The sequence below is a fragment of the Simochromis diagramma genome, unplaced genomic scaffold, assembly GCF_900408965.1.
Source record: "Simochromis diagramma unplaced genomic scaffold, fSimDia1.1 OVJJ01000682.1, whole genome shotgun sequence".
Lineage (NCBI taxonomy): Eukaryota > Metazoa > Chordata > Actinopteri > Cichliformes > Cichlidae > Simochromis > Simochromis diagramma.
In genome coordinates, this window is record NW_024387359.1 from 16059 (window position 1) to 86016 (window position 69958).

At 41.6% G+C, this 69958-nt stretch overlaps 2 protein-coding genes and 2 long non-coding RNA genes across 8 annotated transcripts in view; 1 reads left to right on the top strand and 3 right to left on the bottom strand.

The window, feature by feature from the left end:
* LOC120718714 overlaps positions 1–2833 on the bottom strand; it is an 18880-nt gene extending 16047 nt beyond the window's left edge. Inside the window, exon 1 of one of the 2 annotated variants that reach the window (XR_005692547.1) lies at positions 2244–2798. This is a non-coding gene — a long non-coding RNA (uncharacterized LOC120718714). Of the gene's footprint in view, positions 1–2243 lie in introns of both variants that reach the window. The other variant, XR_005692546.1, reaches the window with a different exon arrangement.
* A 26837-nt stretch (positions 2834–29670) lies between these two features.
* agpat2 (1-acylglycerol-3-phosphate O-acyltransferase 2 (lysophosphatidic acid acyltransferase, beta)) lies at positions 29671–44406 on the top strand. 2 transcript variants are annotated; one of them, XM_040007270.1, is made up of 6 exons: positions 29671–30372; positions 35754–35887; positions 39464–39639; positions 39750–39845; positions 41148–41185; positions 41306–41455. In XM_040007270.1, exons 1-6 carry the CDS (start codon positions 30188–30190, stop codon positions 41337–41339), a joined length of 663 nt encoding a protein of 220 aa, XP_039863204.1. In that variant the 5' UTR covers positions 29671–30187; the 3' UTR covers positions 41340–41455. The 2 variants fall into 2 exon arrangements, with proteins under 2 accessions (XP_039863204.1, XP_039863203.1); XM_040007269.1 differs by having other exon boundaries at positions 30188–30372; positions 41113–41185; positions 41306–44406.
* LOC120718664 lies at positions 33025–35754 on the bottom strand. Its single transcript, XR_005692536.1, has 2 exons — positions 35148–35754; positions 33025–34351 (listed from the first exon to the last, which is right to left on the bottom strand). It is a non-coding gene; the product is annotated as an uncharacterized LOC120718664 (long non-coding RNA).
* Positions 44407–45141: 735 nt separating the features above from the next.
* Positions 45142–56003, bottom strand: egfl7 (EGF-like-domain, multiple 7). 3 transcript variants are annotated; one of them, XM_040007265.1, is made up of 9 exons: positions 55798–56003; positions 52360–52617; positions 51683–51805; positions 50643–50755; positions 49439–49534; positions 49143–49355; positions 47393–47469; positions 46906–47068; positions 45142–45658 (listed from the first exon to the last, which is right to left on the bottom strand). In XM_040007265.1, the coding sequence occupies exons 2-9, from the start codon at positions 52437–52439 to the stop codon at positions 45639–45641; spliced, it is 885 nt and encodes a 294-aa protein (XP_039863199.1). In that variant the 5' UTR covers positions 52440–52617; positions 55798–56003; the 3' UTR covers positions 45142–45638. The 3 variants fall into 3 exon arrangements, with proteins under 3 accessions (XP_039863199.1, XP_039863200.1, XP_039863202.1); XM_040007266.1 differs by lacking the exon at positions 55798–56003 and adding an exon at positions 54539–55791; XM_040007268.1 differs by lacking the exon at positions 51683–51805.
* Positions 56004–69958: the final 13955 nt, after the last annotated feature.

Sequence of the window (69958 nt, forward strand, 5' to 3'; positions counted from 1 at the left end):
TAATAAAGATCGTGCATAGATGCAGGGCACAACTAAATGTACATGCAATCTAACCAACAACATACTGGTTAGTTACATCCTTGTTCTACTTAAAAGTGTGGGTGCTGCCACAATAGCATAGCTGAGGTTGCTGTGTTGGGACGACAGCGCAATTAGCTGTGTGCATTGTCCACCTGCAGAGCACTGCTCAAATCAGCCTGCATGTTGAAGAATCAAGTGTCTGGACTCTATTCAGCCTGCTAAGAAAAAAAAGCAAGCATCTGGTTGTAATACATTATTCTCTGCAAAAAAAACTTGTAAATGCTTTCCAGACCAAAAGGTACACATGAAAGTCTGTAAAGTACCTCAAGGGTATGTTGGCTATGCATGACTACCTAGGCAATAGCATTTGTCAGCCAAGCATTGTGGTACAAAAGTGAAAATACACAGAGAGCACAGAAAAACTGCAACAAAATGTGGAGTGCCATTGGGTTTTTTTTTTGTGAACTTTGGACCAGGTAAATTACTGGAGAATTCAGTGAGTGGCTCCCCCTCCTTTTTTTCTGAAATGAAAAAACATCCCTATGTTAACTATCTCCAGACCCCTTGATGTCTACTAGAAGAAAAAAAATCAAACTTATAACATTGACTTTAGACTGCTGTTTGTGTCAGGGCAAAAAGGGCTCCAAGCTGCAATCCTAAAGAGACTGTAATGTGATGTATTGCACACAGGTAAAAACCAAGCAAATAAATTTCTCAAGCTGGACACCTCATATTAAAAGAAGTTGTGTTTGCTATAAATATTTGCATGAAAAACGGTGCAACGTGAGTTTATGTAAATACACTCTGACCCTCCTGACGGGTTCAAATCTATACTCCGTGCTTGGCTTCATGCATGTCTGTGCCAAAGCACAAACTAGCACATGTGCTATATTTAAAACGTGCAATTAATTGTGAAACAGCCAACAAGCAAGCACCTCTGGGGGGAGAAGAATCACTCTTTCACACTTGCAACAACTACCTATTATCGAGTCATAAAAAAAGAGTTCTGTAATGTTCATTACTGCTTTGCTTTTTCCTTTTTCTTTACATGGTTGCCTTACAAGTGTGAGCATGTGTCTGAATACAAATTAGGAAATGCCAGCTAGCTTGATGAGGGCTACTTCCAGGTTGTAAGAAGTTCAACACTGCCTGAAAGTCAATTTCAAAGAGGAATAGGCTTAAAAGTGACATCATGGTAGAGGAATTTATTGTAGTCGGGTCACTGGGCTTCTACTTTGTCTTCTGCTGCTGCTCATAAAGGTCTTGGTGACTCCAGGAACCATATTATTGTCTTTTCAGACAGGCCTATGTAGTATGCGGTTTCTTTTTTTTCACAGCAACTATCTTGACATGAAATAAGAGGTGTTACTAATCACATTAATTACACCTCTGATCCTTCGCTAATGTGATTAGCAACACCTGCGTTAACCTGCTATTTCGAAACAGCTACTATGGCAAAACTTTTTACTTCAAAATCTATCTGAAATCTCTGTGTAGATGCAAATACTTTTTAGAGAATGCAAATAACTACACAGCTGGGGGGCTTAAAAGTAGCGACTGTAATAAATCCATAAGTAGTGAAATGAGTGTAACCTGCTACTTAGTGGAAGAACGAGTTCAACATTTGCCTCTGGTTTTAGTAACCTCAGGATCAGAGATGCACAACTAGGGGAACTTAACCTTATCTACTTCCTCTGCTTGCTTTGATAATGCAGCCTGTGAGATGTGCGCATTTATCTGCGGGTTAGCCATGCATTACACGGTAACAAGCAAAGAGAAAAAAAGGCAACCGTCGCCGCAAAGAGAACAAACAGCCACAACGATTTGTCTGCGCTGGGAAACGGGAATTGCCGTGTTATATTGCGAGGGGGTGTGTGCAAAAGCGTGGTTTGAAAGGCTCAAATGTAAACTAAAATGGATGGCGAGCTAACGCTAGCTGCCCATATTTATGCACCATTCCCTTCTTGCTAACAACACCATACCACCTCGTAGTAATAAAACACACAATCTCACGCAATAACTGCTACAAATTAGCCCCCCTTTAGCTTATGTCATCGAACACTAACACGCATAAAGACGTGCTCGCTAGACATCGTTTTTAGCGGAAAAAAGCGGGGTACTGCGCATTGTCACACGCGTGTTTATTCTGAGAACCGTTATACGCACACACACGGACTCAATGATAAAGCGAGAGCAAACGTTACAAGTGCACCAGGACTCACCCATAGCTCTGTCCCCCAGCTCATGGTTTCAGTGTGATGTCCTAGGAATAATCCACAGCTCGTACGAGGTCTTTCCAACACACACAGCGCCGATAGCAGACGTGATTTTTGCCTCTGTGGTATTCGCCTGTCAACGTTGAGAAGAAAAAAACCGCTCCTCTCCTTGTAGGTGTTTTTTTTTCACACTCTCATCCTGTCTGACACAAGATGGCCAAGAGCAAGAGCTGCAGCATAATCTTCAAACAGGGTAGTCTCGCTAAATGCAGCGCGCGGGCACAAGCGCCAATGACAGCTGCTCCTGCGCGCGCACAGCCGAGAAGAATAAAAAAAAAAGCCTGGTGGGGGGTGTCACTGCGGGGTTGTCCAATAAAGCCTTTACCGATATCTCTGCTCGCTCACTCTCTTCGCTGTGTCATTGCACTGGTGAAAAGCCCGTTTAGAAATGCTATATGAACGCAGGGGGGTGGTGTGAAAGGGGTCGCCACCCTTGGCAGATGTTGCATTGAATAGTCCCAGAGGGTTTCGGAGTAACTTCTGGCCAACAAACCCTACTTTCTCTCTCGTCTTTTGTCAGGGTTCCCCCCCACCCCTTGTCTGAAGAGCCATGGCGATCACGCATGACGCCGACAACGCCTTTAATGTAACATGTACCTCACAAGATCCACAATATGTTACATACTTATAGGTTTGATGTATATTTTCTATCTACTTAAAACTTTGCGTAGCGACAGGTGGCCGTTGTTTGCGTCATCTAGCGCAATTATACATAAAACTACTTAGGGTAGCTAAACTAGTTTAGTTCTCAAATAAAAAGCACCTTATACTTGCTCCCTCTTGTTCCAAATTATATTTTTATGTTCCCTACAATATACGCTAATTAAGTATAAATATAACTATATGTTACAAATAGGGAATTATTTTCATATTCAACATATCATCCAGGCGTAAACATTGGTCTAATCAGACACCTGTAATGGCCATCACATTTATTGTGATGATTTATGTCGATCGTCTTTATTAGAAAACATTTCAGTCACGCACTATGCTTTCCTCCGTTACTATAGCAACACCGCCATCTGTTGGCAGAAAACAGAGACACACCAGTCCAACCACTGTGCGTATCAGCACAGATTAAAGAAAACAGAAAAGCACTACAAAAAGAGAACAGGGATCTATGGAGTGCCAGGACTGCCATAATGCATTAATTAAATATACCATTAAATAATTAATTAAATGTGGCAATAATTAATTAAAATTGGAATTAATTAATTAAATAAATAGTTATGACACATGTAATTAATTAATTATTGACACATTTAATTAATTATTTATGTATTTCACATTTTAATTAATTATTGACACATTTAATTAATTAATTATTGACACATTTAATTAATTATTTATGTATTTCACATTTTAATTAATTATTGACACATTTAATTAATTATTGACACATTTAATTAATTATTTAATGATATATTTATTTATTTCATTTTGGCAGTCATGGCGCCTGGCTCTCATCATGAAATAATTTTATCTGTCAGCCTCACCCATCAAACTCAGGGGGCGGGGTTAACGCTGCCCATGCAGCTTCTCTAACATTTGATTGGTTGCCGTGCAAAGTAAGTCAAAACAGGTCGATCCTAGATAATCGATTGCTTGTGTAGACTTGGGGCAGCCAGGTATCCCAGAATGCAGATCAAATCACAGGCAGCAATGGTGGTGGTGTAGTTTTAAAATACCCCGTTTTTCTGTCACCAGCTACACTTTTAACAGTGTTTTAGCCGCGAATGTCGCGACGTATGTCTGGTCAGGTTGTCAACATAGAACATGTTTGCAAAAGTGCTCAGATGTTTTCAGAGATTTCACTAGCTCTGCTAACAATTAGCATGCAGAGTGCACCCAGGGGGTTACGTTAACCGGTTTGTTTACATATTCCACTCTCCGTGTTCCACATGTTGCATTTGCAGATTCTCATTTTCACCGAACGATCGTCTCTTTCCGCGTGGTCTTGTGTCTCTGTGCTTCTGTAACATAAAGAACGAGCTGACATTTTCCTCACGAAACCAGCGATCAGCTCAACAGACCCTCAGTTTACCTGCATGCATCCTCCTCCTCATCTGTCAGCTGTTTAACACCTGCTGCTAATTCAAGAAACACGCCTACGTTACCTGGTGATAGTCACAGTTTAACTGGGCACCGGTGCTCGATATAAAGCAATGTCAGCGTATTTTTCTGCACAAGATAAGTAAATATAGTGTTTTCCCCGAGCGCAGAGCTGCTGGAGCTTGTTTCCTTACAGAGCACTTTATAGGCGAAGCAGCTTCATCAGCGGCTGATGTCCAATCACCGGCACACAGCTTTGAAACCTCAGCTGAGTTTTAGCTCTCAGTGGTTAAACGCTGGACTTCATTCACTCAGGTTCTGTCTGTCGGGTCACATTTACTTTGCTGTTTTATTTACAACTGAGCAAATCGGTTTGGCTGAGGTTAAAGTTACGTTTCATAACTGCATAGTTTCACAGACGTTTAATGGTTCACTGGCACATGTGGTAGACTGAACTATCATCTAAATATCATCTGTTTTTTAATAGTTATTCAACTGTATTCTAAGCACCAGCTGTCTGTTAGAATGTGATTTTTTTCTCTCTCTGTTGGCAGAGGTATAAAAATGCGCAGGAAAATCTGACGTGCATGGCAAACTTCACCGACGATATTTAGGGAGGAATAAACACACATCAAACATAAATGAACCATTTGCCTGTCTCCATAATTGAGAGCATTTTCTCTTCTTATGTCAACACTCTCTCTCTCTTTTTTTTTTTTTTTTTTTTTTTTTGCTTTTTCGGCCATGTTATCTTTACCTGTCAAAGGCTTGTTACAAACTATGAAACACATGGTGCAGACTTCTGGATGTTAGAAGAAAACTAATACTGCTCATGAAGGAGACTAAAGGCAGGAAGGTGTCCTTTAAAACTAAACATGTTAATAGGACCTCCCTATTTATATCATAGTTTATGATATAGCACGTGTATTTCAGTAATAGCCTGCTGATTTCAGGTGAACAGTCGCTCACGTAGGCGTTATCTGTGAAACTCCTTAACTATAATTTATCCAAGTTAACTTCAGTTAACCATTCAGACAGTTCTTTTGCAATGAAAAACATAAACACCCATGCTGGTGTAGGTTTCCTCAGTGCCAGCTGTTAACATTATAGCTGCTTATGCAGTAACCATGGTAACCACGGACTCTAAGCGGCTGGATCGACGGAGGTCAGACAACAATTTTACATGTATGATCTTAAAACAGGACACAGCCACTATACGTGCTGGCCTCATATCAAATGTGAAGGCAGACTGAGTCTATGTTTGACGTTTTTTATATCTAATCTTCCTTTTCAAACATTTAAACAGCAGCGAGTCTGCAGCTGAGGGAATACAAACTCAAATTGTCGGAACAGGTTGGCTCGTTTCTTGGATTCATTTGGTGATTTATTAAATGTATAACTGTTATTCTAATCTGCTGCTGAGTCTCTTACACTTTTCTTTATGCTGTATATTTTCACGTCTCTGGAATAGTTGGCAGTTAGATAGTCAGCTGGGAAACTTTGTGTTAACTCATGGAGCTGAGGATATCGTGGATATGCTGACCTCGCTCCGTGGTGTACAGGGCCGTTTACCCTCATGATTAATATTCACTATAAAAATATTAGCCGAACATCATGAAGTCTGTATGTGTTTCATAGTGTCGAACAACCTTTGTACAGTTAAAGCCAGCAGTTACTACATGACAGAAACACCAACGTTATCTCTTTTATGCGTCTATACACAGGTCACGCTGATTACTGAACAAAAACCCAAAGATCAGATGTTAAACAGATTTATTTGCTCTCTCTCCTCCTTAAACATGTTTTTAATGTTAGTTATAATTCAGAATTGGCGACTGAAACACGTAGGACACATAAGAACATCAGGAAATAAAACACCGATAAATATAACCTCAGTAAAAGAAGTCAGCGGGGGTTACTACAGCTGTGTACCGGGGCCTGCGCTTTGTCGGTGGGATTGCTTGCGAGGCGAGCGGGTCTATCCCACGCTTTGCCGTCAGACTGGGCAGACATCTCCGAAATCATCGAAGCACTTTTGCAAAGAGGCTGTATCTTGACAAACCGACCAGACACATGAAGATTAAACCACTACATTCTCGGCTAAAAAAATATTAAAACGGTATTTGGTGACACACAAACAGGGTTTTTCAAAGTTCAGTTCTGTTAGCTTCCACATGCCGGTTGTTGTGTGCTAGAAACAATGGCCACCAGGCCAAAGCAATGGTTTTGACTCGATCAGCGTTAACCCCGCCCCCTGAGTTTGATGGGTGAGGCTGACAGATAAAATTATTTCATGATGAGAGCCAGGCGCCATGACTGCCAAAATGAAATAAATAAATATATCATTAAATAATTAATTAAATGTGTCAATAATTAATTAAATGTGTCAATAATTAATTAAAATGTGAAATACATAAATAATTAATTAAATGTGTCAATAATTAATTAATTAAATGTGTCAATAATTAATTAAAATGTGAAATACATAAATAATTAATTAAATGTGTCAATAATTAATTAATTACATGTGTCATAACTATTTATTTAATTAATTAATTCCAATTTTAATTAATTATTGCCACATTTAATTAATTATTTAATGGTGTATTTAATTAATGCATTATGGCAGTCCTGGCACTCCATAGGGGGATCGTGTTTGTGATGCCTGGATTAAAATACTCATAAGGATCAGATGATTTTGAAGTAGTTTTTAATTGTGCACGGTTTTTGGGGAATTTGAATGAAACAAGCCGTGTCTCATTTGTTACCTTTGCGCTTGTTAAAGTGGAAATGTTACCTCTTGTCAAGCTCCATATTTATATTCTTGGACTATATCACTGTACATCAACATATAATAAAAGTTCTCCAGAGCACAACACAAAATAATTTCAATCAAAACATTTTATTATTTTAGATCAGGGGTCACCAACATGGTGCCCACGGCCACCAACATGGTGCCCACGGCCACAAGGACCACGAGTCACCAGCGGCCTGTTCTAAAAATAGCTCACCATAGCGCCACTTAGCAGTGAGCAGCATCTAAGATTTTTGTTGCTATTCTTTTTTTTTTTTTTAAAAATCACACTTGCATTGGTCTAAATTAGATTATTTTATTTTTTTAATTTAAACAACAACAACAAGTGTTTCATTTTAGATCAGGACTACTGGTCTTCACAGCAACGGTTGCCGTGGAGACAAGCTAGCTGTCAGCAAAGAGGAGGAGATGATGAAAACATCGTGCAATCCAAAGGCGAAGACACGTCGCTGATGGAGAACACTGAGTCGACACTTGATCTTGCATTTTTAACGGACATTACTGGAAAACTGGACTATTTGAACGGTGAGCTCCAAGACAAAGATAAGATTGTTGCTGACATGATGCAAAAAGTCCAGACTAACATTTTCTCTGTGCATTTATAGAGAAAAAGGGTGCTGCACTTTGAACAGCACGCAATGCCAGGGTCCCCACTAACCTACAAAGAAAGCAATACCAGATGTTCTCCGTGGCAACATGACAATGTCATGGTAAAGTTGGATTTAAATATTGAAAAACAGATGTGTTCGTTAAATGTACTATATGATCATTTAAAAAAATGCTGCAGATTTGGTGACAAGTTCAGTAAAATCAGAAACTTGATTTTTCTTTGTTACATAAGTGATCATCTGTGTAAACATGGTGCAACATAGTGCATGATTTGTTAAAAATTGTTAGTGGCAAGTGACAATGTTGTACATGTGATCATTTGAAAATGTAAATACTTGCAGAGACTTATAGAACCATAAAGTGTTGCATGTTTTTATTTATCTTTATATAAGAAAGTAATTGAATATATCAGTCTAAATCAATATTATAAAATGCTCAGCCAGCAGGTTCTCAACTTTAGAGACCCCAACTGCTGTGCAAATGTCTTAATCTGAACATAATCATAAAAATGTTATCAAGTCTACACGTATCTTTTAATGTCATTTAGGGGAAACAATCTGTTTTTCATATGTTTAGAAATGTTTTAAACACAATCACATCAACTTTTTTATTGTAAATTTCCTTTTTTGTTTTTATGTCCGACTTCACTTTGTCCCTTTGTAGTCAATGCTCAACTTGCTTGCAAGTCTGATAACATAAATAATTTTTCTATTCTGCAAAATTGTTGTGTGAAATAACTGTGCTAAAAGGTCCCTTTCACACAGATTTGACTGTTTTGACATATCCAGTTAATCATCCAGTTAAATTCTGTCCTTTGTCCTTGTGTGACAATAGATGTTAGCCTCAGGCCATCAGCTCTTCAGCCTCTGAAAGGACCAAACCTGTGACACTCCAATGCATCTCTCCTATAGGAGATAAAAAGCAGATTCTGTGAGACGCCTTTCAAGCAAGCTGTTAACTCTCAGAAACTTGTCCTCTGATTCAGTTATGGCTTTGGGTCTGCCAAACCTCTTCCTGTCACAGTTTGCCCCAGTTTCTGAGTGCCTTTTGATGGTGAAGGAAACTACTCGCTTCTTTGCCATTTCTCTGTAGGAAAGACCTACATTTTTAAGTGTTATGATGGTATGTCTCTCTTCAATTCTCTTAATTGTCTTTTTTTTTCACCATTTTTGTAGCAACACACTACTTTCTGCAGTGCAACACTTTTCAACTGATGCTCACGAGAGTATGGTACCACAGTGTGTTCCAACAATGCAGACAGAGGGGGTTGTAAGTAATCCAGAAAAGTTGGAAATAGCACCAGCTTTCAAGGCTTGCTCAACCTCTATTGCTTTAACAACTTTAAATTATTAACCCATTTTATGTTAGCTGAAAAAGGCCTTTTTGTATAATTCTGAAATGTAGATTATTTTTCAGTTTTGGGTAACCTTACTCTTTTAACCTCTGGCAGTTCACCACTTAATTTTTCCAGCATTTCACACTATTCATTGGACTTGAACAACTTGAATTGTTTTGAAAATTGCAATTATTAAGACTTTTATTAAGTTTATTAAATATTTTTTTAAGTGCAGCTTATGATGATATGAGTGCCTGCACTGCCATCTGCTGGCTGTGTTGGCTCAATTCACTGACACTGTAGGAGAGAAAACTTCAGACCTACCTGTTGATAATGATGCAGTAATATGTTGTGTAGTATAAAGAAAGAGGAGAGGTTTTCTGTAGGTTGTTTCTAAGGATGAAAAATAAATAGCAGTGAGATATTAAGTCATGAATCTATTGATTTGTGTCATGATGGGACAGTTCTGACTTTAACTGTTTCCTGACCTTTAAGTCTCCCCTTGGTAAAACATTTAGTAACAGACACATGAAAAACCATCAAATTAAATAATTGCTCCATAGCAATAGAGAAAAAACTTTAAGTGGAACTAAAATACCCTAATGTACTGTACATTTATATCACCAAACACTTTGATGTAAATAATTGTAACTAATAATAACTTTGTTTGCAAATTTTGTGCTTAAGTGTCCTTTCAAATTATCAAAATAATTTGCTAAACATGTTTGTGGTTTTCAAAGTAACAAAATATAACTTTTTGCTACTTGGATTTTGTGTGATTGTAGTTCAGTTGTATTAATACAGTATGCCAATGAAAAAATAATTGTAAAATTAGACATGAGGAAAGAATGATACTGAACAAGGCAAATCGTTTTAAAGGTGAAATATAAAGGTAAAATTAAAAGTATACTTTTAATATCTGACAGAAGTTTGGAAAAACTTGCATTTTTCGGGTGAGAGTTTGAGCCCATATTCTTTCAGGCGATCAAGAACTTTCATTAAGCGAGCCTCATGTTCTTCAAGTGTCTTGGAGAATACAATGATGTCATCGAGAAACACGATCACTTCGCGCAGGTTCATGTTGCCCATACACTTCTCCATGAGCCGCTGGAATGTGCTGGGGGCGTTTGTAATGGCTTGGGGCATTCTATTAAATTCCCAAAAGCCGATGGGACATACGAAAGCCGTCTTTGGTTTGTCCAGCTCCTCCACCTCAATTTGTAGTACCCCCGATTTTAAATCCAGGACAGAGAACCATTGCGACCCGATCAAGGTGGAAAATGTTTCCTCCAAATTGGGGAGAGCGTAAGCATCTTTTATAGTCTGCGCGTTAAGCTTTCTGTAGTCGATACAGAGGCGGACTTCACCATTTTTCTTCCGCACGACTACAATGGGTGAAGAGAAAGGGGAGGTAGATACCCTGATCACGCCAGCTTCTTGCAGTTCTTTGAGGTGCTTACGGACTGCTTCCAGGTCGTTCGGATGTATGAGACGCGCTCTATGCTTGAACGGTGTTTCATCTGACAATCTGATTGTGTGTTTCACTTGATCCGTCTTTCCAAAGTCAAGATCATTCTGTGCAAACACTTCGGGCATTTGGCTTAGCTTTTCGGTTATGCGCTCCTTCCATTCAGCGCTAATAGGGGAAGAGTCAAAGTTATATGTTACATTTGACTTCTGCTCAGTTTGGAATCTTGGAGTTCTCACTGAGTGTTCGTGAGATAGAACTCTTTGATATGCACTGACTTCTCCGATGACACAATTTAGAGGGATTGTCACATCATGTTCGGATTCATTGGTAAGTATAACTGGAACAAGGTAAGGTGCTCGTTCAGGTAGGTCTATGAGACAAGGTTTCACAAAGATGTCACCAGGAAAGGCTGACATTCGTGGATACTCTAACAAGACAGACTTTTCACCGTTACCGGCTGACACAGCTACAGCACCATCTAGAACAACAGTTTGGCCTGCTGGAATCAACTGTGGCTCTTTGTTGTACATCGTCACTAAACCAAGACTACTGTCTTTGGACTGTTTGTGTCGTGACTCAAGAACTTTTAGAACCACCCTATAGCCATATGGCAGGTTCAGCTGCAGTTCATGGCATGTGTCAGAGTACAGCTCATAAAGTACATCTAATGTGTTTGTCCCAATTAGCACTAAGGACTGAGAAGCTGTGCGCACATCGGGGACAACTAAGGCAAGTGTCGGCACTTCAGCTTCAATGCCAAGGAAGTCCTTTGGGAAAGTGATATGCAGTTCAATGTAGCCTAAGTAAGGCACAGACTGACCGTTGGCACCCTCAAACAATGGCTTAATCTCATGAGAGGACAAATGCTGACGATAGTAGGACTCGGGGACTGTAGTCACCTGGGGCCTAGTACTGGGGCGGCTGGGTGGAGGTGAGTCTTCAGGTTTGGCATGGTCAGGTTTTTTATTTTCAGGTTTCCTTGTTCGAACTGTCTTCAGTGTTGCTTGTTTCTTTGGCTTCACAACAGCAGCTAATTGGCTTTTTAGATCGGCAACTTGTTCTTTCAGTTCTTCTAGACCATCTGACTGTGCTTGATGAACATCTACATTTGTTTCAGTGACCGTCTGTTCATGAGACACTGCTTTTGGTTTCGTGGTGCTAAAGTGTTTCTTCATTTGCGTGCTTTTAACTTCTTGTCGGTTTTCTGCAGTACGCAGGAGAAGCAATAGCTCCGCATAAGTAGGTGGCTCCTTATCCTTTAGCTCCAATTGCAACTCCGTTAGCAAGTTATCATCCCAGCAGCCTCTGTAAAACTGTTTAAGAAGCTGCTTATTTACTTCATGTGGTTCAAGCCCACCTCTGCGCACGGTGTGACTGACTGCCACCTGCAAACGAAGCAGATAAGCAGAAGGCTTTTCACCGTGATCTTGGAGGGTGTTCATGAAGCGTACAAACAGTTCTTCACCATCTTCGACGGTGCCAAAAGCTGAATCCAGAAGTTTAAGATAGTCTGCAGGAGTGGCTCCTGGCCCAAGAGGGCGGATGACATCAGAAGCGGGAGCAAGGAGACTTTCAAGAATCTTACAAGTTTTTTCCAACTCGGTCAAAGAAGCATCTTCCATAAACAAGTCAACATGAGAACGCCATGTTTCATAGTCAGCTTCGCTGTAAGGTCTGGGCATCTTGCCAGAGAAAGCTCTGAGTCTTAATGTAGAGTGAGCATGTGATGTCTTTTCAACACTCTTGACAACATGCTCGACTACTACTTTCTGAACCTCTGGTGGGTTGATGTCAGTTGGACTCAACATTTGAGGTGTCAAGTTTGGTCTCATGGGGCGTTGGAATGCGCCCTGAATGGGTTCAGGAGGGTGAGGCAGTTCAGTTAAGATTGAAGGTGAGGCTCCAAGTTGTGTGGATCCTACCACAGGGCAAGTATGATCAGCAGCATCATTTTCGGGGTTTATCTCAGCTGTCTCAGCAGCTTCAATGGTCTTCCCTATTGTGGACAGGGCCTCCCGCAACACTTCTTCGAAATCCTTCCCACTTAACTTTGCTAAACCCTTCAGGTTGCTAATGTAAGCCTCAGTAACACTGCCCCCTACAGTCTTAGTATAGACGTCAGTTAAGGCTCGAATGCGGTAACTGACATCTGGATTGTCAGTGGACTGTAAGAGGTAAGGCGGCTTAGGTGCTAATATTTCAACGGCTGCACCGGACTCGAACTCTACAATCTGACTTTTGTGGAATGCAGAAGAGTCATCATCGACAGCGAGTACTCTACGAATAGTACCATGTTGCTCCAGAAACTCAAATACCTCTTTGTCTTTCTCTCTATCTGTAACACCGCTAACAATAATGGCATTTGGTACTTTAACGGCATACTTCTCGACAAAATCCATTTTCACAGTATGTGAGCGTCTGATCAAAGGTCAAAGAGGATTCCAATGTTGTCACACAACACTCTAGGCTCCTGACTGGCTCGCCACTTTTTTACTTATGTAACACTGGCGGTGCAATACTAGTAATGGGCATGTAAGACCTGTTAGTGCTACTTCTTGCCTTCTTTGCCTGTAGTACGGCAGTATAGTTACCTTTAACCACAGTACGAGGACAGAAGGGAAATATGGACCAGATCAGACAGGTTCTAGATTCGTAGGAGCCAAGGGTGTATGACAACAGAGGCAGGGCTCTAGACTAACTTTTTGCCATGGGCGTACCGGTACGCCTAACTTTTTAAAGTTAGGCGTACCGGCAAAAAAGTTAGGCGCACACAAATTTTATAATAATTTATATAATATAATGTGTTTTTCTGGATACACTGCTTTTTCAGCATTCAAAGATTGATGACACCGTGTCAGAGGACTGGCTATGAATTTCAGACGGATCAGGCCTTAACTTAACAGAAAAGTTATCAATAGTTATTTTCTTATTACAGCTACATCCACTTCTGTCGTGCCTAAGCTGCTCACTAGGGCTGGGTATCATCACTGATTTCTATAATCCATTCGATTCCGGTTTTCAAAGTCCCGATTCGATTCAACTTAGCCTCAGACAGTCAGAAATATTATAATTCTGATCATTTATCAGTACTGATACATGTGAGACTTTATCAGAATTGTGAACATCACAGCAGATGCCTTTGTGTGAAAGTAACTGAGAATAAAACACAGAAAAACATGAAGGAGATTTTCCTGGTCTGGCTTTTTATAGCAGATAATCTTAAAAATATTCTACAATATTCTGCATATAAAGTTTAAATTACTTCAGTATTGAACAACAGAAATTAGGCTCTCTTGTCCGAGGTCATTTAAGTGAAAAAAAGAAAAGAAAAAGACAGCAGCCGACAGCGCTGTAAACAACGGTAGACTGGTGGGTAATAAGCGAATGAATAATACAGAAAACAGAGATTGGAGACGGGAAACTGTTCTTGAAGAACAGAGAGAGATAGAGAGAGAGCTAGCTGTGCATGAAGTGTGATTTTAATAGTCGTGGAAGCAAAACAGCAAAATTCATGATGACATTGATCAAATGTGAAGCGTAGTTTGCTGCTTCTTTTGCTGCTGGCTCGGTGAATTTTGGTTGGAGAGAGACAAAACCTGCAGCTCAGAATCAGCGCAAAAAGACGTAAACACAGAGCGGACCCAACGCAGAATCGCCGAGCTCCGACAGCATGTCGTCGGGTGAGAAAGCCGAGAAAGACAAAGCTGATTCTGATGCGTCGGGTCTGTGTTACGTCTTTGTGTGGAATCCGTGTACCTGCTCTCATTTGCTGTTTGGTTGTTGTTGAAATAGTTTTTTTCTGGCAAAACACAGTTATATTTAAAAGTCGATTCAGGATTTAATGAATCGATATCGCTTTATTCAAGCTACTCACCTCTCTCTTCCACCTGCACTTTCAACTGGACCACGGCCAATCAGAGAGGTCCCGCTCCTTACTATCTCTGATTGGTTTAGTCCACGATAGGGGCATAATGTGTGTCTGTTGCTGACCACAGGGAAGGTTGCAGAATTTTTTTTTTTTTTGCTACCCGAACAGTTGGTCGCACAGGTGCAACCAAATACTTTTTTTTAGGCGCACCACTGAAAAATTTGGTCGCATTTGCGACCAAATTGGTCGCACTCTAGAGCCCTGAGAGGACTTGTACACAGTAGGTGTAGAAAATACAACTGCATTTATTAGCAATTATTAAAGTTTAGCAGGTTTTGCACATTTAACAAAAGTAGAGCGCGCTTCTTGAAAACAAAATAAAATAAAATAAACCCCACAAATGGTCGACTCAAGGATATATTATCTTTTGTGTCTTTTTTAAAGTCAATTTCAGTCTTTCAATGTTCAATAGTCACTCAGTGTGTTTGCAACCAGTCGGGTCACAATCTACCAGTTCATCCGGCTCTTTGGGCTGGGCTCGCCATCCAGTACTGGAAAAGGGATCCTCGATTCTTCTCAGGTCCTCAAAACCAATCCAATCCAAATAAGCAAAGGGAAAAAACCTGACCTGGGAACCAGGCCAGAACACAGTAGTTCAACATTTAAGCTATCATGTCTGTAACTTATCATTACTACTAGTTGCTTGTAGTGCTTCTAAATTTCTTTCAAAATACTCTGTTGTACAACAACATCACGACCATCACAAACTGAAACACAAGGCTTAAATACATAGAGGGAGCAATCAGGGAATGGACCACAGGAGGGAAACACAGCTGGGGCAAATCAGACCTGACGAGACAAAAAAAAAGGGTGAACTGAACACACTGAGATACAACAGACCTTCAAAGTAAAACAGGAAACATAACAGTCACACCTAAAACAAAACACTGACAACACCGAATCGTAACACCATGTGAAGCAACAAATGCTACATAGGGCTTCACAGTGCTCACGCTGGCTCACGGCCTCTGGAATACAGTATTACTCTTATTATTCTCGCAGGAAAAAGGACTTTCACTATCCAGCTAGCTTCTTCGCTGCACGGGTAAACTGATCTTTCACCGTCTGTGTCTCTGGCGTATCTGACTGGCACACAAAGGCACACACAGGTGTCTGAGCAGAGCACAGACTGGGGGAGGGTCAGACCGGCCAATGATTGGTCGCTCAGTGGATCTGACAAACACACTCTAAAGGACTAAGTCCTGCCCCCACACCATTTATATATTACATATACATATTGTGGCGAGCTCAGACAAGGAGGAGACGGAGGTATCGTTTGGTCTTGCTTCCCGTGAGCTAGCCAGGGAGCACAGCCGTTTATTAACATCTGCAGAAGAACACTGCCGCTAGCTAACTGCTCAGCGAGGCAACAGCACAGCAACAACAACACACAGGGCGCCCTCTGACCCCTGAAAGGACACACCATCACAGCCAGAGGGCGTCACCCGTCACTATGGTAACATAAACAAAACATCACAAACAGAACCCCGAACAGCCCTGACCCGCTACATAGCCCCCACCTAAGGGGTCAGTCGTCCCCGACGACCCCATTACCCCACACAAAGTCCTGCAAATGTCCAGGTGCCTTCTTTTGGCGCACCGGCCGGTCACGACCGGCGGGGGAAAAGTCACTCGTGTCAGAACATGGGGTGCTACCATCATCCCCTGCCCCGGCGTCTGCCGGAGCGAGCGGTCGGTACGGTGAGAGCCTGTCCCGGTGCAACACCACCATGCGCCCCGGGCCCAGCATGCGGATACGGTACACCACGTCTGTTAGCCGCTCCACGACCTCCGCCGGCCCCTGCCAGTGACTGCAGAGTTTGGGGGGCACTCCTCTCTTGCGAACCGGGCAGTACACCCAAACCTTGTCGCCAGGCATGAAAACCCCCCCTCGGCACTTGGTGTCGTAGGCTCTTTTCTGTCGTACTCCGGCGCTGGCCTGGGCCTGGCGGGTGTAGTCATGAACCACCTGCAGCCGCTCCCTCAGCCTCCTGTAGTAGTCCATCTCTGGCCCACCATCAATCTCCGGCTCGGGGGGGGGGACCCGAACACCAGATCCACAGGTGTCCGGAGCTCCCGTCCAAACATCAGAGCGGCAGGTGTGCACTGGCTGGACTCCTGAACCGCAGTCCGATACGACCAAAGGACCAGGGGCAGATGTCGGTCCCAATCCCGCTGGTGGCGGCTGGTGAGAATGGCGAACTGGGTGGCCAGCGTGCGGTTGAAACGCTCAACCAAGCCATCGCTTTGTGGGTGGAGCGGTGTGGTTCTCGTGTTCTCCACCCCCAGTTGCCGGCAGATCTCCCCGAAGACCTTCGATTCGAAGTTACGCCCCTGGTCACTGTGGAGCTCAGCCGGGACCCCAAAACGGGGTGAACATCTCCTCCACCAGCTTCTCGGCCGTCGTCGTTGCGCTCTGGTCCGGCACCGCGTAGGCCTCTGGCCACTTCGTGAAATAGTCCATAGCCACCAACACATACCGGTTCCCTGACTCTGTGACGGGGGAAAGGCCCTAGGACGTCCACTCCCACTCTTTCCATTGGGGCCCCCACCAGGTACTGCTGAAGGGGGCAGTGGAGCGTTGAGTTGGGCCCTTCTGTGCCGTGCAGGTGTCACAGCAGTGCACATGAAGTTCCACATCCCGTCGACAGCCAGGCCAGTAGAACTGTCCCCTGAGGCGGCGGAGAGAGCTATCCCACTTCTGACACCAATGTGGCGAGCTCAGACAAGGAGGAGACGGAGGTATCGTTTGGTCTTTCTTCCCGTGAGCTAGCCAGGGAGCACAGCCGTTTATTAACATCTGCGGAAGAACACTGCCGCTAGCTAACTGCTCAGCGCGGCAACAGCACAGCAACAACAACACACAGGGCGCCCTCTGACCCCCGAAAGGACACACCGTCGCAGCCAGAGGGCGTCACCCGTCACTATGGTAACATAAACAAAACATCACAAACAGAACCCCGAACAGCCCTGACCCGCTACAATATGTACATATTATGTTGTGTAAACTTATGTTTACATGCTTTTTATCATTTTTATTTTTAAACTTAAAACAAGCAGTCAGACAGTCATGCACAGGCCTGGACTGGGACAACATTTCAGGCTGAGAGCTTTACCCCCCCTGCTTTTATTTTGGTGTGACACCCTGGGGAACTTCAGCTACTTTCTGTCAGAGACCGTTGGCAACACTGATGGTCTCATGAGAGGCCCTCCCTCTCTCAGACACACTTGTCCCGCCCCGTGAGCGAGTATCTTAATCATCAGTAAGTAGGAGAGACTTTCTATCCAATCAGAGGTGAGGAAGGCGGGACCTGCCCCTACTTACTGATGAGTAAGATACTCTTTAACCACACATCAATAAATACAGTTAATAATTCAAACTCTCAGAGCAGTCTTTGTTTTTTACTGATCGTTTCGTGTTGGCTTTATTTGTTTTGCTGCTGAAAAATCTCCCTATAGCTGGAGTTCATGATGCTGGGAAAACCAATTTCTTAGTGAATGGTGGTTTATTTTTCTACACTGCAAAAATGAAGCTCCGGGGTGAACAAAGGCCAAAATAACAAACAAAACAAGCTAAGTCAGGAGGAGCTGCTATCTAAAACCCTATGTGAAATCAAACATCAAACAAAAGACAAGCGCTACACCTAACTCCCTAACTGAAATAAACAGGAGAAAACAGTGCAAGGAAAAACAATAAGGCAGATAAGTCACAGTGGCCTTACCAAAGTCACATTTGGCAAGATTTAGGGTAAGGGATGCCTCTTTTAATCTTTCAAAAATCTCCGTGAGTGTTCCAAGGTGTTCTGACCACGTCTCTGAATAGGCTACAATGTCGTCTAAGTACACTTCGCAGTTTGTGACACCACCTAAGACAATGTGCATAAGGCGTTGGAATATGGCAGGGGCATTTCGAAGGCCAAAAGGCATGACGGTGTATTGGAGGAAGTGATCAGGAGTGACAAAAGCAGAAATTTCAGATGCACGCGGAGTGAGTGGAACTTGCCAATAACCCTTTAATAAATCCAGTTTGGTGACAAACTTTGCGGAGCCAACCCTATCAACACAATCTTCCATGCGGGGAAGAGGGTAGGAGTCGGGTTTGGTCACACTGTTCACTTTTCGTAAATCAGTACAAAAACGTGGGGTTTTGTCTTCCTTCGGCACAAGAAGGCATGGGGAACTCCAGGCACTCGAACTAGGGACAGCAAGACCATTTTCCAGCAAGTAGGAAACTTCTTGCTGAAAAAGTGCACGTTTGGTAGGGTTCACACGATAAGCGTGTTGTTTGATCGGAGGGTGGTCACCTACATCTATGTCATGTTCGAGGACAGTAGTGCGAGACGGAGTGTCAGCAAACAGAGATGGGTAAGTATTGATCAGAGAACACACATCGTTCTGGGCAGCCTCATCTAAATGTTTTAGGTGGGATTTCAAATTATCCAATATTTCAGAGTGTCACGGCTGGCGGGGTGAGCCGTGTGGTGTTGGAGGAAAAGGAGGACCCAAAATGCAGGCAGCCGACTGATGATATGAGTGAGGGTTTATTTACAGGTGACAGTGGCAGAAACAGACAACGAAGCATGAGAAAACAACTGAAGAAACCTAAACTGGGAGAACTAAATGACAAACCTGAGAGCATAACAAAAGGGGTGCGGGGCAGAGAGACGCAGAGACAGGAACGGAACACCATAGAACGCAGACGAGCCGACAACGAACACAGACCGACACCCACTATATATACACACACACACACACACACACACACACAAGGTAATCGGGTAATCGCACACAGGAAGGAAGAACAGCTGATCTGAATACACATGATGACTGGAGGACACAAGCTGAACACAATGACAACAGACACAGACCTTCAGAATAGAACAGGAAATTCAGAACACGAGCCTTCAAAGTAAAGCAGGAACACACAGACTGATTTACAACACAACACGGGGACATGAACAGAGCACCGAGGACAGACACAGGTAGGGCTGAATATACACCAAACTTTAGGTTCAACCCTAAACTAATACAAAATCAGAATAAACACAAGGCACAAAAATGAACTTCAAGGAAACACAAAACGCTGGGTCAAAATGACCCAGGACCATGACACAGAGTTTCTGAGTCGGGAGCAACCCTCAGCACAAACGAAAACTAAGCCATCACTTTCTGGGCTATACTGAGACAGGGACGCTGGCACAACTACCGGCACGGCAGACAGCGCATCGGGGGGTGAGGAGGAGTTTACACCTGCATCACGAACAAAATAAGGCTTCATCAGATTAACATGACACACACGACGCTTTCTCCTACGGTCTGGGGTACCTATAACATAATCTGTGTCACTCAGTTTCTCTTGAACAGTATAGGGCCCACAAAACTTTGCCTGGAGAGAGGATCCAGGAACGGGTAGGAGAGTCAACACTTTGTCACCCACTTCAAATTTTCTCTGCACGGACTTTTTATCAAATTTTCTTTTCATTTTTTCCTGAGACGCGGAAAGAGCTTCGCGTGCAAGTTCGCATGCTTTATGCAGACGCTCCCTAAAACAACTCACGTAATCTAATACGTTCTGCTCGGGGATAGCTGTGTCGGACAAATATTTCTCTTTAAGCAGCCGCAGGGGACCACGCACTGTGTGTCCAAACACCAGCTCTGCGGGACTGAAACCCGTGGACTCCTGCACACTCTCCCTCACTGCTAGAAGGAGAAGTGGCAGACCTTCGTCCCACTCTCTTCCTGACTCGAAGCAGAACTTCCTCATCATGGCTTTTAAAGTCTGGTGGAAACGCTCAAGTGCACCCTGTGATTCGGGGTGATACGCACTGGATTTTTGATGCCTGATGGATAGCGATTTTAAGACCTGAGCGAAAATCTTGGACATGAAGTTAGACCCTTGGTCCGTTTGAACTGATTTAGGCAAACCGAAAGTGGAGAAGAAGTTTACTAATGCTCTGACGATGGCTTTGACTTTGATAGTGCGTAACGGAATAGCCTCAGGGAAGCGTGTGGCGGCGCACATCAAAGTCAAGATGTACTGATGTCCTGACTTTGTTTTTGGAAGCGGACCTACACAATCAATGATTATGTGCTCAAATGTTCCCCTAAAGCCGGGATTGGATGCAATGGAGCGGGAGGAATAACCTGGTTGGGTTTTCCACTGACCTGGCAAACGTGGCAAGAACGGCAATACCTGGTCACATCAGACTTCAAACCTGGCCAGAAAAAGTGACGCAGAATACGATGGTCAGTTTTCCTAATTCCTAAATGTCCAGAGAAACTGTCATGTGCTAGGCTGAGTACTTGGGGTCGGAATTTTTGCGGTACAACTGCTTGTTGAAATACGTTCCAGCCAAGATCACTAGAGGAGGGAGGATGCCATTTGCGCATTAACACATCATTTTCAATGCTGTAGACACGGGGATTCTGATCGCTTGAATTTGCGGCGAGTAAACATTTGGCCAAAGTCGGGTCATTCTGTTGCGCATGAATAAAATCTGTTTTGTTTACCTCAAAAGACAGGTCAGGTGTAGCGGGTAGCATTTTATCAGACACACATTTTTCAGCTTTTTCCACAGGCAGTTCAGCTTTCTCAGGAACAGCTTCAGAACATAGAAAAGAGTCAGACAAGTCAACATCACCATATTTGCGCTTGTGGGCGCGTGTGACAACACAGGCAGGAAAAACAGAGGGCAGACTGTCAGCAGCAGGCTCAGAAACAAAAACAAAATCATCTACGGGATTTTCAATTACTTCAGGGATTGGGAAAACCTTTCCGTTGGCTAGATCATTCCCCAAAATCATAGTAACCCCCTGCACGGGCAAGCGAGCGCGCACCCCAACTGTTACCGGGCCCGAAACGAGAGGTGACTGTAGGAAGACTCTGTGCAGCGGAGCTCGTAACACACTCATTTTCACTCCCCACACGAGAGCATCAGCACCACAAAACGACTTACTAGAAAAAGGCAACGCGCTTTCCAAAATGAGAGACTGGGCAGCCCCAGTGTCGCGCAAAATTACAATCGGCACGCAATCCTCCTCTATTCCGGTCAGTGAGGCGAACCCTTGTGAAATGAAAGGTCAGTAACTGCTGTCAAGACTGTCATTTCCTGGTTCATCACTGACGGGATTAGGAGTAGAAACTGACTGAACAAAAACAACACTTTTTGGCTTTTTCCATGTGTGAGTTTGCTCTTTGCGACGGAGCGACGGAAAATTGGCAATGAGATGGCCAGTATCATGGCAATAAAAGCATTCTCGGACAGTCATGGGAACCTGATCAGGGCGCGTTTGACGCTTAGGAGAAACCCTCAAACTCCTTGCAGGTTTAGACAACGGAGCATATTCACGGCGCACAGCTGAAAAGGTAGCGCGATGGGTCAACACAAACTCATCTGCGAGAACAGCAGCTTTAGACAACAAATCCACCTTTTGCTCATTGATATATACAACAACATTCTCTGGAAGACACGTTTTGAATTCTTCCAGCAGGACCAAATCTCTTAGCTGAGCAAAGTCCTTCACTTTACTTGCAGCTAACCACTTATCAAACAAGAGAGTCTTCTCCCTGGCAAACTCTACATGTGTTTGGTTGGCAGATTTTTCACATGACCGAAACTTCTGGCGATATGCCTCCGGAACTAGCTCATAAGCCCTTAAAATAGTGGATTTCACAATTTCATAATCCAGGCTGTCATCAATAGATAAGCTCGCACACACTTCCTGTGCTTTCCCCACCAACCTACACTGCAGCAACAAGCTCCACACATCCTTGGGCCATTTCAAAGTGGTTCCGATGCATTCAAAGGCATTAAAGTAAGAGTCAACCTCACTTTCTCTGAAAGGTGGCACTAAAGCAATTTGCTTGCTTGCATCAAATTGGTCAGAGGAGAATGAATCGGAAGGTTTACTCACAACTTTACTCACTGGGGTAGAGGTAACATTGCGTTGTCGGGAAGGATCCAGCTCCATAGCCCTTATGTGGAGATGCATAAGCTCAACTTCTTTGGCTTTAGCCTCAAGCTCCACCTCTTTCAGGCGAAGGGTGAGCCTAAGATCCTCTGTAACCAATCCTGTTAATTGTCTGGCTGGGCTAATGTTTGGGATCTGAATGGCAGCAGGAGCCTCCGCCCCTGGCATCATCCATCCACTAGCAGCTTGTGGGATGGTTGCAGCAGCTTCTGCTCCCGCATCCACCACCAAACCTCCAGCCGCCTCAACCGGCCGAGGTTTCGACTTTGCAAATACCCCCTTATCCACCAGCTGTGCTGTCAGGCACTGCTTAATTTCCGCCTTTTTAGCATGTAAAGGCACACTAACATTAAACAAATCTGCCACCAACAACAAATCTGCCTTTGTGCATCGATCCAACTTATCCATGGTGGGTTGCAGTGCAAAATCATCCACGTCAAAAGTCATTGTGACTAGACCACCCCCTACACTACAAGAAAACTGCCAACCAAAAACTGCAGACAACCCACAAAACACAATGAGCAAAAAGAGTGGCAAAAGAAAAGAGCGGACGAGCCCCCACTTTATGTTACGCCCCAGTCTAGGGGTACAGGAACGCAACATAAGTTTGAAAAGATTGCCCCACCCTGGTCCCCAAAACCATACACAGAGGGAAAACCAATTTCTTAGTGAATGGTGGTTTATTTTTCTACACTGCAAAAATGAAGCTCCGGGGTGAACAAAGGCCAAAATAACAAACAAAACAAGCTAAGTCAGGTGGAGGTGCTATCTAAAACCCTATGTGAAATCAAACATCAAACAAAAGACAAGCGCTACACCTAACTCCCTAACTGAAATAAACAGGAGAAAACAGTGCAAGGAAAAACAGTGCAAGGAAAAACAATAAGGCAGCTCACCCCTTCTGTTCCAGTGCTATTTACAATGTGCTATTTACAATGAAAACTAATGTACACACTATATACAGAACTCAGAAAGTCGCACAAAGTCACAGGCACAAATGTCTCAGGTTTTGGAGGCCAGGGTCATGTCTGCTGCTGCTGTCAGTGGCTGCCCCGGGACAACTGCTGGTGATGGATTTTGAATGCGACCACATGATCAGCGGACCAATCGGCAGCCGTCAGCTCATCCAATCCGGGGCCTGCAAAGTCTTAAAGACACAGACAACAACAGCCACCAAAACAGATTATGGACAGGGCCATAACAGTCCCAGTGTTTCCCCACAGTGCGAACAGCTGAGCGGATTATAAAGCAGATACGGGAGCAAAGCGGTATCTGCATGACAGAACAAGCGACTACTGCCGTGCACATTTTTAAATACAAGCAAACATGCTTCAGAGCTTTTTCAGAAAGTTCTGGTGCTGCTAAAACAAAGCCGCCAGTTACAGCTGGGAGAAAGCTTTCAGTGAACTCTCTGGGATGATGAGCTACAGTGAAGATCAATGGGGAGACGCAGACGGATGCAACAGCTGTTTTTTAAGAGTTTTAAAACACGACTGTTGGGAATAATCTGCCCAACAGTCGTGTTTGATGGCAATGAGGCATGTTGTATAGAGCGCTTTGAGTACTCCGGGAGAGTAGAAAAGCGCTACATAAGAATCAGTCCATTTACCAGTGTTCATAGAGTCTCAAAGACATACCGGATTTAAGTTTGTTTACTTGCTTTATGTGTTGACCCAGAAGCAGAGCCACCACAACTTAAGGATTGCTGCTCTCATTTCTCAAAAAAAATAATAATTAAAAATCGTCTGACGTCCATTTTCTTTTCCATCAAGGCAGGAAAGTAGTTTGCAAAGACCGCGATTGTAATTATTGGGGGTGTCCAAATTCATGGGCTGCATCCTCCCGGGGACGCATTTGTAGACCGATTACGTCACAGCGACGCGCCGAAGGCTGACCAATGCGTCCTCCTTTTTCCCGAATTTGAAGGATGGGTCGGGTGTGTCCTTCGTGGCCCACCATATCCCAGAATTCATAGCGCGGCCCAGCCAAACTCCAGTTTCCGGCAATGGCGGCCACTACTAAGTTTTAAAATTACTCTTATTATTCTTTCTGGGTCATATAATAAACTTTTAACATATTTTCAGGAAAAAATGTGGGTATGTAAACTTCAAATATCTGCTCGGTTTATCAAGATATCACATATTTGCAAAAGTGCTTCAACGTTTTCGGAGACGTCTGCTACCCAACAGCTCGATAGCTAGCTGGGAGCTCGAGGGTCACTAGAGCCACCGAGAACGGCACAACTCCCAGCACATCATTTTCAGATCACCGCTGTCTTTCGCTACTCAGGTTAAACGTAGGTTTACATCCGGCCTACCCGACCTTCTGAGGACCCGCCCCACATAGCCCGCGAAGGCCGGGTCCTCAGGAGGATTCAGCCCATGAATTTGGACACGACCTCAGTGTTCCGATTACCAGTCCGGGACTGGTCATGCATGCTGACTGATAAAAAGCGCACCACGAACACATTTCATTGCAACTTACCGGCAGTTGTCTAGACGGTTAACAGACAGCAACAGATTCAAAGTTTCATTTCAAGTAATGGTGCATTACACAGACCTAAGCAATACAAGTAAAGTGTAATAGCTCATCACTTCAAAAATTACCATTTGCATGCGCTATTATATATTATTCACCCTATGTAAATAGCTTACCTTCACTTCTGTGGTTCGATCGGGTTCGATGGAAGCCGAAAAAAAGACCCAGAATTTTCTTGCAGTCCCGCTCAGTCAAAAAGCACGGTCTGGCGCATGCGCAACTGGGAACATAAGACTCACGGTTTGGGGGTGTATTTTACTGCATTATTTAATGTAATGTTGTTACTCTTAAGAAAAGGGTATAATAAACCCATTAATTTATAATTCCTTAGCTGAGTGCAATAATAGAGTAAATTTTATATGATTTGCATAGATTATATATACCTCTCTCCAAAATAGCTTTTATCAGTGTATGAGTGCTTTTTTATAAATACACAAACAATACAATTATGCTTTGAACTGTGTAATTTAAGTGATCTAGGTAGCTCTGTTTTGGAAGTTCAGTTCATGCTAGAAATGTGTTTTGGAGTTTGTAAGTGATTTGTCTCTAGGGGCCACCGTATATATTTATATATAAACATTTATAAATAAAACCACCGTTTTTTTTACATCAGTAATTCCTTTTGTGCATAATTTTATATTGTTGTTAATAGTAAATTAATTAAAGCAACAAAACAACCTGAAGAGCCGGTTGGGAGTCGAAAGAGCCGGCTCTTTTTAGTGAGCCGAGCCGAAGGAGCCGGTTCTCTAAAAAGAGCCGGAAATCCCATCACTAATTAAGACTCGACTGTACACCGTGTTCGTGTTTTCCTCCGAAACAATAAGTTCCGTTGGAGCAGGCTTTCAACGCCTCTCTCTGTCTCTCGCTAGCAAAGTTGACCCAGACAACAAAGTAAAGCTAGTTTTCAGCTACGAGCCCAACACGAACCCAACGTATTAGCCAGAGGTCCCTTTACTAAGGTTCGGAGCCGCGGACCTTCAGTAATAGTAATAAATCATATTCATGTAGTTGTAAACAGCATGATAATATATTAAGTAATCCAAAGTGTATAAAACCCCTGTGATTTGTGTATATAGACTGTTCCACGGACCCCCTCTAACCACTGCTAAGATGGTACATTCCTCCCATCCTTTGTTTGAGTTTGCGCTGGTTCACCGTGATAGCGCTGGTGGAGCTGGGCTGTTGTACTGAACATGTGTCGTGCGTGTGCGTGAATGATAAGTAAGTGCCTTGTATTTGTTTGTTCTATGGTTGTAACTTATCATACACTTGCCTATGTACATTGGGTGATGCTTTTGTAGAGTTTTCCAGCGGTTTGTGTAGCCACGAGACACTGTATATTCACGCTGATTTGACCAAAATGGCGCTACCCTTGTGAACTGAGCTGCCCAAAGTAAAGATGGAGTCTATCCCTGTGCAGCAGCCCATTTGTGTCCACCAGGGGGTGGTGTTTAGTCATTTCTGTTCAACCCTTCCTGTATTATTTAGACCAGCTTGGTTGACTTTAATTGTTTGCTAATTGTAATTTCTGTTATTTTACAGAACCACACACACATACATATACTCACACGAATTCACTTCTGGAGATGTTTTGGATTAAAGGAACCCTAATTCTCATTGCTGTGGACCCTCTCTTTCATCATATAAGTCACCTGTGCCTTCTGACCGAGGATAGGAAAATCCTGCTGTAATTTGCCAGTTTATCAAGCACACACATGTCCAGTTCACAAAGTATTCAGAATACGTTACTCTCATTGAGTAACGTAACGGAATACGTTACAAAATACATTTTGGGGCATGTATTCTGTAATCTGTAGTGGAATACATTTTAAAAGTAACCTTCCCAACACTGGTTGAGAACACACTCTTTACATAGCTTTGGTTCCTCCTTTCAAGGACTTGAAGTGCCTCCCCAAAGAGTGACAGAGAGAGAGTGGATAAATGTTTACAGAGTGTTTTGTTAACATGAATGTTCAAGATGTTCAATAAACATATTAAGTGCGTAAATTTTCCCTTTTTTCTCGATTCTGTTTGCTCATGCAAAATGAAATGCGATTAATATAGTATAAAAATGGATGATATCTAATCGTGATTAATCAAAATTAATCCACAGTAACCGCTTGATGAATCTGATTATATTTTTTAATTGTTTGACAGCACTAGTATATATAATATATTAGTATATACTTACCTGTTAATATAGGTTTTTTAAACAGTTGTACTTCACAGGAGATAACCTATGCTAAAAGACTGAAGAAAACTATTCAAATTCTCTTTGAATTTAAGCATTCATTCTTTGTGTTTATTCTGCATTTACTTCATTATATTGCATAAATTTCAGTTACATGCTTAAATATAAAGTTGAAAAAATGTAATTACAACCGGACTACTGATCAAGTAATTGCGATTAATCACGATTAATTACAGAAAATTGTGCAATTAATTAGTTAATTTTTTAAATCTATTGACAGTACTAATATGCATTTGTTTTTTATATAATGTTTAATAGGATATTGTAACCCAGGATAATATGATTTGGTGTGAATTGTATTTTATGCAATTGGGAATTGTATTCACATGAGTGTGAGTAGTTGTAATTTCATTACTGTGGTTCTTTTTTTCCATTGTCAAATTTGCTCATGGCAGCCAAATAATTTAACGTGGGCAACTAATCGTCACTGTTGTCACTAGTCACCCCAGAAAGCAAACAATAATTTAATATACGTTAAATCAGAGTTATACTGTTATGGAGTTATGTAAGGATGACACGAGAACTTATCACATTTTCCTCCAACTTTAATCTGAGCTTCATTCAACTGGTTTCACAAGGTGCCAAAACATCTCCTAGAACCTAGAAACATTACTCCTCCCACTTTTCTTCTTGCTGGGTGTATGTGGAGTCCCCTGATGGTCCGCCACGCTGTTAACTTAATTTTCATTGAATTCTGACCACTTTTGCACCCTCAGTTAATATTAAAACAATGTGAAAGTAACTACTTAAAGACCAAGAGGACATAAGTGGAAATTCAACTGATGTTAAACAAAACAAATTACTTAAAATACTTCAGATTAATGTACTTTACTTATCTAATATTACAATTAATGATGTAATGGTGTTGATTAAAACATTTTAACAGTTCTATTAAAGACTAGGCTCTAACATATAAGCAGCAAAAGACAACTTAACATCAGGCTATTTAATTTATGAAATCAAGATTAGTTTACAATCATTTTGGTAAATTCACTCCTGCACTGAATGATGTCCTTCTCTGGTCTTGATCCTAACTGTGAGCTACCTATAGTTAAAGGAGAACTCACAGACTGTTACTGCTTCAATTTGCCGAGTTGCCTCATCTACAAAAGAAACCAAAACCAAAAAGTGACTGAAGGACATGAAAAAGTTAAGGAAAGGGCATAATTTGGTCAGATTTTAAATTTTCCACCTAAGACATGTCTCTCTGTTTCACTAACTCATCCTAGCTAATATAATCCGCCTGAAGTATCAGTTACGTTAGCAATCTAACTTCAGTTAATGACATTTTTGATGTGTCTAATAATGACCATGGTGACAGTCATACATCTACAATATGTGTCAATGTATTGCATGTTTTATATAGCACTGAGATTTCAATCTTGACTATAATGATAATGTGGATGAAAACTCTGCATCAGTTTAATGTCATCTTACTATCTGGGGCATTTTATCTACCTCACATCTATACCAATTTAGAATCACCAGATCTCCCCTGTGCTTTGAACCTCAGTGTGTATTTAGTGCAACAGAGAGCTTGGGTAACCTCCAGCTCTATTGCAAATTGCAAAACCATGCCACCGTTCCTAAGCAGTGGTTCCACTGCACATTCAGACTGCCAGCTTCCTTCATGTTCACCTTGCTTCTCCCATCCAAATGGATGGACTCATAACCACTGCTACATTATGAAGTGGAGTTATACTGTACACATTTAGTACGGTACCGTACTAAAGATATCACTAAAAGACCTTTAATCTCTTCACTGTTTACCCTCTTTAACTTGGAAAGTCATATATTGTATTTCTGACAATAAATTGTACTGTTAAAAAATTCAACTGTGAACATGTGAGCCATTATATAGATATAAGTGTGCAGATGACTATACATGCATCTTTTACAGTGAAAGAGTGAGCCTGTGGTTTCTGTTTGAATATTTCACCCATGACCAGTGTGTTTGCTTAAACTCCAGTTTAAACACCATCACACCCTACCAGTGAAAAAGCAAACATTACCAACTTGTAAACACAGTTAAGTCATTTAATTTGTGGGTAATATAAAGTCGACATAAAAAAAAAAACAATTAAAAAACAAAAAAACATGCTGATCAAAATATTCCATTAATCTTTTTATCGCAGTTTTGTTTTCATAAGACTACACATTACATTTTATTCACTGCTTACACAAAGTGCAAATTAGACAGCCTTGCTACTGCCTCTAGTGCCAAGTTTAAAGTCCTTGCTTAGGATATTAAATTAGGATTAATGACCGATTGATCCTAATCTTCCAAATCATGTCAAGCAGAGCTCTTGGACGTCGCTGAAACTTCACGATCATGGCTACGGACAGTGTCAGATTATAGCTGAGGACTGGATTATCACTGCTAATCCAATTACACATGGTGTGCTGTAATCGGCTGTGAAACTACTGTAAGTAAGGATGACCATTTGGAGACTGAATTAAAAATTTTGAACATGCACTCGTACCAAATAAATAAATAGGAAAGCTGTGGCTGTACCTAGAAATTATTTCCAAGTTTAAACACCTACTGGCATAATAATTGATGTGTTTGTAACGCCCAAATCTCTGTCGATACTTGACTATCTCTAGTGACATCGGACCATTTAGTGGTCAAGCAACCGGAAATAGAAAAACTCACAACCGATGACGATTTGACTCCACCTCGTGATACCATTTAGCAACAGATGAGCAGCGCTTCATGTTCATTTTGTCGGGCCAGAGTGAAGCACAGCCGCTGCCGTGGTTTCCCGAGGGAATACTTCACTGTGTAAATGTTTGTCGGGGTTGCGGTCCGTCCCTTCGTCCCTTGCACCGTAGCTGGCTGAAACCGTTAGCGGCTTCCTCATCCAGAAACACCCCGCGTGAGTCAGTGCTGCTGCTAGTTTCTGCGGCGGTTTCGCTATGGATGTGCTGTGGATGATACCGCTGCTGCTGCTCATGATTATTCCGCTCCTGATGTGCACCAGCAGCACGTTTGTTTTTTATTTCAAAAAGTTCTTTTACGTGGCCTGGATGATGGTCTTGGCCCTCATCGGCATACCTCTGTGCATACTAAAGAGCGGAGGCAGAGACATTGAAAACATGAGGTGAGTTTTGCAGAAATGTCGCTCGCGGCGCCGTCTGACAGCTAGCCCTCGCTAGCTCGTTAGCTGGCTAGCAACCGTGGTTGTTTATATTGAAGCATTTGGGTTTTTAATCTCAGCAGAAACAATAATGGCCTCATTGTTGCGAGGAGTTAAGTTGGCGTTACAGCAGTGTGGCGCAGGAGGTGTTTCCTGCCAAACTGTGAAATTTGAAAGAAATTAAATAAGCAGAAAATGAAGAAATCCCTAATGCATTTTTCTTTATCATTCATATGCTACTATTAGCTCGCTTGACACATTGGCAGTAGCGGCGTGTGGACATTAGCTAAAAATCAGGGTGCTAATGTGACGTTGCGTTCATGCTGGGTTAATGTTTGGTAAATCTTAACGCAAGAAAAGCAATAATATCTTTAGATGACGGATATTTTTAATGTATTTTCTGCAGGCACTTTCTTAGAATCCCAACCCATACAAGTATCCACTAACTTGTGCCCTCTGAACCTGTAATCTAGCACTGTATCCGCTCAGTTTGTCCTGTCTTTTTAAATCTCTCTCTCTCTCTCTCTCTCTCTCTCTCTCTCTCTCTCTCTCTCTCTCTGTGTGTGTGTGTAAAGGAGTGACTCATTTATTGAATCCATAGTTACTAGTAGTGCTGATTTAACTTTATATTTCTGTCTTATTCCACCTCATTTCATTTCTGTATTTTATGTATATAAGTTTAGATTAGTTATTTATAGTTGGTTTACACAGCGTTGTGTATGTATATATGTGTAATGTGTGTGTATATATAGACACGTGTGTGTGTGATTTACATTGCTGTGCTTGAGAGCCACCATCTACCAGAACCAAATTCCTTGTTGTGTGTGCACATATACTTGGCCAATAAACACGATTCTGATTATCTGCCTCAGTTTACATCTGTGTTGGGGGCAAAATGTTAAACATTTTACACCTGACACCAAAATCAGTCACCAAAACTGATCCTTACTGTAGGAATGTAACACATCTTCAGTGTTGGTGTTCACGTTGTAGGGGGTGTTGTTGTGTGGTTGGTTAAATCTAGTCAGTGGTGATGGCTTGCTGCACACAAATGACTGCATTTCAGTAATTACCCTGAAGAGACAGATGCCAGATGGCACTTTCCCCTGATTGGAGCTGGGTTACTGAATAGTTATGAGACCCATCCTCAATGCAACCTCACTTGGCCCTGAACTGCTGACAGCAGCAATGTCGGTTACAACAGCAGACCTTACTGCCTCAGTGCTCCAGGAATAACAGTGTCACAGTCATGTTAGCTGTGCCAGTGGTGTCATGTTGCACCAGTGTACCGTTCTATCAGTGCAGAGGTTATCTGGACCGGTTGTCTGTGACAAAGTGACCGAACTGAGGTCAGACCTTAGATGAATGAATAGACTTTTTGGATGGATATTTTACACGGCAGACAGGACTGGAAGAGAAAGCACTGTAATTCAGAGGGTTCTGTCACCTAAATTTACTGTTACACCAAAGCCTGAAGACTTGCTTTCCAGTCACTTTACCTCTGAATTAAACCTGTAGGCCACAGCAGGTATCCATGAGTTCGCTCACTCAATAACATCTGTAAAGCATCAAGTTACAGCTTGTGTTGTGCTTTCATTTCTTGAAACACATCCATTAATTTACGTTTAATTGAAACTGTTTTATCCGTCACTTATGTGAATGGCTGCTTCTGGGTATGGGTTAGTTATTAGGTAGGATGTCATGACAACAGATAAAGGACAGGGGTTTAGTTTTCTCACTCACAATTGCATGAGCTCATGTTCTGTGCTGTGTAATGGTGTCGAACATCCGTGGGAGATCAGTGGCCCTGTCTTTTTCGTAAAGGAGTAATATTGCCACTCAACTTACTGTATTGAAAACAACCAGTTTTTTGCCATAGTATTTCTGATGGAAGTAATTGTTAGCTCTGTCACCCTGAGACTGTGATTAGATGCCTGTCCTTTGGACAACTTACTGACCTTAAACTTGTGAGTAAACTCAATAAGATTGGCAGTTTTACATTTCGGCAAAACAGGTCAGGCTGACCTTTGGAGTGGCCACATTGCATATGATTTATCCTCTTGTTCAAATTTGATTGCACTCTCAGGGTTGCAGATAATGAAGTGAACCAAAGTAAATGCTTAGTGGACTGATCATAAAATATAATTCAACAGCGGTCACTCATTACCCTTGAACATAGAGTTGCTGCAACACTATATCGTTGCATAACCTGTGGCTTTTACTTCAGACCGAATGTGTTATCACTGCACCACTATGTTGTAAGATAACCAAAAGACTACTCTAGTTTAAAGGTTAACAAGATTTTTCCTGTAGATTACCAGTCAAGCGCAAGTGGAAACAAAGTCTACTACAGTCATCAGAAGATAGTTCTGAGAAATGGCGTACCACCACTTACTACTTTATATTTTGCTTATAAGGAGCCGGACTGTGTTGCATTTTTATTTAGAAGTGGTTGAGTAATGGTTCTGCCTGAAGGTCGCTTAAAACATAAAAAAGGGCACCTGTTATGTCCACACATTATAACTTATCAAAGAACCAATTTTAAATTGTTCAAATGGTGAAGAATGATTGTCTAAGAGAGTTTAGGCTGCGTTGAAGAATAAAGCTGGTCATACCAAATATTAACTTTGCAGCTTGTTAGAATTGCGCAAACTCAGTTTTTTTTTTTTTTTTTTTTTTTTTACTCTTTATGTTGTAGTTGCATGTATGCTTGCACATTTCAGTAAATACAGTACTTATGTCCTATATTTCCTACCAAAATCTAAAGACATGAAGTGTGGTTCAAGACTTTTTTTTTGCTGTATTTTAGTAAGAAACTAGGTGGAGTGTATATTCGAAAAAAGAATAATCTGGTAGTTCTTTTTTTCTTTAATTTTTAAAGTGTAGAGTAGAATCACTATAAAATTCTTAAAAGACTGCATGTGAGGCCTTTGTCAGCAGAAAAGGGTGTGAAATTTATAAAAGATGTGCCTAAATCCTTAAAGCTGCTCCTTCATGGCACATTATTAGCATTTGTGGTGTAGTTTTAATGAGTATGTGTGGCATCAGATGCACGTTATGGCTGAAACTTGCTCAAAGATGGTTTTAAGTAGTTAGGTAGATGTTTTAGTCCATCGACACATTTTGTGTACAGTCATGAAACTGAGCTTAAATGAAAGCAGAGTTGAAGATGAGTTTGGTTCCTGTAATAGCTGGTTTAGCAAGAAAACTACCCCATGTTACAAGAAGGATAGTTTGTTGTTTTTGTGACAGCAAACAGAGGGAATATGATTCAGGGATGAGCAAGGACTCTTCTGTAAGTATTATGTATAGTATTATGTATAGCCTCTTCCTGAGGCCGGATTGGTAGTTCCTCTGCTCTTTTTCGGAGAAATTTCATTCAGATTATTGACAGAAGCCAGTTTTAGTGTGTCACACAGCTAGTTTGCTATCCAAAATTAGTGGTACAGTTTAGCATGGAGAATGTTATGGGAGTATGATTGTTTAGCTGCAAATGTAAAGTAGCATTTGCATGATGTGTGAACTCTGCCTGAGCTCATCATGGTTGTTAAGAATCACACTGAAAGTTTTCCAAGCCAAGGGGCACCTTGGATTTGTCTTAACAGAGGTCAGAGCTGTTATGATGTTTGTGTCTACAAAGGTTAAGCTTCACAAGTCCCAATAGATCTCATCTGGTGGATCAGACAGTTTCAGGCTTTTAATAGTTGCAAGGGGGAAAGAAAAGCTTTAAAAAAAATGGTTTTGTTAGATCATCAAATCACATTTATAAACAAGCACACGCTGACTAACAAACAGCTACAGTAATCACGTCATTATTGAACTTGAGTAATCATGCACAGTGCAGCCCAAAAAAACCTTGTTTCTGTTGAATTTTTTTCTTCTTCTTCCCTTTTTTCCTTGTTCATTGCCTCATTGCATCAGCAAACCTCAGGTCATGAATGCCCTGACAGTAGGGCTGCACGATTTTGCATAAAATGAGAATCACGATTTTTTTGGCTTAGAATTGAGATCACGATTCTCTCACGATTTTCTTTTCCAGTATAAATATTTATTGCACTTATTAACTGCACATCAACTTTGCAACAGTTGAGACTGAACATAAAAACAATAAATAAACATAAAAACAACAAATGTCTCATGTTTTGTGTTTGCCCGCAAAATGTTGTACTGCTTGAAATTCCGTCTCCACCGTTGCTCGACACTGCGTGTATAGAGCAGGTAGTGCAATAATGGAAAAATAGTTGCAGGACAGCACTGTGTAGCGTTTGTCTAGGGTGTTGATCATTTTCCTAAATCCCTCGTTTTGCAGTGTTGATGGGAGCCATATCTTTGGTCAGGTGATAAGCGATAGCCTCCGTAATTTCTTTGTGCCTGTGGGAGTTCGACGGGCATAGGGAAGCGCTGTATAAGGTTCCCGTTATTGATGTTTGGGTGGTTGACCGGGACGGATTTTCTCCTGTCACTTTCTCGTCATCCCTGACGTGCTCTCCGTTGTTTTTTCCCTGCTAATTTTAGCATCATACGGCACAGCTTCTGTATCACGTGGTATAAGGCTCGCCTTGTCATTGTGAGCAGGAAGAGTGAGCGCTTGTTTTCATGCAGATTACGTCCCGGATCAAAATGCGGTACAATCGTCGTCTTTTTTTTTTTTTTTTTAAATCGTTGTCATTTGGAAATGAGATCGCACATAAGTATGAATCGAGATCGCGATTTGCTAACGATTAATCGTGCAGCCCTACCTGACAGTTTCTAGTAAAATTTCCTTGTAACATGTTTTTTTTTTTTTTTCTTTTAACCCTAACTACAAACATTACTTTTTTGTGATACTTGGAGAGCACTCCCATGGAAGCCTATAGTTTTGTAAGTTATTGTAAGGTCAAAAGACGGCTGCTTTTGTTGTTGTCAGCAGACTTGCTCTGATAAACGAACTGTTCACTACCTGCTTATCAGAGTAAGACAGATAGTCACTATCTTGCAACGAGATAAAAAAATAAAATGTTCAGATAAATAAAAATGTGCATCTACTTTGACTAATCACAGCCTGTGTGTTCTTTTATGTAATGTTTGTCTTGAGGCAGGTGGATGAACATTGCTTTCTCAATGGTTACTGGAGCGTTATACTTGGTGAAAGTAATTATTTCCCCAACCAGGAAAAAAACAATGCTTAAAGGGGTGTTGAACATGATTAATTTAGCCTATGTGTTTAAAGATAGTTGTGATTATATTGCCTGACACATTCCACTTTTGTTTCTACCTTTCACAGGGCTTTGGTTAGTAATATGCAATACACTGGCATCATAAGTAACCAGTACATACTCACTGTATTTCACCTTTCCCTCTCTCAGGATCATCCGTTTCATGGTTCGACACGTCAAGTATTTGCTGGGTCTTCGATTTGAAGTGAGCGGTTGGGAGCATCTGCAGACCGAGGGTCCCTATGTCGTCATCTCGAACCACCAGAGCTCCCTGGATGTTTTGGGTGAGTCTTTTAGTGCTTCTCTGAAGACAGACGTTTTTGATATTGATTTAAATGCTTTCAAATACAGTCATACAATCAATTTCTTTTGGCATTTTAGCAAAAAATATAATTGGTGAAGCAGATAGAAAGGACATGTGGATAAAGAGAAGGGTGTGCAGTAAAGGTCCAGCTGGCTGGGAATTGCTGGGATCCTGCTTGGGGCATTTGCACCCATGCAGGATGTGTCTTTACTGCTCTGTCATCAGGTAGGCCTGTTTGATGACACACTTAAAGGTTATTTGAAACACATTCAACTTTCTACTTATGAATGGTCATAAACATAAGATTGAAACACGTGTTGAAAGTTTAGTAGTGACAGCCTGTCTCATCTGTTTCTCACTATACACAGACTTTTAATCTGAGAGGAGGAATAAAGGAAGGCAGTCATGCGGACGGCAGATTTGTCTCAGCTGTAGTTTTTGTGCTTTTAAGCCCTACAGACTCAAGAAAACAAACCAAGAGTAGGAAAAAGAGAGAATCCTCACCAGGGAAGAGTTATTTTACAGTGAGTCCAGTTCATCCTGAGCAACTTGATACCAGATATGATGCATGCGGTCCTGAACATTTTAGTTGGAGGAGCAGCATTCCTCTGCAGTAGATGCATGAGTCCCAGATGGAAGAATTGTACCGTTAAGCTCCAACCATGGGAACTTTTGAATCCCACCTTAATATACATGTGACAAATCTCTACCTCATGACCTAAAGTAGGAAAGGAAAAGCTGATATCGAGCCCCGTCGACTGATGGCTAATTTAATGTCTGCTCCAATCACACAGGCCGAGAGACCAATCAGGGACCCAATAGGGCTAAAAATGTATTTACCTACTGGCTTTAGGAGGGCGCTTTTGTGTCTTGGTGAAATTGAACACAAAGAGGTTTAGGATTACTGTGATTGCGCTGGTCACTAGCAGATTACTCTCGTCACCTGTACATTTTGTAAGATGGATAATGCCAACTTGTCTGCAAACAGTTGCCAACTAATCACCAAGCAGTTAAGAAAATTTGAATTGTAAACACAAACTGAAAATAGGAAAATGTTGTGCTTTTGGAAATGTGTTCAGTGGCCCAACTTTACTTTGGAGGCATTTTGCAGCTCCAGTTTATCGCTCTTCTTCAAGTTTTACTACCCATCTGTGGTTAGTTCCCCGGTATCTACAGACAAGTTGGCATCTTCATGCAAACCGCTGGCAAAACCACAAAATATGCATATTAAATAATACAAGAACGAATCTTGAATATCAGAAGAGTTCATGTCACCTGTATTCTGGTCAGCATGTAGTGATAGCTAAACTCAAGCCTGTGTGAAAGCACAAAAGCAACCAGCTAACTGGTACAGATGTTTGCAGTTGGCTCTGTTCCTGCAGATGTAGTACCAGATGCAACTTGTTTTTGTGTCAAACTTTATCCTTGGTCTCTCCTTTTGAAAGTCATATACTACTATCATTATTCTATGTCACGATGGTTATACATAACAATTCCTTTTTTTCTGGATCTAAGTAGCTACTATTTCTGAGCCGTACTCCAATTTTAACGCTCGTTCCGTTGTATGCAAACAGGAACTGGGGAATATGTAAATAATAACAGCTACATTGTGGGTTATGCCATGCGAAAACACTTTGTGATCAGACTGCAGGATTGTCTGCGGCAGCCGTGATGGAGCCAGACTGTGATCTGGTCTCATCCTATCACAGTTTAGTTCTTCTCAGCCAGCAAACAGTGGAGCAAGACTTTAGCTGTGCCACCATCTACAGCTTTATAGCTCAGTTCATTAAGGGAAAGTCTGCACAGGCTACTCACAACTTATTGGAACCAAATGTTAAGGCCTTCCAGGTGTATCTCACTTTACACTCCCACCTACTTAAGCAACGGTCACCTTTTCTGGTTTGTCAGACAGGCAGTAGGCATGTTAAAACTAGGCCAATTGTTAGATTACTGCATTCCAGCTTTGTGTTGGTACACAGTGCTTGTCAGAACAGAACAGTTTTCACAACCTCTGTTGATACAGGATCATGTGCTGTTTGCTTCTCAGCAAGCTGAATAATACAAAACCTGGTGAAGAAACAAAGCACGGGCACAGAAAGAACCTGTTACATTGGTATGGGTTTTTAAACATTCTTTACATACTGATCACTTACTGTATGAATAAAATGTAGGCCTCACAGAACCCTGTCTGAGCTACACACTGGTCGGAAACAAAAGCATGTTGTAGAAAGGCTTCGATTCCTCTTTTATTTATTTTCTTCAGCTTGTATTGTTGACAGTTGAGATGTCTTTTAACAGTATCTCATTCTTCCCTGTTCTAAACCTGAGTGTTGAGGGACGGTTTCTCTCCATCAGTGTGTGGGGGAGAGGGTTTTTCAGCACCGGTGAGTGATGAGGGCAGGCTCAAGGCCAGGGTAGTGATAGCAGGAGGAGAGCTAGGCGTCTAATTAGCACTGACAAAACTCAGCATGTGGTTTGTTTGGCATCCAAGTTGCCTTGCCGACTGCTTCACCCCAGCCATTAGGAGATGCTGATCCTAGAGCAGATGTTATATTAGTTTCTTCACCTTTCTGAGCTGCTTTTTCAGCTTGGTTTAAATGCATCTGCTCACCTGCTGTTTTCAGAGTAACATCTTATAAAGAGATAAGACAAAGAAGCCAAAGCATGGATGTTTTCATCTGGTCACTGATCCTTCTCTGAATGAGCTCCAGTCAAAATGCAGAAACATGTGATTTCAGTTTGGGTGTTATCCCCTTCTAAGAAAGCGCCACTTCAGACATGCAGCGGTGCTACAAATATCCCATTCTGACCACTTATCAGGGTTCATATCCAGCTCTTCGTGGAGGTGGACTCTCTACTTTGAGAGGGCGTATTTTTAAAGTCTCTATGGTATAAGTGCATTGCATTTGGGGTATTATTTAATGACTGAAAGGAAGACAACTTATTATAGTACAAGTTCTTATTGACTCTCTGTAACTTGTCATATTATCAGACTTTGAAGCTACAAAGCAGTTGCTAGTAGAAAGCTGTGTGCTTAACTGCAATGTCTTTAACTTTTATTTTAATTTATTATTTTTATATTTTAGTTTTAAAAGTAGTTTTTGTGAAAACTGTCACCACAAGGTGTCACCGTTTCACTAGGTTGTAGTATAGCATTACATTTTTATTTTTTTATGGACGTTTGAAATATGTTTAATTTTGAGAAACTGCAGTCTCTGTGCTCTTCTAGCTGCCAAAATAAGTCAGGTGAGTGTGATGGAATCATGAACTCTTTACAAGTATTGAGCTAACATCTGGTATATCTCATTTTGGACACAGCAGATTGGACTTACTGCACCATCTTGTGGTTCAAAGTGGTATTACAGGGAAGTACAGCCAAGCCCTGTTTGTACTACAGTTGTCTCTCATACACTGCACAAAGACATCTTGGAAATGGAAATGATGAGCCGTTGTGTCTTTGCCAAAACCAAAAAACCCCGCTATGTACATACAGTAGCTGTGATGGTTCTAAAAGTTTCATGATCCTGACGGTTAAGTCTCTTGTTTTGTCTCTCAGGCTTGATGGAGATCCTACCAGACCGCTGCACTACAATTGCTAAGAAGGAGCTGATCTATGCCGGTACAGTGGGCCTCATTTGCTGGCTGGGCGGGATCGTCTTCATCAACCGCAAGAAGACGAGCGATGCCAAAAGCGTGATGGCTGATGCCGCCAAAACCATGTTGGACGACCAGGTAACCTGCCTCCAGTTAACACAAGAAACATCTTCATCTCAAGGTTCTGTTGTAATCTTTGTTAGAGATTGTGAGCTGATTAAATCAACCTTGTCTTATGACTTTCACAGATTCGTCTGTGGGTATTTCCAGAGGGAACCCGTAACCAAAATGGCGACCTGCTGCCCTTCAAAAAGGGTGCTTTCCATCTGGCAGTGCAGGCACAAGTAGGTTTATTTATTTGCTTTAAAGATCTTAAATTTTACCTTGTACGTAGAGGGAAGGAGTGTTAGAGCTCTCCTAGCTTTTTGCTTCATCCATACATGTAAACATCCTGTTTATTCTCTTAACTCTGACAGGCTGTGATGATTCTGTTGGTATTTCAGGAAGCTTCTGCCAGCTTAGGGTTCCCAATAGTGAGGGGGCCGATTCCAGACACGTGGGGGAGCTAGCAGACTTATGTGGGGCAAGACTAAATTATGAAATCATAATTTAGTAGAGAGCACAGCTTGCAGCCAGGTCATTTTCTATGATATTTTTTCGGCATTGTGTTTGACACAATGCTAGTGCGCTCTCACAAAGTGATTGGTGGGACAGCAGCAGACATGACCTCCAGTTCAGGATGGCTGCAGCTCAGCTGTGCAAATTTATGAGCTTTATCTCTGCGTGCATGCAGGTGGGAGGTCTCTGTTCTCCAGTTAATTCATATTTTCATAGCAACACTCGGGGTCAGAAAGGTGGGATAAATTACACATACGCAAAAAGAAAAACACTCTCAAATGAGACCTAGCCATGAAGCTACAACGGTGTGTGCATGTGTGAACCCAGATTTTGTAACTTGCAGCTGAAGATCGATATCAGTCGGGTTCAGATATGCACCAGAGTCTGCAAAAATAAAGCCCTGCTGCTCCTCGTTAGAAAACACATTAATATTTTGGTAAGAGGTTCTTACGCTTTAGAGCGCTTGCTAACGCATTCTCCAAACAGTGTTTAGTGGATGTTAACAAAAGCACTTTGTTTGCATTTGAAGTGCTGGAGTAACTCCATTTGAAATGTGTTGAATACAGTCTGTTTCACCTTTCCCTGATGGCTTTTTTCTTCTTCTTTTTTACACACTTGAGACTGTTTCTTTATCTGCATTCGCTTCTGCTGAGTTAGGCCAGCCTTTTCATTCGTACCCAGCCGGCCAGATTGAGTGGAAACAGGACAGCCCCCAGGGGGAGCCGCGTTTGGCTCAGTCAGCCCTGCTGAAGGGCCACTCGGGGCCTTGAGACAGAGCAACTCAGCCTCTATTAGCAGGAGTGGAGGAGATGGAGAATGCTTGTGTCATCCTGAGTTTGTGTGTGTGTTTGAAGAAATGTGCTGCTGGTTTAATCAGGCATTTCGGCCTTTTTTTGATTGGTTTAGAAAGCATTTCCTTTTAGGGCTTCTTTTCTGTCTCTTTTCTTATTTTTGCCTTTGTTTTTTGTTTTTTTTGTTTTTTTTTTCTTCCAGGTACCCATCATACCTGTCGTTTTCTCCTCCTACAGCAACTTCTACCTACGGAAAGAAAAGCAGTTCAAATCAGGTAACTGTCCTCAACTTTTTAATTTGTGTTGGGTCAAATGACAATAACATTAAAACAACAGCTTGATCTTCCCCGAGACTCCTGACTCTAAAGTTTTTTGGGGTTTTTTTGCCTCTGCAGGAATCATCAGATTGAAGATCCTTCCAAAGATTGAGACAAAGGGGATGACTTCAGACGATGTGGCATCCCTGTCTGACAAATCCTTTGACCTGATGCGCGCTGCCTTCCTGGACATCTCTGACTCCATAACCCGGAGCAACGGGCCCGTAAGGCACTGAACATTGATCTTCCACCCGCCCCCTGTTTTTTCAGCCCCATGTCTGAGATCCACCCCTCCCCAAGGCCCCCCCACTCTCCGCCCCAGGTTGTCCCACCGCCTTCAGGAAACAATGTGACACAAGTCTTTTTGTGACGAAAGCTCTTCATGTCTAGTTGACGCCTGGTCCGGTCCACCTCTGGCCTGAGCACACAGCACAGTCAGTCCTGACCCTCACTGTCCCAGCAGCAGCAGCTGCTCTGCACTTTGTGAGCGGAGTGACGGACGGCGAGCCGAACAGTCTGGGTGTGTGTTGTTCATGCATGCCTTTTGGATGGCTCTGTCCACCTTTCATCCTTGGTTTGGAAATCTCAGCTTTCTTATTGTCTTACTTTATTGCTGTTTTCTACTTTTCTTTGGCCTGTTATCTTCACCTGCTTTTGTTCGTTTTGCCTTCTGTTCAGCAGATAAACTTTGCGGGGTTTTTTTTTTTTTTTTTCTGATCATAAATGTCAGTGGATATTTATGTTTTCCTCTCATGCTGCCTTGGTTTTAGTTCTCTTCGGATGCTTAAACAGACATACACACAATCAAAGTACCCCATCTCATTTCTTCGCTTTTAGTTCTTTTCTGTTTCTCCCCTTTATGCATTCCAGTCTTTTGCCCAAAGACAAAAATGAGTGCGGGTCTCCACAAAGTGCGGAGCGTGTGGAAGGAAAGGACACCCACGACTTTCTATAGCTCTGTCGCTCTAGATCGAACTCTGTATCCACATTGGCTCATCAACCCAATGACCAATAGCTCCATGGCACGCTTCATGATGTCAGAAGGCAAGGAATGCAAGATACCGTGTATAACAACAGCACCCATCTGTACTGGATTTATGGACTTCAGTGAACTGATCAGTTCTCAGTGTCGTATGTTGGTGTATCCCTGTACATTCTTCCAGTTTGTCTCTCTCTCCAAAAATGAATTGAAGCAACCGGTCTGCAGCAAGTGTCCTCCAGCAGTGCTCTAAACTCAAACTCTAATTTCACACTCTTGCTTTGTTGTTGTTGTTGTTGTTTTTTCAGGATCACCTTTATGCTCCTACTCGTATACAAAGTGTCAAAAGAAGTGAATTCTTTAAGTGCAATGTCCAACTGTTTCAACGTTACTACTGTTCCAAAGTGCGAGCTACCTGCTGTGCCATGACAAAGATGTTTTGGGAGGTTTCCAATGTGCGTGGGGTGGTTTATTTTTGTTTGTTTGTTTGGGTTGTTGTTGTTGTTGTTGTTGTTGTTTTTTTTTTTTTTTGTTTTTTTTAATTACTATCTCCTTACGGTCTACTTAACTGGTGACCCCTGAAATTATTTAAGGCAGTTCTTGCCATAAACAAGAGGAGGAAACCTATGAGATGATTTAGATCTCTAGTATTTGTTCATTTATTAGGATTAAATCAAGGAATCCCAAAGTACTAACAAACTCAAGGATCTAATGACTGAAGATGTGTTATGTTGATTGGGTGTGATGGGAAGCCTGTTTTTGTTTTTTGTTTTTTTTTTAAATCCTATGAGAATAAGTTATTATATTTAGTTATGATGTTCTGATTATTTAACCTCACTGGAAACTATTAGATTATTTAAACAGGAAAAAGTGCAAAAATTTGGCCTGAATTTTGATTGTTGGCATCATTGGGTGAGTTTTGGTTAAAATGGATTTGTTGTATGATTTGTACTGAAAATGTCTTCGGACCACTGACTGAACCGCTTTCGTTTACACCCAGGTCTTAGTTTCACTTCACTCAGAGTGCAGCCACAAAAATCATTAATTCTGCCCATCAAACACAATCTGAGAATGTACCACAGCATTCAGGACAGTTGTTTGTTACTAATTGCAATTTTTGAAAAAAATGACTTTTGCTTTCTTAAAAGTGTGACGTTGCCTTGCATGTACTTTGCATCAAATGTAGGTGACTTATTGGGTTGAGCACAAGGCATTAGGCTTAGTCTAACCTTGTTGTGCGCACTGACCTCCTGAGGAGCTCATGTGACTGGATTTATGGATACTTTGGTAAGTATGCCCTGCTACGTGCGTTGCTGTTCGTAGTTGAGTGCACTTACTTTTAGTGAGCCCTGCTTTGGTGACATGTGAGAGTCTGATTTCAGACAAGTTCCTAATCCAGTTTGGATCATAAGCCCTTACTATTAATCAATACTAATAACTCACCAACCTGTTCTCTATTATTATCATTATTATTATTCCTATTAGTTTATGATTATTATAATTTTTTTTATTCTTTTTGTTTTGTTTTGGGTTTTTTGGGGGGGGGGGGCTGTCTAAGACCAGTTTTTACGTTTGCAGCAGGTGTTTCGAATGTTCAAAAAGCACTCTACCAAATCGGTTTCTTTCCAAAAACGATCTATACCATATACATTTATTTAGTGGAGTGTGCTATCCATTTATTCCCTGTTCATTGTGTGTGTGTGTGTGTGTGTGTGTGTTGCGGGTGTTTTGTACAACAGATTGTGATTTGTTAGCTTTGGCTAACAGGCTCTGCAACAGTCCTGCCTGTTTAATTTCCACCCCACCCCCCCTTCTTTTGTCTTTTTTTTTTTTTTTTTTTCCACCATAGGGCCGTTGTTTACAAACTAATATGTAAGATATTGGAAAATATTCAAAGTATTCTTAAAGCACTTTTCATGCCGAGTTTTCGTGGGCGAAAAAAGTTTGTTTTCACCAAAGCTATTAATGTGTAATTTAGATGGATATGAGAAACAGAGCTGACATCCTGCAGAGCCGTGTGTGTGTGCGTGCGCGCGTGTGGCCCTTTATTGTATGTGTGTACATATGCACACATGGTATAGATGCCCATTATAAGTATCTGGTTAATATTTAATGTAGTGTTCTTGATTTCACATATTCTGGGTAAATGTGAATGCCTTGCATAACATTAAGTAAATAAATTCTTTTTGTTTTTTCTTAATTGGTCGTGTACTGAAATGCCTGTCTTGCCCTCCTCTGGGACTCATTTTAAAATCAACAGTGGAAAAGGTACTTACTGTATGAGACTCGGCAGTAATGGCTTTAATCTGAGGCACGACAGAACTTAGTTTGTTCCAGCTGTTTCTAGAAGTTCTCAAAGTTCACCGCACACCATCAGACCAGATCCATACATAAGCTTCGTACAGTTGCAGCAAACTACGCTCCGACTTAAAGTTGGGGCATAACGACCTGGAGGTACTTTGTTTCTATTTTCACTTTCTGCTACTTCATATTAATATTCCACATTAACTCTGTGACATTTGACTGCGTGTTTGCAGACATGTTGCACTGTGAAGCACAAAAAGTGTTCTGAGACCTAAAACCTTCTAATTTCATGGAGCAAAAAGGGGGGAAAAGACATTGCATTGATGTACTTTTAGGGAATTATGAATTTTCTAGAATGATTTTCTGATTCTAAAGCAATGATCCCATTTATCTACAGAAAGCAATCATTGTACAAAACTGTATCTATGTAAAGCATCATTTCTCATAATGTGGACTGTAGATATATTTTTTTTCAAAATCCCATTTTTCCTGGTGTGCTTTGACTGGAAGTATCTGAATACTTTTACCACTGATTGCAGTATTTCCTGTACACACATGAGGTCAGCAGGTTTGTAATTGCACTCTTCCATCAGCATTGTAGACAAGCTCACATACCTGCACACATTAATCAGTAAGTCGTGTTTTTGATTAGGAAGTTTTATTACAAAATGTTACAAAACTAGTTATAAATGTCTATTGGAGCACTGAGACAGACCTACAAGTAATCATAATTTAAATACATAAATACAGATGCCCCAGGTCACTTTGGGACAAAGCTGCACTGGTGAAAAACAAACTAAGTAGCAAGTTTGACCTCTGACCCTAACAGGGGAGTTTAATTGAGACGTTCCTGGGGTGGTGTAATAGTGAAACTGCCCCCTACCACAGGTACTGTTAGAAAATCAACAACGTGACAGTGATTCAATGAGAAAAGTAAATGAATCTGTCAGGAATAGTAAAAATCTCAAATGATTTCCGAGGCGATTACATCACGGCGTAACGAGGACCAAGGCACTTTCTGACGTCTGCAATCTCTTTGCTGCAAATGCCAGCAGTCTTGGCACATCCAGTCTGGCAGGTTTGCGTGGACGGTGACTTTACTGGAACAATGGTGGCCCTGTTCAGAGGCTAATTCTCCTGACATGAACCTGCAGGGCAGAAGATGAAAAGACTTACCACAGGTATGTTTATAACTGTGGATTTTGAAATATGATTGAAAACACTGGGCGCTATCCGACAGGATTTCCATTAAAAGAACAATACTTTTAAAAAAAATAAAACTGTATTCCTGGCTCGGGAGACCTTTTCAAAGAATAGAAAAGAGGTTGGTTTCAAATGCTTTTAAGTGTTTGGATTCCCGAAGTAGCTATTATTAAAATGCAATCAATCTAAATTTGGTTAAGTTTGTTTATATGATTAAACATTTACATTAAACATTTACTAATGTTGATGAATATATTCTGGTTAAAAACAAGTTAAATTTGATAGAAGACTTGGTTGTCTTCATCTTGTATGCTATTTATTCTTCATCTACTTTAAAATACCAGCATGACGGCGCAGGTTGTTAAGCCGAATGGGATGTGGGCTCGTGTGGCTGCACAGTAGCAAGAAAGTGTTTTTTAGTGAGCACAGCAGAGACTGGAGTGTTTAAATAAAAAGCGGCATGTCTGCCGCACGGCTAACGCTGTTTCAGCAGCTCTTCAACAGAACACCATTCTCCAAAAATTCCTTATTGTCTTTTACATCCCGTCTCCCTCCCAACAGCCCAAACCAGCTGTGGCAGACAGCTGCTCCTGGTTCTGTTGGAGGTTTCTTCCTGTTAAAAGCGAGGTTTTCCTTCCCACTTTTTCCATGTGCTTGCTCATAGGAGGTTTTCTCTGTATCATTGATACGTTTTTACCTTTTGGTGACTGTTGTTGTGATTCGGTGATATATACTAAAACTGAATTTAACCCCTGATTACTCCTTTAGGGCCACTGTTTGTATTTTTTTATGATAGTTGGATAGACTGCAGTTCCGTATAACCAATACACAACTTGTGATTAATTATAATAACATTTCTGCAACGTAGTTTGTCTAACATGGCTGTCCATGAGCTTCAGCTGTGCCTAATTAGGTTAAACTTTAAGAGCAAATGTGTCATTTTTAGCTTGTACAGTTTACTGTATTACATCATAATCAAAGGTTATTACATTAGAGGCACAAGATTGTATTATATTGATGGATTGGATTGTGAATTTTATTACATTTGAGATTTTGTATGGCCTCTTGTCTTTAATTTGACTTTTTTTGTTACAGATCCTACTTTCCCAGGAAACCAAGTTCCCATGGAGTTCAACAAAATACTGGCTTTTAACTTGTGAACAATAAAAAGGGTCAGTCTGTGGTCACTCACATGTGCCAAGGCGCTCCTCCAGAAAGCCGATCTGCTCGCTGAGGGAGTCGATGCGATCTAGCTGCTGGAAAGAGTGGGATAGCAAGGTGGTTTTCTCCGACATGCCCTCATCCAATGACAGTGGGAAGAAGCTGCTGAAGGGCGTCAGCACCAACTGCAGCTTCTTAACAGAGAGATGAGAGGAAGTTAGGAAAAAGAGAAAAATGCTCCACATGAGGACCATTACACAACGTTATTTTATATATTTATCCATTTGCTCTTTATAATTGTTTAACATGAGAAGGATTTTAGTAAACTCATGCAAGTTTTAAAAAGCCACTGTGCAGGTCTGGCATATCTAAAAATCTTTGGTTGGGGGATTAAAGAGCAGCTAAGACGTCAGATCACACACAAGGCTCAGAGGTTTTCCTGGTGAGCCAGACTGGGAGGTATCAGAGTAGGTGGCTTTTATATGTTTGAACATGTGTTCTTGAGTTTTCCTGTGTACCTTTTCCAGGAGCTCAACTCGGTTCCTCAGGCTCTGTACCTCCTCTGTCACATTCTCCACCAAGCCAAACTTTCCATCTATAGAAAACCACACAAATGCAGACATACACATCAGAGCGTGGTGACTTCAGTCTGAATCTGTAGAAACAAACTGATGAGGAGCAGAACAGAGAGAGGGGTAAGGGCATGGATGTGATGATGCGTGAGAATGATGCAGAGTATATATTGCATTGGATTCCTTGGAGCATCTAGGAAGCCCCCTTCAGTCCCTCCTCGAATGATTCATTACCACTGCAATGTCTCCAAAGTATAAACCAGAAAGAAGACGGCAGGGCTGCTGAGAGAGAGGGGGAATGCAGGGCACAGAGGGGGGAATGGCCCAAAAAGCCAGTAGATAAGCTCAAAGACAGATCATGAGAAACATACAGGCAAACATTCATTCCTCCTGTGATTTGACTGTGAGGAAAAGCCTGGTTGTCTCCACTCGAAGGGGAATGTGTCTGCTGCAGGCCTTCGATCTCTGCCAGATGTGGCCCATTACTGAGACAAGAATAAGTTGAGAAACAGGGTGATGAAGAGGTGGAGGTTCAGGAGAAGAAAGGGGAGGGGGAGCTGGCGATGGCCCCCAGCAGACGGGGTTGATGTGGCTGGAATGAGAACACAAGTGTTGGCCAAGAACAGGGTGAAAAGAATGCAGGCGAGAGGGGGGGTAAAGACTGCAGCATAGAAATGTAGTCCAACACCCCTGGCATAATATCACTCTGATATGTGCATATGAACACAAATAACAGAAAACTGTCTCAGGAAAGACATCTTACAAAAACATTGCAATAATTATTTTTGCCTCTGACACAGAACACATTGCTTTCTTAAAGTACAAAAATTTGTCATATTGGCTTTTTATTTCCCTTTCCTCTGAGTGTTTTTCTGTCCTTTTCACAGACTCAGCAATGCTTCCACTGATCTATCACGCCGAGTCACGGAGACGAGCACTTTCCTTTGAACAGAGAAAACTCGCTCAGTGTGAAACTCGATAAACAGAAGGGAGTCTGGAGCAGAGCCTGAGAAATTTGGCAATCTCACACACTTTACAGAGAAATATTTCTTTTTCTGCAAGTACAGGAGACACTCTCTCCTTTTGGATTTTAACAATGTGGTGACTCACAAAAAAAATCCCCCAAGTTTGAAAGATCAGGATGAGGTACGTCTTCTTTAAACTTTCATGTTACATAAATTTCTGAGAGAGCAGATAATGTTGACACAGAATTGGAGTTCAAAGGAACATCCTCGGGTCAACGACCACATTTCTAGACATGGAGGGGGGGGGGTGTATTTTTCTGTTGTTGCTAAGATACAGTAAGCACACACAGGGAAAAATGACTTTTTCTTGGTAGGAGATAACATTTAAACTTTTTTTAAAAGAGCTAGTGGAGTGTGTGGGATAAAAATATGTCTGTATTAGCACGGGAGCTCTATTAGAGGCAGATGTTTGCTTTGCTCACAGGACTCATAGGAGTCATTATCAAAGCCCAATCGGTCCCAGTCTCGCCGCACGGGGCCAGACCGCAAGACATCTGTCTGGAGTCGGCACCAGTCGCAGTGCATTATTACTCACGGTACGAGTTGAGAGTGGCATAGCGCGTACCAAAAGTAATAATGGACCGCGAAGCTGGCCATGTTCCTCTCTTCTGTCCAGACACTTTGCTGCTGCGTAACACAAAATTAGACACACTCCTATCCTGTTCATTTACCTGCATCAGTGTGATGACTCACATCCACTGTTGCCTGGCTGCTCTGTGATGAGGAGGTAAGAGTGGCAGGAGGAGGAGATGGAGGAGGAAGGCTTTGACAGGAACGGCCGTCTCCAGCAAGGGCGAAGCCCTCTCTGCATGCACATCGATAGCTGCCAGCTGTGTTCACGCACTGCTGGGCGCACCGCTGCCGCTCACTGCACTCATCCACATCTGACAGGCAAGAAAGACCACTGTGAATATACACGCAGACACCCGAGAGTGGCTTTGCAGGTAAATGGTATGAGCACATGTACCTGTTTGGCACTGGTGTCCCGTCCAGCCTAATGGACAAGCACACTGGTTGGGTCTTAAACAGGTACCGCCATTCAAACAGGGTTGTCCGCACACAGCTGTGAAAGACATTTATGAAGCGATCATTTGGTTAAGAGATCACTCTTGTATATGGATCCATGGTATCACAGTTAGCAAGGGTTGGTTTATGCTAGCCTGGCTTTCTAACATTTTAATTGTTGTCAAATTGAATGTAGTTTGTTTTAATCTGTACAAGTGACCTGTCTAAGTTCTAGGAAATATGCAGTTTCACTTTCTCACTGAGATGAAACAGATGTTCTTGCTGAGACAGAGACAAAAAGATCGACATCAAAATAATAAATCAAAGCAAATTAATACAAACAATAAAAAATACACCACCTCAGAACTTCAGAAAAAACACAGTTAATATTGTACAAAAAAATGTAGCTGCATTCCATCTGCAGAGAGCTTGCTAGCAAGCTATCTGCTCGACTCTGTATTTGTGTTGGTAACTGCAACTTTTTAACATACAGAATGACTTCCCATATTATTTGCTATTATTTAAATTCAATAAAATGCTCTAAAAGGCAAAAACAGCATAAACACAGAGCTGTCCAGTTAAAGAGCTTAAATGCAGAGATGAAGCCTAGCAGGCAGCCATGACAGTTGTCACTAAAAGTTGCCACACCCCGAATAATGCAAACTTTAAGCCTTACCAACCTTACACTTCTAATAGAGTAAGAAATCAGTTACAAATAGTGTAGCGGGATGTAAATACGCTTATTTCTGCTCTAAATGTGAACATTTAAATTTGGGTATCTATGTGGAGTTTTAGAAGCAAGCCTAAAGTGGACATTTGAGGAACTGCAGTTTTGTCATTTGTATTTTTTATATTAACTGCCTCCAAGACTGGAGCTTGGACAGGGCCTTTGACTTCCTGGAATTTCTGCTGATCCAGTTTTTTTTTAAAACTGGGCTAATATAGCTCTTTCCTCATTATTCTAATTATTATGCTACATTAAGCTAGCTGTAGCCTACAGCTTCATATTACATTTAAACATATAAAGGTGGGATCGAGCTCTTTATCTAACTCTCAGCAAGAAAACAAATTGGCATTTTTCTAAACTCTCTATTAAGACTTGATGCTACACAGGGAAAGAAAATGAGGTAAACAACCCTGAAACTCATCACATCCCACTGAAATACCTTGGTTGCAGTTGTGAGAGTAAAATCTCCTCCAGCCCGGGCAGCAATCTGGGTAGAAATGCAAAGGAGAAGCTGCTCTGTTCACCTGTCGGTATGCCACCAAGTACGTAGTCCTGCGGAGACGAAGTACAGACACCCACAGCGTTTAGGCATTTCTAATTATTCATGCTGTCATCACTCTCATCTGTAAGTGTGTGTGTCTGTGCGTGTGGGGTTCAGCCTGTGAGGCCTTTTCCATGATCTGTCACACAGCAGGAATGCTGATGAGAGGATGGTAATTTGGTGGAATACTGAACCACGGACCACTGACTTCCAAGAGTGTGTCAGAGATGAGAGAGGGGCTGGAGATCGTATCGAAAATCAGAGCTTTTGCTGCAGCCTGCTGAGAGCTTGGTATGTTTAGCTTGCAGGGGGTGATGAACCGAAAGCTAAAGGAACCAGTTTGGGATGTGCTTTCTTAAAACAAAACAAAGAACTATTTTCTAGGGCTGTAATTGTCTACATAATGAGCACACAAGTTACAAATGCTTTAAAGTGAAGCTGCATTTTGGTGGCAAGAGGAGTTAAAGAGAAAAAAATGGGGAGAATGTAGGGGTGGGTTGGGGGGGGGGTCAGAGCTAGAAAAAGGGAGAGAGAGAAGTATGGAGGGAGATAGAGTCCAAAATAAACACGACCAGTCTCTGTGGGCAAGCAGTTCATTTCCCGTCGTTACACAAAGTATTCGATATTTAGATCCTACCCAAATATGTGCCACCATGACCCAGTTCTGTGAAAAATGCACATGCATGTGTATATGTGTGTGTTTGTGTGAAGTCAAGATCTATTTATGATTGTATTCCTAACCCTTTCCCTTCCTAAACATGTCAAGCACTGTTTACTCCTTAATAAACTAAACATCTTCAGATAAAGGCTGACTCTTGATGTAAACTGACGGTGCAGTTCGGCTGGTTTTTCTCCCCCAAAAAGCTTTAGATGTCTGATTTAGTTGTTGTGTCTTTGTGCTGATTCAGTGTATGGAGGGCTGAGAGAGTTTGTCTCACTTGTATGTGCTGCAGAGGCGATGCCCCTGACACAGGGTGAGGTAGGGCTTGTGCACTGGCTGGACGAACGACTCTGTCGTAGTGACAACACTGTGACGGAGGTCTCTGCCGCACACCCTTCTCCTGTGAAAGGCAGACGTGAGATTTGATGTTAAAAACTGACCAGAAGTGCACATTTGTAGGCGCTCCAGCTGCACCGGAAGCTGAGCTGGTTTTTAAATGGAGACATTTTTACAGCTTTTAAGTCATTCCAGACCCAAGTTCAAACAGTTTGAGATATTTAAGCCCTAAGTGGTCCCCAATTCACATGAAAAACTCCAGATTGGAGTCTAATCGCTCCTGAATGACCTATGTAATCACTCCTGAATGTGTCCGAGTTATGAGCTGATCTTCGACTTCCAAGTTGCCACTTGACCTTTCATTCACCTTTCAGTTAATTTTGGCCTATGTACAAATCAACTGAAAAGGACAAAATGAGCCTGCCCATACTGATGTGCATCTAAGAGTTGGAACAGAGACTGAGGTCATTTGACCAACCTGTATACATTCACATTGGCTGAGAATGTCACAGTATGAATGACAGCTAAAGGGGAGATCTGCAGCTGAAATCAGGACAGAGCTACTGACTAAATGACAGGCCATTACAAACACATGAAGAGTATTAAGTGAGCTATTACCCGTGGTGAGCGATGAACTGGGGAGTGGCCATCACATGAAGGATGAAGAGGGAGGAGGAAAGGAGCAGTATTTGGTACATCGTCTTCCTCTTTCCCACGTTCCCTCGCTGGGTCTCTTGGACTCTTCTCCGTGCCAGTCGGAGGGAAGAGGAGAGGAGGATGAAGAAGGGGTGACGGGGGGAAGGGTGTGGATTGAATCCAGAGTCTCCTCACGCTGAATATCTATGTGTTTCCTTCAAGGAGGACCACTCCAGCTACCTATAAGGAGAGGGCATGGGGAGAGGATGTGTTAAAGCAATAAAACGGAACAAAAAATTATGCGAACAAGGGGATAAATAAAGGAACTTAAATGGAATACAGTTCATTCTTTTGCAGCCACAGAGCAAATCCTACTTCCTTTGAAGCCATGGACCACTAGAGGGAAGGACTCTGGTGTCAGTGTCAGCTGTGTCATGTCTGCATTAGCAGATTTTTCAAAAAAGGATTAGCACCCATTAAATCTGTGTAGAAAATGTTAATGGGTCTGGAGAAGCTCTGTCACTTATGATTAGTGGGGTCGCTGAGGACAGGTAAAGGGGAAGCCTGAGAAACAGCAGATTACTGAACCCGGAAGTCATTAAGTAGCAAATAAAAAAACTAGCTGAAACTGGAAAGTGGTCACATTTGTACGGCAGGGAGCAGCTTGAGCTGAGCAGTATGGGTCTGGGCAAAAGAGACACGCGATTGTGTCAAATAAAAATGAGAGACTTTACATCTGGAAACATCTCAATTACAAAATGGATCGTCTATAACTCTTTTCAGTTTTTACTTTCAACTTTTAACATCCCTGATTTGTATTTTATATCACAAATAAAGTTGTTGCTGTTGGGTTTTTTCTCGGTGAATGTTTCTAAAAGTTATTAAACAGGGTGCAATGAGAAAACAGCAATAAAGACCTAACATGCATCTAAAGAGTTCATTTGCTCCCACTGTACATTTGGATTTCTGCGCTAACCCTAAATGTCCAGTTGACATTCCCAACGACACAGAAAAGCCTTCTGGAAAGATATTGGAGATCTCGCTGCTAGGCAGATGTTTGAATGCATCCAATAAGAACATAGAGGGGCATCGATGACCTGCACCTGCCCTGCCTCTGAGGTCACAGGGTAAAAGACAAAAAAGCCAGAGCACTCTCATTTCACAGATATGTTCATCCTCCCTCACACCATATTAGATTATAACATACTGTAGAGGATTAAAAGAAAGACTGAGCCACCCATTCCCAAGTAGGACTGTCAGAGTGCATGACAGTCAGCTTGGACCCGCTCCTGCCCTAATGTAAGCCTACAGGCATGTTTTAACACAGCCAATACTAAACCCCTGGGAAATCTCTCAGAGCACATTAAATCCATCCAGGCGGTATCACCAGTTTTCAGGACCGTAGCCTGCTGGAGAGTCCTCGGTTATCCTGGAGGTGATGCTAAGCCACGGATGACAGTTTGCATGTCTCTCTGATCTCTGGCTGGCTTTGTGCCTGAAGACGTGACATGCACTTCTAAAGCCCTGCATTCATTCACAAATCACTTCAGAGAGCAGGACACTGTGCAGCAGGTAGCCACTTTCAAGATGATATGTGTTAACGATTCAGCATCATTACACTGGCAGGGGAAGATCTCCACAGGGGGAAACACTTGTCCAAAAAGTTAATGTCGGTTAGGACATGGGAGTTTTATCAGCTTTATTTTAAAGTCTTTTGGGTGTCAGGAAGTACATCAGGAACACCAGAGACTTAATCCATGTTTGTATATGCACATGCAAATGTTTCAAAGCATAATCAATCCTGGCCTACTGACACATTAAAAAGCAATCGGACCATTTTTAGATTCACCGCGAGAGGGCGCTGTTTTACAGGCACTGTATATAAAGTCAAAGAGACCCTCTCTCCTCCGCGCTATTCTCACGCACACAGAGTCACGTTAAACGCATGGTTTCACGAGAGAATCGGAAATAAATACAAAGAAAAACCAAAGAGTCCTACATCAAAGAACAAGCGGGCATGCCGGACACACCATTAAACACGAGCCAAACTCCGGGGCGCCCGCATGGATACATAAGAATAATGACAAACCGTGCAATAAACAATCAGCTCCTCTAAGATGACTCCCGCAAAAAAATTTAAAAAATTAAAAAGCACACACACTTGTACACTGCTGGTAGTAGAGAAACAGCCGGAGGTCTGATAAAAGTTAGTTTCCTTATATTCCGCCAAGTGAGGGGAGAGTCCAGTGATAAAACTCCGCCACTACTCAGGTTTGTCCTAGAGCTCGGACTGTCAGAGAGCATGGGGGGCGATGGTAGGACCTCCTCCCACTCCTCCAGCTGGGTGTCCCGCAGCTCACTCTTGCCTTCACTGGGGGTGGGGGGTGGGGGTTCACTCGTGTGTGACGTCAGTAGGTAGACTACTCAGCTTTTTCATTCATAAACTATCGACTGCCGACTGGTTGGTAAAGAGACCCGAGAGAGGCACGCTGCCCCTCCCTTCAAGCAATTTACCCATCACAAGGAGGCAGATTTTGGGTGCTGGGATCACTCCTCCTGCTCTGTCTCACACACACATACGTCCACTGCTTTTGTGAAACGATACATTTGTTGGAATAAATATTTTTTCTTTGTTTTGCACAAAGCAAGAATCACGCTGTTTCCCATTCCGCAAACAGCTCATTGCAGGGACAAAATAATCCAATCCTTTAATTAACTGCTAAAGCTGAAAAAATAAAATAGTCCAAGGAAATCTATATCAACAATACTTATAAATCATGTAACCTATTATTGAGACTTTAAACATTACAACCCTGTTATGTGAAAACAAATTGCTACCCCCCCCCCCCCCCAACCAATGGAAATGAGCTCAGAAAGTCACCACACTGATGAAAAACAGCGTGTTTTTTCATCCAGGTCAGAAAGTGTTGGACCTGGTCTATCTACCAGATTACTCTTTTAATGTATGTAAGTTGTACAGGCCTGTGATTCGGTATTTGCATGTACTCTGGTGATTTTAAACGAAAAAAAAACCCACCAATTTGAAGTTTTACTCTATACGATAGTTAAGCACACACGGTGCAATAACACATATAATTATGTGATCCTACAGATCCGCAAAATACACTACTCTCTTGTGATTTGCGGCACTTTTAACCCTGTATAGATTTTTATCAACAACATGGATAATTTTGCTAAGCAACTCTTCTCAGTACAGCTAGCCTATGCTGAATTTGAATTAGGTTGTTTTATCTAGCTAGCCTTACGAATTTCCCTTCTTTGAAGTGCTCCTGTGAGTGAGCTGAAAAGTAACGAGCCCACTGTTTGTAGTATCTGAAAACTACCATTAAGTTTGAAACACGGGTTAGTGCAGTGTCCTACCTGCAGGAATGTGACCTTTGAAGTAGGCACAAATCTTACCCTTGCAGTATGAGGTCGTCAGGTGCGTGTGCGCGCGCAGGCTGAGCGGCGGCCATGAGCACGCGCCGCTGGACCGGCGGGTAACGAGACATTTCCATGGTGCCAGTTTCTTTTAAGAGCTTCTAGCGTTGGTGCATCGAATTAAAAAACCCTCGCTCTTGATTCGAGGTGCTCCCTCTGAGTCGACTGGCGGCAAATGAAATGTCTTTGGGCGTATTTCACTTGCTTTTTATGCAAAGCTTCCTGTGGAACGCAGGAATTGGATGGACAATCCCAAACCGGAATTCCTGTGAGTGTTTGCCGCTGATAAAACCCCCTCTCATGCACAAACACTCTCCATCCTGCTCAAACCGCTTGGCGAATCTGATTTTGAAGCATTTTTTTCTCCCCCACCACCACGTCCATTGTGACATTTTTAGTTTTTTTTTTAAGGCAAGTGCCTCCAGTCTTCTCACCTCACGGCCTCCTGCTGCCTATGCAAATATAGAGAACAGTGAAGCTCGCACTAGGCCCAGTGCAACAGCACTTACTACTATTCCATTAGAGGGTAGAGTCGAGTTTACAACTGTTTAAGGTCACTGCCAGATCAAATCTGTGAAATTGCAGCTTGTTACATGATAAGTAAGTAGATTCTTTTCCCTGCTTGCATGCATTTCATTGTAGATCAGTGCAGTGCAGTGGGACAAATGGTAGCCTGTAACTCACTGTCAGACCACTATTATTATATTAAGAAAAAAAAAGAGACTTTCCCTTATACATATGTCTCACTCCCACCTCCACAGTAATGACCAACAGTTTGATAAACTGCAAACCCCAAACTTCTCCTGACATTTTCCAGATGCATGAATTCACTTTAGAATTCCCATCTTTAGAATTCCTTCCTTGTGATTCACTTTTAGAATCCTTGTTTGTTTGCCTGACGTGTGAGCACTCATTCGTTTGTTGGGTTAAATCGCCGCGCTCAGTCTTGTAAAGCTCCTGGAGCGTGTTGGATGTGTTCCTGCCTGTGTTCATAGGAATCTCATTTGAACCAAAGTGCATTTCGGTGGCTGCAGCTGACATTGTATCAGCAACAGGCTCCTCAACCTTCTCATTTAAACTGAGTTTAACTTTGACAAATCCGATGAGAAGGATTTAGTGTGCAGAGCTGCTCTGCTGCACATGCATTGATGTGTGCGTGCACACTCAGACAACTTCAGTGTGTGCATTTAGGGTGAGCTTTAAGTGGCAGAAACCGGAACTTTCCTTCTGCACTAATGATAAATGCCTTGATTTTTAAAAAATATGTATTTGTGTTCTGGCTTGTTTCTCTTTGTTAAGCAATGATGCTGCTGTGGGGGATGTTTGGCCCTTTTTTAAGTGTTTGTTCAAGAGCTTATATTGACTAAATCAGACCCTCCCAGCATACAAAGAACTATTTTCTCCGATAACAAAGAGCCTACGTGCTGAGGCACCATGGGAACCTTTGACTTTGGGGTCGCAGGTGAGCATGCACCTTCAGTGCTGATTGCTCAGAGGGGGCGCATTAGAATAAGATGCAAAAATCAGCGTGGGCTTGTTTGTCAGCGCATTAGCCTGTGTGTGTTTGTATATTAAGGCTTGTGTAACAAAGTGGGAGGGTGCCTCTTTTTTCCTTTCTTTTTTTTTAAGGAACTTTCATTCTTTGAAATCAAGACTTGGCTGACAAAAGCAAAATCATCTAGCTACTGTTCCAGATTTGTCCCAGAGAAGATGTGGGGGGGGGGGGGGGGATGAAAAAAAGAAGCAAAGCAGCACTTCCTCTTCAAAAGGAAACAGGAAAAGGCTGGGGGAGTCAGATTCTGGAGCCTGCTCCCTTGGAACAATAAAAATCTCACTTTGACAGGAAACGGATCTGCGTCAAAGAAGGCCTGACAGATTTTACTAAAGGGCAGTAGCAGTGACCCTGGATGGGGCATGAACAAGAGGGCAGCTGTTCCCCGACAATAACTCATTTAACTCAATAACTTATTACTTGCATTTTGAAAACACAGATTCCAAATCAGTGCTGAGGAGAAAGCTGCGTTAGTATGAATGCAGAGAATGGGGAGTAATGGGCAAACTTTTACAAGAATACACGGCTAATACGTGCACATCAGATACTTCTTAAAAAGGGAGTCAAGGAAAATCTAAATTATTAAAAGAGCAGCGAGTTGTTGCTCCCAGCAAGCCTGCTAGTCTGTTAGGCCATTCGCAAAAGCATGCAGACCTTTTAGAGAAACGTAAGTGTGAAGACGATTCCTTTTCCTACCAAGTGTTAAATTCAAGTTTTACTTCAAGTTTTTTTTTAAGTTTGCGTCATCCTTAATCAGTGTCGTGTGCCAGTGGAGCAACATAATCAACATAAAAGCCACTTTTAGGGTGAGATCTAACATTTTAGAAAAATGACGCCAAAGTAGTGACTGATTGTGTTTTAGGTTTTACTGTTAAATAGTCAGTATGACAGTATGTAGATGCAGTAGTTTCACATAGTTTCTCTATTTCCAATCTCTGTGTTAATATAACCTTGGAATTTACAGAGGAGGTGCGAAGTATTTGATTTTGCCAAAGCCCTGCTGATTCATTCTGCTGAACAAGACTAGAGGTGCAGCCAGTGTCTCTGCTCTGATTTCCATGCTGAGCAGCCAAGCAGGACATCCTGTTGTCCAAGTCCTACCACTAGTACCATCACTCCCCTGTCACCCCCAAAGCCAAAGCATGCAATCCTCCAAAACCATCGTGTTAAGGACTTCATGTTGGTGGTCTCAGTGCTTCCTCTGTTCCGGAGCCAGACTATATCACACTATAGTTTGAGACTGATTGTGAACTCTTACAGACCCAAAAAAAACTATAAAATATCTCGTGAAAAATTTGTCTTATTTAGTTCTAACAAGTTTCAGGAAAATATTGATCGAGTGTTAGTCCTTCTTATCGACTCTATTTACTCTGTGAAATCTCCCAAAAAAATTCATGAAAAATTTGCAAACTTCCATATGGTTCCTTAAAAATCACTTCCTAAAATATGGCATATTCTGGTATTTGTCCACTGAAAAACACATTTGGTACACTATTCTACTGAAATAAGTTAATGAGGTTGTCACTTTTAAAAAAAACTCTCTAAAGAAAAAGGTTTCACTGTCGTGCTTTAGAAATGAGATCTGGGAACCGCTTTATTTAATTTCTGAAACAGGGCATAGGCCTGTAGAGTATTGTCTACATTTGTTTATTTATTTTATTCATTTGTTTATCCTCTGATCTCTTCTTTTTCCATCACCCCCAACTTGTTGTTGCAGTTACTTGCCTCTTCCTGTTAAAAGAGACTTTTTAATTGCCACTGTTGCTAAGTGCTTGCTCACAGGGGGTTATCTAATAATTCTCTCAATTATTATACGGTCTTGACATTACAATGTATGGCAATTGTTGTTGTGATGTGGTGCTATATAAATAAAGCTGAACTGAATTGAATTGGTGTGTTTTCAACAAAAAGACCACTATTTGTTAGATCAGCCACAAGAAGATCTCTTCATCTTGCCCTGTTTTGCAGAAAAGGTGTCAAATAATGCTGTTATTCTGTAAGGCTTGCTTTCATTTTTCTTTTCTGTCCTGATTGATATGCCCCCTTTTATGGCCTCTTTTTCATAGAGTAATTTTTTGCTCCTCCTGCCAGCTCTCTGTGTCAGCCTGTCAACAGTGTGGACTTTAAGCACATTCCCCAGAAACACACGTGAGTCTGATTGGTTTATTTACCGTAGTAATCACATTCTCCTGCTCTGAGGATATTCTGAACAGTGGCCATGTTAGTTGTGGCTTAAAGTCGATCCAACATTTGTTCTTGTTGTGTGTTAAGTGTGGGTGCTGTCATTGCTTAGCCGCACAAATCCTAAAATATTTTCTCCATTCATCCAGCATGATTTAATGTTAGTTCACACACAAATATTTATTGCCTAGGTGAGGTGTCACAGCGAGGAGTGATGTTTTATGAAGAGAAATGCTAATATGTCCTGGATATGAGATCCACGATACCATTGCCAGCTCTAATGATGTATTTGGTGTTTTACTGATGGGGTTTTTTTCCGCTATTCTTAGATTTACCTTCTGTTTTGTTTTGTTTTTTCAAACTTTTGCAGAAATAGGAGCGTTAGGAGCGTTTTTTATTTTCTCTTTGGATGAATAGGCATGATCTTTACAGAATATTACATTAAAATAGTAATTTCTTTCCATCAAGTGCTGCTCATAAAGATTTCTAAAGAGTACATTTTCCTGGCTAGAGGACAAGATGAGATTGCTTAAGTCTTTAGGATTCCTCTACATGACTTTAAAGTCTTGAATGGCATTCTACCTAATTCATGCTGCTTGTGTACAAATATTTTACTGAGAAAAGAGCAAACTAGATATTTTGGCAGGATTTTGACGTGCTTATAGTTTCATCATCAGATAATGCTTACTACCTTAGCTATCTTTGTCTTCTTGTTAGGACAAACAGAAATGTTGTAATTGAGAAATTTTAGGCCAGCACCAAAAAGGGGCAGAGGCAACAAGACTAGAAAAGGTGTGTAAAGATATATAGCAACTAATAGGCCTAAAAAAAGATGTGTGGAGACATGGTTCAACAGTAAATAGCATTTTTCAACATTATCAATGGTCCAATAAATTCAAAGTGTCAGAAAAGACCCTCAAATCAAGGCATAAGGCTGAAAACCAATAATTAATGGCTGTGATCGTCAGGCACCAAAGTGCATTAGAACAGGCACTAAAAGAGGACAGGGACATGTCTGAAAATTGCTGTCAGTGAACAGGGTTTGTTGCTACATCCATAAATCCAAGTTGCCTTTTTTAAGAATGACCATGCTGTTTAAGTAAAACTCTACACCACATTATTTTAAATTCTCCAAAGACTTACAAAGAGTTGTTAAGTATAGAACACAGTGGTAATAATTTAGATCCACATCTAAATGTTTTTGAAATAACTGTTGGTGTTATATACAAATGAGCCTTTTTTAAAATTACAGTTTTGAGTTTGGATATTTGATACATTTCAAGTTTACAATTTTCAATATTATAGACTTAAAACTGTCTTCATAATAATTGTATTCAGTTTTTAAATTTTACACTAACATGGTCAGGGTTGTAGCTTAGAGCAAGTGTTCAGGCCAGATTATAGATGCACTAAATAAAAGGGTATGAAAGCTCCACTTGGGTCAAGAACAATTCTACTAGTTGGCTACCTGTTTATTGTTCCGCTGTAAAAATTGGGGCAAAATTTAATTGAACTTTTGCCATCAACACTGAGCTCTGCGTAAACCAACATATAAAAGTTCTGAAAGTCTGCTCTGAAAGTTAGAGGCTCAACATAATCGATTCCCTTCTTGCAGTAACCAAAGAAGCCAAGTCAGTCAATTCTATAGATTTTGATGCCAGTCTGGAGCCGCTTTGATGACAGCCACAAGGATTTTGTCTGCACTGCTGAGTGGAGGGATATTGCACCAAAAAAGGCTGAGTGACATCAGGCTGGAGCAGAGGGGGGGATTCTGCTCAGCCAGGCAGCCATCTGTTCCTGCGCTGAGACAAAGTCCACGGTTCATTAAAGGCAAGACCACCAACATGTTGGCGGTTTCTTCCTAAGATGTGCTACACAATCTCTTGCTTACTTTCAACAAGTTAGCAACATGCTAATGTCATGTATATAATAATATGTCATGCATATTTGAATTAAGGTTAAGTAAACCAATGATTCTGTCGATACGTTCCCATCAGCGCTTCCCAGTGTTTACTACAGATTAGCAAAATCTCAGTGGTAAATGTTTTACCAACTACACTTCTTTTGTAACTTATGCAAACAAAAGTCCAAAAAATCATGGTGCACTTAAAAAGAAAGCGACGCACTCCTTTTAGGCACTTTCCTTTCAGCAGGCCACGGACGTTTTTTTTTTTTTTTTGGGAGGGGGTTGGAGGGGGGGTTGGTTTGCTTTTTTTTAGCTGCTGCAGACAAAACACAGTATCAGTGTGAGTTAAAACTCAACTGTTGTCAGTGAAGCAGCATGACTTCTTGCACTGATGAAAGTTTTATGAGAATCCACCTCGGAGACCCCCGCCGTGCTCTTTCTGTCAGGTTACAACTTGATTCTGATTGATGTGAACTGAGCATTAAAGTGGACCACCACAGCTTATGAGGGAGAGTGCAGTCTTGCAGTGCAGTTCTGTAATGACATACAGTGCTGTCTGAAATATTGTATTTACAGAGCCATCAGCAAACCACAGAGGGAATACCAGCTGAATGCTGTTGCTTTCTCCTAAAGTCTTAATGATAGGTTCATTAAAAAGGTATCTTGCTCTCTAACTAAGCACAGATGGCTGACAAGCAGTTATGGCATATCAAACAGGGGATATTTATGTCAAACCGCAGCTGAACCTCGGAAACTCTGCACAACAGTCTCAACATTACATCTATTTGAGCTCTTGTCTGCCTCTGTTTTTACACGAGATCTAAAGCTGCACTGTCCCTGACATTGATTTAGGATAAATGTGACCATTCACAGCATCTATGGAGGGCAAACCAAGGCAAATTCAAACTGACAGTTCGCTCAGCATTGTTTTAAACATACCTGTTTAAATTATATTGCCACCAACTGGAAACATAGTCTTTGGTTTCCCTCTAACAGTGCCAATCAAAATTCACTGAAAAAGAAAGATTATCAAATAGAGTGACCTCTCCAAATGAGACAAATTGCCCTCTCTTTGATGGGGCTTACAGCTACTGTACACAGGCTTTATGAGACAAAGTACTCTCATAACTTTGTCAAAGACATTAGCAGCGGAGCACTAATGTGCCCACAAAAGTGTGTGTGGTATTGCACCGTCCCAAAAATGTCTCAAATGCAATAGCACTGATGGCACCAAGGAGCTGATGATGGCATTAGGAAATAAATGGAGGCAAGGAAGGGTAGTAAAAGAAGGGAAAGTGTGTGTGTGTGTGTGTGTCTGCCACGAAACGATTTTAGCACAAACCCTTAATCCATTTGCCAAAAGCAGTGTGGTGCACAACACACCCATGTTTATTCTTCACAGTGTCACAATAGCTCAAATTGTTTGACATTTTGGGAAATGCTCATTACATATGCACTCACTATGAAGCGAGAACTAGCTGCGGGTTAGCTTATGTTAATATAACTATGTCTGGAGGTCAAAAACTGGTCAATATAGAATGTTTAAACACACTAATTGTTATGTTTAATGAAAGCAGCTCACCATCTTTGAGCTAAAGCTTCATGTTTCCTCATCTGACTCTTGGCAGGAGAGTGAATGTGCAAAATGTCAAACTGTTCCTATATATGGGATGAAATAAGTGACAGTCTGCTTAACAATGTTTCTTTATTTTTCACTTTTGCGTGTGTGCAGTTCAGAAGATTATAGATTGTTTTCACATCAAGCTTTTAGATGTCGAACTAAACCAAAGTCACTGAATTACACAAGCCTGCGATGGTTGCCAACAGCCCAAAAGGGTGAGAATTCAGGCTCACATCTGTGAAGGCTCGTCAGACTGGCTGTGGAAAAGGTTTGCTGTGTTTCAGCCCAAATCCCTCTGCTGCTGACTGCAGTTTCCTAGAGAGTCATTAGTGGGACTGAAGCCTTTCTCGAGAAAAATGGTGGATTTCCGCATGTCTGTGAGCAGAGAATGAGGCATAACTTGAGATGTCCCAGGAGAGATATACCCACTTACAAATAAAAGCCTGTAGACACGCTGTTGGTGAGCACAGCATGACTTACATCCTGTCTTCACCAACACAATGGAAGTGCCAGGTGTTTGACGATGTAGAAACCCACTGAGCCAGTCATCTTATTTGGGAATGTTAACAAGTATTTGAGTCGCACATTTTAAGCATCAAGTTGCGAACAGTGTGTAGCACAGATGAGCAGAGATGCACACACACACACACACACACACACACACAAATACACACAGACTTCCTTTTAGGGGTCAGTGTTTATGTCAGTGTGCTGGGACTGCAGGGCTTGGTATGTCTGGAAACAAGGACAGACCTGCTACAGGATGTGAAGCGGGTGTGGTGCTCAAGTTTTTCTCAGTCTCCCACAGACCTTGGGACACATACAGGACGCGTACGACACACACGCACACAAAACCAGCTACGCGTGATTGGCTTGATTCGCTCCGACAAGAGAAAATAGACATAAAAAGCATTCTTGTGGGAGCCTTCGACTAAAAACTCCTTCATTCACAAACACAACCCACAAATAGTCCCCACAGTGCTTTCCCATCTTACTTATGCAGAGGTTAATGAACTTGTTTTGAATTCCTTCACCTACTTGACAGGAACTACATTCCGAGCCTTGAAAATAGCGGCTGAAACAAAGAGAGGAAGTGATGTGAGAGCACTTCCTATCGACTCCCTTCTGAATTTATCTCAGTCCTGCAGACTCGCCTCCCACTCGGCCCCACCCTGAAAAAGGTTAAGACAAAAAAAAAAAAAAAAGCATACAGATATCTGAGCACCTCAGCACGGTTCACCCCGCCATTTGAGATCCAGCAAAACAAAATCTTCCAATTGTTCCCGGTCTTTGATCCCCTGGTCCCGAGCCTTCACTCATTCTTTCAGTCAAGGTCAGTCTGGTTGGGATTATCCACCCCGGCTGGCCCAGACTTAATGTTTTTTAGTCAATTCCCTTGACTTAAAATAAATGTAGATGTATTGGCGGCGAAATGAGCAGGATACATCTGTAACAAGCGTTAGGGCGTATTTTGCGCTTGATTCAATATAAACCTGCTGTGAACTCTGACCTCTGATTCATGTGGCATTCTGCCTCGGGGCCTGTGGCAGAAAGAAAATATCCTTGAGTGCAGAAGGTGGGTGTCTCGTTCGGGTTCCCTGCTCAAAAAGTCTGCACTTTTGCCTTGAGTGTTTATTCTGTCACGATTCATTTGGATGTGACAAATGGTCATCGTGTAATCCACTTCTTTTTTCATAAATATGCAAAACCCATAATTCAAAAATTTCCTGCACTGTACAGGTACGTATGACTGACTCGAGAGCATATTTGCCACGAGATAAATGTCTAAACGTGGCTTTAATAAGCACACAGCTAGAGTTCAATTTCATAAAAAAATCATTAAGCAGGGCTATACGGTAGCATGAGGCTTTTAATGTTGATGTAATGGTTCTGTAGGCAACATTAGAGAAGGGAATTAGGGGTGAGAGACAGGAAGCGTCATTTAGTTACTGGCTCAATCTGCAGAAACAGATCTTCCGGTCAGCGGGTGCTTCCCTGTGTTAACACTACAACAATATATGAGTCACATTGCAGGCTGATAGATGAGGAGATGAACAGGAGGGAAGGGTGGACTGCAACGGAGATAAAAGCCTAACAAAACCGTGCAGTAGTAGAAGTATAAATCTATTGTGTGCAAGACAGATAGACAAAGAGGGTGGTCGGTTTGGCCAGCAGCATTAAAATGGGTAAGCTGGCTGTTCAGCTAACAGTGAAAATGGTGTAAAATGAATACCTTCTGTTGTGATTTGTGCGAGAGGAAAGCTCTGCGCTTAGGGTTTTGCGTCAAGATGAGGTTTAGTGTGAAGGCCGCCAGAGAGTGAAAGATGAATTACATACACAGCACTCCGTCTTCAGTTCACCGTGGATATGCCGTGATCCTGTTACCGGTTGAGTTTTTTTTTAAAGTAACTCAAGAAAAATAAATCTAGTCTCGCCTCGACTATACTTGGTCAGTATTAAGTTGCATTCAGGGACACAAAACAAGCCCGATCACTTGATTTCCTGCAACCTGCTGATGCTGATATTTTTTCTCTCAACCTCATCTCCACTCTCAGTCACTGGCACCATCTGCAGCATTTCCCAGCATGTAATATAGACATATTATTTAACAAAACAAAAAACAAAAACCCCCACATGTAGTAATGAAAAATCTAATAAAGTGTTGAAATCCCATACAGGGAAAATCCCCTCGGTTCTGTCATGTTTGCACACAGGCACACACGCTAATACGGGTTCACGTTTCTCTCTGTCTGTATGAATGCGTGTTGGACTTTCTGAGTAGAAGTAAGATTTAAAGACTGCTAAATATAATGACGACCCATGCCCCCCTCCCCCAAATCTTGCTCCTGGCCAAAGGAAAAATCTGAGGTTCCCACCTTTAACAATCCTCTGCAGGCCCATCTGTCTTTCTTAGGAGCCTGTCAGTCAGTGCTGTGGGATTTATCAGGTTGATAAATGGACCAGCTCTCACATGAAAAGGCGCCATCCGAGGCTACCGGTCATAAAGTGGCTTAACGTGATTTTGGATGTCACCATCAAACAGCTGCTTGTCTCCAAATTTGTTCACACTACTGCCTTAAAAAATTGATATTTGTTTGGTTTTCAATCCAAACTGGTTTTAATTGACCAGACAAGTTGTGCAGTCTGACAAATTCTATATTTGAATTACCAATAACAATAAAGAAGGAACTGCTGGCTTCCCTGAGATTTTTATTTTTTCTGGGGCAGTGAACACATCGCTTTTCTGCCACACATGGCCAACGAAGATCTGGGTTAAAATTCAGTCTGCTTTTGTTCACAGACATTGCTTTTGTAAGGTTTAACAAAACCTGGATAAGACTGGGAAGAGGGGAAGAGGTCTGCACACTGCGTGGCTCCAGTTTATCTAAACATCCTTTAAAGGCAATGGGATCTTCTTCGGGCATATCTGACGACTGCAATAAAGACAAATTGTGTGTAGACCTTTTCCCCGCTTTGTAACTGCTAGTTTCGGTCTTAAACCCAAACCTTTTTACATGGATACACACAATATTTTGCTCTTTTTCAAAGGTTTGTGGTTCTGAAACTTGAAGTTGCTGTTTACCTCTTAAAGCAGAAGCTACAACCACAATTGCTTTGCTGCATATTTAAAACACATTATCAGTTAACATCTCACAGATGTGTTCACTCAAAATTCTGTGACTTGCCAGATGTGTTTGGATAAGGTTGAGCCGTTGTCTGTATATGAAGTGAATCCTTTGCACAAAAACATTCATTTCTTCTGTGTATGCAGAATTTTTGTTTTTCCATGGATGGGGTGTGGGTGGCAGCACATCACTGCAGTGACCAGGGGCAAACAAACACACACTTGTACACATGGTGTCTGGCTATTGATCATCAGCCTGACTACTAGCAGCTCTTATCAGCGTGTTGGCCCGGCTTGGTCGGCTGTCTGCACTGGCTCACTTTCTCAGTTCAATCAGCTCTCTGTGTTTATCAGTTTGCATGTGCATACTCTGTGTGTGGGAGAGTAAAGGAGAAGTCGAAGAGCAAAGGAGGGAGAGTAAGTAAATGAGTAGCGAGGTATAAAGGTTGCAGATGGCTTCAGCAACCTTTCGCTCTCCGTCTTTGTCGGGACACTTGAAGCAATGAAGTGTTATCTCACAGCTGAACTGCCTATTGAAGCTCCAAGTGTCCTTTCAAGGCTTTTAGCAGGAGAATAATGAACTATGTGTGTGGGGGTGCATCTGTTTCCTCTCTAGTTTTCCTACTTCATTTAATGCTTTTTTTAAATTGTTTTTTGTTATATCTTTCAAATACATGTTACACATTACTTTAAAAAAAAAAATCTACATATATATATGAATTTGTAATTAGAATTTAAATAGACAAAATTCTAAAGTATTTTATATTTAATCAGTCACTTAATGTTATAATTTTTCATTTGCATTTTGCTATTTTATTTGTATTTTTTATTTTTGCTAGCTCAGCCAGAGTTAAGCTGAAGACATCTTGGTTGGTGGTGTAAGATTAGCACATCAGGCCTCAGACGGTTACAGATTAACTGACTAAGGCAGCACTGATATAGTATGCAAACACTTACCTTTTAGCCCTTCTGGTAAACAAAGAGCAATATTTGTTTGGGGTTTTGTTTCTGGATGATCCTTCATGCTTTTGTGGGGCTCCGCTATCTCTCATGGGATATAGCTTCTCTTTAGCAGCTAATTGCGCTTTTATGTTCACCAGCTCCTCACTACTATCTGTCTAGCGGTAGTGAGGCCAAAGAGCTACCTGCTAAATGAAAAGAGCATTGATACGAGTTGTGAAAGGAACAAAAACAGGAAAGAAGCCTATAGGAAATCACAGCCTGGTGATAACGCTGCAAGGACACTTTTTACAGGTTTAGGTTTATCAACACCAGTGTTGGGCAAGTTACTTTGAAAAAGTAATTCATTATAGTTACTAGTTACTTCTTCAAAAAAGTAACTGAGTTAGTAACTGAGTTACAATATTTTAAAAGTAATTAATTACTTGATAAGTAACTATTGCGTTACTTAAAAAAAAAAAAAGTTTAACCCTCTGGGGTCCAGGGTATAATTGGCCATTTTTAACTACTTTGGATTTTCCCTCCACATTTTCCCTTTAAAAACTATTTACTTTGCCTTGTTTGGTTTCATCCTTTTCAGCACAACCTCACGTGTCTGAATTTACAGTTATGTTTTTTATTTTGACATACTGTATTAACACAATTGATCTAAAATCAGACAAAAAACATAAAATCAGAGTAGAAAAAAGTTATATTTTTTACTGTAGCAACCACAAACATGTTTAATGAATCATATTTCATACTTGTAACGCCGTTATTCCCATCACTGATCAACACTCACTGCAAATGCTCTATATTTAGCATTTAGGTAAACGCCAACAAGCTAACAGGCTCTTCAGCTAACACGCTAACAGACTGATATTTATGATGCTACTTTAGCTGCTGAAAGATATAGCAGGCATTTTGCCTCATCACAGAAATAGCACAGTCGTAACATGTATTGGATAACTACTGATATGAAACTCAGCCATCCTTAAGGTTATTCATTACACCTGAGCCTGTACTGATGTGGCAAGTCAATACAACTGCATAAAGCCCAAGTGTTGCTGATTATAATAGGAATGTAAATTTAGGCATAAACCAAAGTCTGGAAGTTAATCTCTATCATTAAGGATAGAGTTTAAATTTTTTAAAGGCTCAGTAAATATATTCCAGTACAGTCTGGATGTTAATGAAGCACAAGTGTTAGTGAAACAGACATCAAATTTTGTTAATTTGTTTTCATAGACAGGATTTGTGTTTTCTATTTTCAAGAAGACACAAAAAGGTTGCAGCACAGTTTTGTGGCAATCTGTCAAGTAGATTTTTAATTTAAAGCAAGACTGTAAACCTTCCAGTGGCACTGAAGGAAGAGTCAGGAGCTCAGATCAGTTTGATTTATGATCTGGGCAAAATCTCACGATATACCACCCAGTAGCTGTATGTCTATTTCAGCCTGCATCAAAGCTGTAGAATCACTGACTTGTCAGCCTAACAGTGTCATCACCAGAGACATGCCGCCAGCATAAGTAACATAAAAATATTTCTGATGCTTCAAATATGTTTCCCACTGATGATAAACTCGAACATGGCTTCTTTGGTTAGGTGTACTCGCCAGTTGTCGCACTCTGTTCCCTTCTGTCGTAGCTGGTATAGAACAGCTGATGGAACAGGTGGGTGTAAAACCTAACCTCTTGCTTGTTTGTTTCTCACCACCACCCACCGTTGCTGCCTCAGTTCATTTATTTTCACTTTCCTCGTTTCATCCCTCACCTGCTCCGTGTGTGACAAGTTGTTTGCGAGCTTGTTTTACAGCTGGGAGTCACACATGGCAGCGATAGATTTCACTACTATTTCTGATCCGGTAGGACTTTGATGTTATTCAGTATACTGCAAGTTCTTACGTAAACAAGTGGAGATGACACACTCTGTATTGTGAGGAGATCGGTTGTGTACAGATTCTGCTCCGGCCGTTGTTGGACACCTGTTTGAATAGTGTGATCCAACAATTCAGTCTGTGTTTGTTTAGCTATTAGACCTGAAGGACGCTGACTCATTTACACACCAAAGCAAGCATAACTGAATAGACCAGTTACTCTGAAGGTGAAAACAGTCTTTTTGTTCTCAGCTGCCCTCTTGAAGCTCTGAGTTGTTAAGTTTGTATATATGAGCCTAAAGCTCCCAGAAGACTAGATTCATTAAAAGCAAATACATTTATCTGCTTTATCGTTCCTTGTCACATACTGTAGTGCTGAAACTTGCCATTGTTTATGTTTTATATGCTTCCAATGTCGTTCCTTGTGTTTTTCTAAGATG

Coding starts and splice junctions, on each gene's coding strand:
- egfl7 (XM_040007265.1), bottom strand. CDS start 52,439: ATGTACCAAATACTGCTCCTTTCCTCCTCCCTCTTCATCCTTCATGTG. Junction 49,356..49,438: donor GGGACACCAGTGCCAAACAG/GTACATGTGCTC, acceptor CTTGCCTGTCAG/ATGTGGATGAGTGCAGTGAG. Junction 47,069..47,392: donor GAGTTGAGCTCCTGGAAAAG/GTACACAGGAAA, acceptor CTCTCTGTTAAG/AAGCTGCAGTTGGTGCTGAC.
- agpat2 (XM_040007269.1), top strand. CDS start 30,188: ATGGATGTGCTGTGGATGATACCGCTGCTGCTGCTCATGATTATTCCG. Junction 39,640..39,749: donor AAACCATGTTGGACGACCAG/GTAACCTGCCTC, acceptor TGACTTTCACAG/ATTCGTCTGTGGGTATTTCC. Junction 41,186..41,305: donor AGAAAAGCAGTTCAAATCAG/GTAACTGTCCTC, acceptor TTGCCTCTGCAG/GAATCATCAGATTGAAGATC.